We start from the raw sequence: 72089 nt of genomic DNA, 5'->3' as shown, positions 1-72089 counted from the left end.
TTAGTAGTTGTGGAGATTAGTTATTCCCAATAAGTTAATATACTGTGGTCATATTTTAAGTATAATTATTGTTCAAGCTGCTGGAGTAATTTCCTATTTGTATAGTTCCAGCACAATTCCAAGTGTTTAATTACCTTCAGGGATCTCTAGTTAATAGGTACAGCTATTAACAGGGAAAAAAACAAACAAAAAATAAAATAAAAAGGAGGACTGGCCAAAATAACATTCTCTCAGGAGATCCCTAATTGCTAAAGCACTTGCATTTGATTCAAATCTAAACTTGAAGCTCTGTAGTGAAAAAGAACATCCCCCTCTTTTTAGTTCAAAGAAGAATTAGGCAATACAACATTATCAGCTTTTCTTTTCATGGTATTCTCCAGTGTAGGTGTTCTTTCTATTTTTTTTCTTTGTAGTCTGTGTTTTATAACTTCATTTTCTGTCAGTGTTAATGTCTTGAATATAAAAGTTAAGGCCACCTTGTTCAGATGAGTGAGAAATTCTCTTTAATCTATTGTCTGCCCAGGAGACTTTTCAAATAAGACATTTGAAACCTTTACCTCTGGGTTGCAGGTTAAAATAATAAAGTTGGTCTAGAGCTATATTCTGCAGCAGTCTGTGTATATAATGTATCAGGAAAACACTCCTTGAAACAAAGTCTTAGCAACTTTACTGAGAAAATTCAGGGAATTTGCTTCCATGGAGAAGTATCTTCAAATAGTCTCGCATGTATTTAGTAAATCTATATTTCCATAGATACATAGATTTTAAAGCTGGTTGGGATTTTAATGATCATTTAGTTCATACAATGTTTCACAGATTTGACAGGATGTGAGTGAATGAAAGATACATGGTTGACATATTTATCCAAATCCCAGAGGATTGCACAGCTAAGATAAATGCTGGGAGATTCTGGAGCTATTTAAAATATATTATTTAGTTGCTAGAGAGCAGCTGATGAACAGAAACCTGTTATTATACTGCCCTGCAAATTCTTGTGCCCAAGATTATCTGTTCACAAACCAGAAAGCCTGGATTTCAAATTCTCCAATTCAGGATAGTCCTGAATTTGAGCAAATAAAATAGATTTAACTGACAGAATGCCAGGTTATTAATTTAACATATTTTTATCTACCCATTCTTTCATATCCCAGGTGTGTAACTGAGCTGAGTGTGATGTTGCTTGGCTCGAGCTACCTATCTTGTAACCCAGTTAATCCTTTTTTCTAATACCACCATTCACTGTGAATTTCAAAAACAGCTATTTCTTGCTTAAATTGTACATCGGACCATTACAGAGTGTTCCTTGAAGTGTCCGTTTGATGCCTACCTAATCTGTTCCTAAACACAGTCACCGTGGAAAGTAGTAAGTGCAGCTTGTGGGAGACTTCCACTCACAAGTGCACCTTCTAAGAAAGATATCCAGCTGAGTATCCAGGTAGTTATGACTGCATCACCTTGCAGCGAGGAAAAGGTCAGCGACGCGGCTTACATTGCTTTTCATGGAACTAATACATGATGCACACGGGACACAGCACAAATTACCACCTGAAGTGCAGAGACATGTTTAGTATACCAGAGCTTCCTTAGTTCCAATCTACAAATTCAATCCAACCTTAAATTTCCTCAGGCACAGAATTTGTTTCTCCCGCTGTAGAACGGAGATTTTTCTACAAACACTGAAGCGTCACTTGGGAGTCTCAACAGACAACTGACATCCCAGTGCCTAGGTAACACTGGCAATGTCACTGCTTCCTTGTCATCTCTTGGGACTTTCCATAGACGGTTCTGCTGTATTTAAGCTCTACAGTTCTCTTGGTTTTCCTTCCTCTGTCATACTCTTTCAACTGCAGATTTTCTATTACATAGCAAAGGTAGCCTCAGAGATTTAACTGGAAATCTTATCCCTGCAATTCTCCTTCGAGGACAAATTATTTGCTTATTTCTTCTGCCTTATTCTCAGTATAGACCTAGAAACCCTTGACGGGCATGTATTACTCGTCTTCCTCTGCGGAACGGAAAGCACGGGTTCATCCCGGCACCGCTGCCACTTCCCGCCCGCTTTCTCTCAGTTACCGCGGCCACCCGGGCCAGTGCTTCTCTGCAGCCTCCCTCCCACAACGGGGAGGATTCGTCCCACCTGCCGTCGTTTTCTTGCCTCCCTATCAATGCTACAAGTTTCCTATGGGTGTGTTATGTCTTTCCCTGCACTTTTTTGCTTAAATTGCTTGTTTCCCCTCTTTCCTGCGACAAATGCTTTTCTTTTCCTGTCACCCCTCCAACCTGTGTGGAATCCGTAAGATCAATTAAGTCAGTGAAGCTTTGGTCCCTTTTAGGTATTGCTATGTCATGTAAATACTAATATTTCTAGCATAGAAAGTCTGACGTATTTCAGTAAATAGTCTAAATTTGAGAAAGAAGAGGTGATAAGGTAAAAGCAACGACCCGAATATTTACAGACTTTGCAGTCTGACCATTCTCACAAATAAAATAGCAGAAATACTGATGCAAGATTCATTAAAGAGATTTAAGGAAAGCAGGCATAATATTACATGACATCACGTAACATAACATGATTAATGTTAATTAACAACTTTATAGAAAATAGAACTTTTCAAACTATTTTTAATAGGATTTTAAATTTAGTTAATAAACTGCTGATATTGTATATTTGGGTTTGTACTATACTATATTTAGTATAAAGCCTTTCACTCAATGCTACTCAACACTTCTATTAGAAAATTGAAACAGTAGAAAGTCACTATGATATATTAATTAGTTTAAAATTAGACTAAGCAGTAAGTCTTCAATGTAACTATCAAAAAGAAATTGCTATTAAAGAAAGAAAAAAGTAAGGTCCATCCCCTTTCATTCTCACAAATTAAACTATTACATGAGCCAGCAATGTGTCCTTGCAGCAAAGAAAGCCAAAGGTCTCCTGGGCTGCATCAGGAAGGGTGTCACCAGCAGGTCGAGGGAGGTGATCCCTTCCTCTATGCTCAGCCCACATCTGGAGTCCAGGCTCTCCAGTACAAGAGAAATGTGGACACACTGGATATGGTCCAGCAAAGCTCCACAAAGATGATCAACAGCTTGGAGTGTTTGTCGTACAAGGAGAGGCTGGGAGAGCTGAGATCGTTTAGCCTGGAGAAGAGAAGGCTCGAGGGGACATTGTCAATGTGTATACCTAACTGATTGGTGGGGGGAGTAAAGAAGACTGAGCCCGGTTTTTCTCAGTGGTATCCAGGGAAGGACAAGAAGCAAAGGACACAAATTGCAATACAGAAAATTCTATTAAAACATAAGATTTTTTTTTTCATTTTAAGGGTGATCGAACACTAGAACAGGTTGTTAAGAGAGGTTGTGAAGTCTCCATCCTTGCAGATATTCAAAATCTGACTCAATGAAGTGCAGAGAAACTGACTTTAGTTGACTCTGCTCTGGGCAGGGGGCTGGACTAGATCTCTAGTGGCCCCTTCCAACTTCAACTATTCTGATTCTGTGATATAATAGTTAAGGGTCATGACCAAAGAAGGAGACTGTTGCATTCCTGATGCGTCCTAACAAAACCGCGTGCAGAAGTTTGACATGCACTTTCCCACAACGCTTTGTTATGAGATACTGAAATAGTTTTAGACATTGAAATTTAACTATGAGTAAAAGAAGATGTGGACATTTACCTTATCAACATCCTCTTTCTTCCACTTCCTTTCCCTTTCTTTCTCTATTCTTTCACACACAGGTACACACAGATATATTTTACTTTCACTATTTATACAATCAGGGCTATAATGCAATCTTTGAAAATTTTGAGGGACTCTTAAATTTACAGTGAGTTACTCATCCTTGTTATTTCCAATTTTCCTAGTAATACACATATTTTTGAAAAATAGACATGATTGTGAGATGCCTAACTGCTGGGCACTAAATCATAGTTCTCAAGGTTTCAGTTTCCTACCTGCCCATCAACATATTAGAACTGGGGGGTATTCCTCCAAATAAGAACTTTAACTTTTTCCAGTCAAAACATTTCCATCATTGTAAAATAAATGTGTTTCAGAATTTTCCTTTCCAGTTTTCAGTCTTTCTACCTTGATTCAGTTCCTTCCTACATCAATTTTCAGAATTTCCTAAGAAACGTGAAATTCTTACCAGCTCTATTATCAAGTACTTCCTCCATATTATTTTCATATCTGGAAGTTAAAACAAAAGTAAATGTTTCTACCACAATGGTTAGGTTATTTCCTTTAAGGGTTTTTCCTACAAAATTTCTGGAAAAAAAAAAAAAAAAAAAAAAAAAACAGCCAGTGTTCGGGACAAAGAAAATTCAACTGTGAGTCCTGTTACTGTATGCTTCTTAACCCAGCATCTAATTTCCTCCTCAGTCATATATCACTGACTCTGACATAGAGAAATACAAAGTACCATACTGTTAAACTGGTGGCTTATACAAAGGAATGGTTTCCCACTCATTTTCTGACTGTAAGCTAGTCTTTGAGAATGTCATTCTTGGGTAATTACCTCCCATCAAAAAAGCCATCAATATTTGTTTATTCCCAAGTTTATGCATCACTTTTATGGCATATGCAGAAACTGGGCGCTTAAACAGAGCTTGTAATTATAAGGCAAGCACACTGCTCTCTGAAAATTATTGTTATTAGGTTACTTTTGCCTTGCTGATGTAGGTACTCATTGTGCAAATGAATCAGTCTGCAAGGCCTCACCGAAAGCAGTGATCCCACCCGGGTCAGCTGAAGAGTCATAGTTGTCCTGGAGGTGGCAGTAAACAGTTCCCACGGGTGCCCTTGTGACTGTTCTTCATGCCAGGAGCAAGCAGGTAGTTAAAATGGCCTCTGTAAGTACAGAATACAGCAGTCTATCAAAGTCTATCATTTCCACTGCTGTGAAAGTGTCATCTTCCCTTTCACACTGCTTTAGCATCCTGGAAATCTGGGAAAGGGCAGAGAGGGGGCATGTTCAAACATTTCTTGACCTTCAATACTCACAATCGGGCTATAATTAAATCCCATTCCCCGTATTGCTCCAAAATATTCCCAATATATCTCTTGCTAATTCATCAAAAAGAAAGACGTGCTTGAGGAATTTGATCACTGGAAAGGACAAAAAGCAAAAGCGTCTTTTAGACGGTCTTTTAGACGGTTAGAGGTAGAGCCCACCTCACTCATTCCGCCCACGCTGTTTTTATTTCCCATTGTTTCATTCCTAACACTCTCCCAGTGTTTTCCTACTTTTTATTATTAACTTTTAGTTAGCTCACAGCAGTTAGGATATTAAAGTCTGACAGTATGCCAGCAGTCTCCACTTCTCCATTTTATGCCTTGTACTGTTAAACTACTCCGTCTCCTTTAAGCCAGTTGACACGCTGGCCATCGAGAGCTGATGACGTTCCTTTTTCCTCCTTTGGGGGGTCCTTTGGGATTTGTTGCATGGGTAAAGTCAGGGAGGAGCTTTGCTGAGCTGGTGGGTTTATGTCCAGTAAGGTTTTAAAGCAATAGCATAATAGACACTGAAACACCAAAAAAGAATAACCCTCTAAATTCCTACCTGTCCTAATGTTATTTTGAACCACTCCAAAGGCCAATTTATTGAATTTTGACTTACATATGTAGTTTTCAGTTTAAAAATATAAAGAAGTGCTCATTGTTTTCCATATGGATTCAGCTTTATGCTCAATTTGTATGCAAAGCAAATAATTTGCCCATACTTGTAAAGGATATGCATTATCAGAACACAACACCTGCAGGACAAAAGCGAGGTTAATTTCATTGTTGCTATGAAGCAAAGGAGATCATTACAAAGCCTGCAGTAACCAAGCTCTGTGAAATAGCTGCATTAGTCATTAACTTTCCAGCACTAAATTTCATATCAAACTCAATTAACTACTACATAGCTTTTAATGACAATATTTTTCAGATGCAGCTCTTGTTTACTAATAAGATTTCCTATCACGACCATCTTTGCCATTACTTTGGTGGTGTTAATATTCAAGTCTTGAGTTTCTACAAAGAAAATGGGGCAATGAAAATCACATTTGCTGAAAGTTCTCCTTAAATTATGCTTCTAAATATTAAAATGTTTAAATTGCACTTTGGCAGTAAAAGCGAATGAGTAGAGAAGACCAAAGTCATCTCTGCATTATATCCACAGAATAGATTGGAGCTGCTGCAGAAGTTACACATATTTGACCAGAATATTTCCGTTGTGTTTAAGACTTTGACGATAAAAGTCCTTTAAATTGGAAATGTCCTTTATGTTTGTTATTTCTGATCATACTGAAAGTCAAAGCCTATAATAAACGAAGTCACAAAGTTAATATCACAAGAAAATAATTTACATAGATAATTAGCACAACATGCACATATGAACAGCAACTGGATTAAGGAATCAGATCACCCATAGCCTACAGCAAAATGTTCTAGTCTTTAATCTCTCTGGTGTCCACCAGCAATTACTGCACTTTTCGAGGAGTGGGGAGGAATCCTTAGATTCAGAGAGTACTGTCTGTACCTTTGTATCATTTGTTTATCTATTTTGACTGGTTTCTTTGATTTCCATGTACCATTGTTTCCTTTGTAATTTTTCTCTGTGCTGTGGGAGAAGTACCGATGAAAATGGTTAACTTTTACAGTAGAATTAGATTTCTGCTTTGAAAACCCTCGATCGCTCATGGTTTACCTCTGAGAACATAGTTTTGAAAACATCTGTAGTAGTATTGCTCTCTAATTTGGAAAGAACTACAAATGACGTACTCAGAATCCACAGCTGCTGACTGGTTGTGCTTGCTTTCGCAGACACAGAAAGCCTGAACTCTAAAGTAAAGAACTACAGAACAGCAGAAAGGTTTGTGGACACAGTGGGCAAAAATGGCTAATGGAGACACCCAATGAAAAAAATGGTAAAAATTAGTTTTTTAAGTTGATTAAAAAGAATCTATTTTTTTCCCACAGAAAATGAAAAAACTATTAATGCTGTAGCCCCAAATGTGTTTTCCTATTTCTGTAACTTCTTCCTCTCCAGCCTTCTCATCTCCTTTGTTTGGTTTCATCTCCTGCGTGTTCTGTCAACCATTGTTTTATTATTCTGCTTTGGATCTGTGGTTAGAACGACAGGAACAAATCATCAAATGGTGAGTGAGATTTATGCTGTTTTCATTTTATTTGACTTTTTTAAAAGGAAGTTCTCTAGCCCGGTGACTAGGTATCAAAGGTAAAAAATGTAGTGTTTTGAACAACAGACATATTAACCATGAGATATTAATAATGACCACTACCAGCAGGTTCATGTTATTTGTAGTGATCATGAGAAATCAAGGAGGATGCTGGGGCAGGATCCCTCCATACCATCTCACAGATCTTGTGTGGAGCATTCTCCATGCACTGAGGTTAGCTAGGATTTCTGCTTTATCTATGCCACTAGGTGTTTTCTCAGGTGGCACCCACAACCCTTCACACCACATCTTGTCTGTGGTGTGTACTTAAAAGAGGAATGCCTAGATGGTACAGTAATCGAAAGAAGATTTGTATTTAGTATAGCTCTCACATACCGAGTTGGACTGCTGTCAAGAGTAATATTTATCTGAAAGATAAATCTATGAGCACCGTTGCAGATCTATATAATAATGTTGTGTTACATAGAGATGATGCACTGTATCTCATGATAAACTCTAAATAAAATTTTTATTCTAAAACTCTTATGTTAGATAAAGAATTACAGTTTTCACGTTGAGCACTGTCAAGGAAAACTATGTTGTTAAAAACAAATGATCCACTGTCAAATGAGCAAATAAAGCAACATACGAAGCAATACAAAATTATCTTAGAGAAATCATATGCATTTTAAAAGCATTTTGATAAAAACGATGAACTGAGTTTTGTCTCCTCTTTTGCACTTAAAATTCTCCTGCTGAGCAACAGAAGAAACTCACTTTTTTCAAATAGTGTAGTCGAATAAGACCTCCCAGGTAAACCTTCCTTTAGTAACAAAAGGGATATTCTGGCCCACTTCCACCACTACTACACATGTGTGCACGCGTGCACACACACACATGCACACACACACACTATTCTTCACAGTATAGCAGTATGAAGGATCTCTCACATCTGTTGAGAATCATTTCTTTCCTATAGGGAATAATCTCTGCTAATAACAAAGAATACTCCCACGCCTAAAAACTTTGTTGTCTTGTATAAATAAGCTAAATATATATATATATATATATATATATATATACACACACACACACACATATGTATATATAAACTAAGCTCATAGAGGGAGATCTCCAAGGTTATACAACCTTGATAAAATTTGGAACATAATTTAAAATTGGTTATTTCTCAAAGCTTACACAGTTTTAATTTGAAGTGTGGCCTCAGGGGTGAAAGGCCATTAAATAACCTAGTGATCCATGAAGACAATTTCAAAATGTACGGTAGGTAAAGTAATATGAGATTGTTTCTGTATTTGCATGTTTAATTTGTTGCTACTAAAGAGCATTATTAAAGATCCTACTCGTCGATATAAGGTTCTTCTCTCCAGTAAACTGGTTGAGCTCTTTAGTAATGACAATCGCAGAGTCACCGTGAGCCGAACAGGCAGCTCTCCGAATGTTTTCTGTGCCACCATCTACCTACCATAGGTAGCCTGTGTGTTACGTGGGTTTACACATTGGAAGGAGAGACCCCTTCCCTCCCCTCCAAAATCACATTTTTGCTTCTTTCAGTGAAATAGCTAATTATAAGTTAAATGAAAACATCTCCTTAGTAAGAGAATGCCATCTTCTCAGAAGAGATGAGAACCCTATTTGTACACTGGATGAATGGCTGAGGGCGGATTAACATCCTAAAAGACATCTTTGGTCCTTGACACTATTAAACAAATGATTGACTACTGAATACAGTAAGTGCAGTTTTTGAAAGTATGTTTACCAGGAACAGACTATCTTTTAGGTTTTTTTATTTTAATGTTTTCAGAGGGAAATGTTGTGTTCCTTTACTACATTGTAAAATACAGTCAGAAAAGCCTAGATTTGAAGAGACCTCTGGAGATGTGGTCTAACCTTCTGTTGGAATTAGGGCCTTAGATTAGATTGTCCAGGGCCCAGTCACAATATTTCCAGTTAAGGAAATTGCACCACATCTTATGGCAACCTATTCCAATATCTAACTATTCACATGGTGGCATTTTTTTTTTTGTTTTTTTTTTTTTTTTGTTTTTATCCAAAGGGATACAAGGGCACACTGCCGGCTCATGTTCATCTTGCTGTTCACCAGGACCTCCAGCTCCTTCTCAGCAAAACTACAGCCAAATGGTCAAAGTTCATGCCATACTTGGGATTATTTTGTTCCAATTTGAATAATTTCAAATAATCTGCTCACAAGTGATGAAAGAAACTGGCGTCTGGAAGATTAACGAGTTTTTAGTTACCTTTCTTTAGTTTACCTTTTATTATTACAAAAAGGCCAAAAGCTCTTTTGGTAGAGTTTGTTAAATTATAGAAAGGATTAGACAACAAAAAGGCAGAGTCACTGGAGTTAAAAATTACAACATCACTTATGTATAAGTATGAGCCTCATTTACTCAGGTGTTAATGAACCACAAGATTTGGGGTTGGCAAGGAATATTCCCTAGGTCAAATTGCTAGATACTGCTGAGATCTTCTCTGGTATGATGTGCTGTCCAACACCTGAGATGAAGATCTGAGAAAGATTTTACCTCTCAAAGACAAAAGACCTGAACTCCCCTGCTCCAGGCTGGTGCTACAGGGATCTAAGGCATCAGTAAAATCATTACTTTCTCCTTAGTACTGTCCTGAGGTAGATTGTGTTTTTCTGTGTTGATACTAGCTTTGATATAGCTTATTGGGAATTGTCCAGTAACTTGGATTTTTGAAGTAATATGGAGTCTAAAGCAGTGCAGTGTACAGAACTGTACAGGAAATTACTGCATGTTTCTGTGACTATGAGGGGATGGACTCAGTGACTCTAAGACATATAATTCACATGTATCAGATGCAAAAGCAGTTCTGAAATGAATATTCAGTTTTCAGCATTCACAATATCTCATTAAGTGTGTGAACTGTTTGAGATTTCAGAAATAGTAAGCAACTGGGTCATCTTCATCCTTCTTTCAGCTTCAATTTTGAGCTTATATGAATTTCAACACCTTAACTTGTACCTCACTATTTGTTTGGTGTGAGCATGACTCATTCTAATTTTAACTCTCTTCATCAGTTTTGCAAAGGAAAAAGTTTTCAGCCTAAGAACTGCTTAAACTGTTTCTGGGTATATAGTATGTTTCTGTTTATTGAACTTATACCAGTCCTACTTTATTACTTCTATACTAATTGCCTTTTTTAGATAGAATTTATCTTAAATAAATAATATTCCCTCTCCTATTTCTGTTTTAAGCACAGCTATGTGAACAGGATTACTGTAAAAAAAAAATTATCCTCTGAATATTTGTGGGAACATAAGGCTGCCTATTTAAAAGCTGTTTAAAAAGATTGTCCATATGACCACATAGAAGATCCACTGCGAAGTAAAACAAATATCTGCCAACACAAGCATCACAAAATTTGACTGACTTGCAGCCAAACTGAAGATGACCGGGAACATTGCAAGGGACAGCACTCTTCCAGTGAAAATAGCTAAATGGTAGGTAGAATAGAGTAGATCAGGAAGAATATCAAGAAGCAAAAAAAGCTGCAGCAAAAAGAGAGGAGGAAAAGACATGGAAAGAAGAAAGCAAATTGATATTCTTTTAGAAAGAAGAACCACTATCATATTCTTACAGCACTTTCTGTTGCTAATCATGGACCAGAAATAAATTTGCTAAATTTTTGCACAGAAGAAGAACAAAAAGTTAACCTCTCCCCAAATTAAGAAATTATAATAACTAACAGATAAAATTAATTTTAAATTAGTTTTTCAAATTAATGTTTTATTGAAATCGAGTTGGTGATTCTGTTTATTTAAAGCTAAAAATAAATCTAGAAATCGGGACTAAAATAATCTGAACATTTTTCAAGATGCATTTGACACTGTAAAATAGAGAAATATAGTGATTTTATTTGGCTTCTGATGTGCAGTGTTCAATTCAATGTTAAATTTTAGGTGACTTAGCAGAAAATACTTTGTTTATTCATTTTACTTGTATGCCTGAAAAAATCTTGCTATAACATCTCTGTTGGAATTAAATGTTGACTCATACCGAACCAGATACAAACCAAAGAAACATCACATATTTTTTCTGCAAGACATAATAGCCTTTTACCTGCAGTATACCGAATAAGTTGTTCTTTAAACTGCCCCAAGGAAGATGGTGGTCAGACTCCTCTGTACAAATATTTTGAGTAGCTCTGTGAGACTAACCAGTACATACTAAGGTAAAAAATGAGAATATCAAACCAATTTAAGATTGCTCTAAATTGGTGACAGGTTGTGATTGAATCCGTGTCCCTAGTGGTGAAAATCTGAAGTGTCAACCCCTGACGATGTTTTCACGGTACATAAATAAATAAATAAATAAATAAAAATGACACTAAAAGTGTATTGCCCTTACTTAAAAATTATTTAATGAAAAATAAATGTTTTACTTCAAATACCTGGGTCTATCAAGATTAGGAAAAGAACTGAATATTTCACTTCATTTATATTGGAAAGGGATTCTGGATTTGGATGTAATGTGCGTGCTGCTGTTACCATTTACAATGTTTGCACTATATATTTTACGTCTCCTGATCACAAATTTCCACTCTCCATTTTCACCTCCATCTCCATTACTGCCTGTTTCACATTTCTGCAATAATCCTCTTATTTTTTCCCTAACTTTTACCTATCTCATCATCATTCATAGCTTCCCAATATGTTGTTTACTGCCTCAAGAGTCTGGCATATTTTTATAGAGCTGCCACACTCATATCTTCCTCATTCTTTTCTTCTAAACTCATCATTTATATATAATTTTATATGATAGGGTTTTGGGAACAGTAAAATATATTTCCTAGACGCTGAGGTGCCTAACAGCTACACCTAACATGCTTTGGGGAATTCACACCAAGATCTGCTCTTGTCAAATTCAGGATACTTGTTTGGAGACTAAAAGAAGAGAGTTTGATTATTATCTTTGGTCTGAAATAAAGATCAGACCAGATTTTCCTCTCATCATTATGTTCAAACAGCTCAAAAATTCATTATCATCTTCTGCCAAGTAAGTAGCCAGGATGCAAACTGAATTTGGAAAGTTTAGGGCTGGGGGGGAAGATGCATAACTTTCTATAAAGCCTTCCTTTTTATTTGTTATTATTATTTCTCAAAACTCAGTAGTTACTTTTGTATGTACAACCACTATGAAATGGTGAACACTTTACTGCCCTCTCAGTCAGGAGGGTCTTGATTTATATTAACAGAATTACAAAAATGGGGTGGGAAGACTTTTTATGCAGTAAGAGGATCTGAATATTTTGACTCATCAAAGATAACTATTCACCTATATGCATATTCCTGATTTTATAACAACTTCAGTTGCTGTATATCATGGCATGTTACTTTATGATGACTTTATGATGACAAAGTTCATGTTTTCCCCAAGGCTTGTGCTGTCCCTTTGTCATTGCTGACATCTCTTCTCTATAGAGCTTTTTAAAAGCTTCCAGACCTCTAACACTGTAACCTACAGCGAAGATCCTGCAAAACAAACAAATACAACGGATTAGAAATCCCCAAATATCTTATAGAAGAGTAACTCCCCAGACAGATGTTTCCTATCCTAAATTTATGTACGTGTATATTCCTACACAAGATCTTTTCACTTTTTATACAGTTGTTTGCATATATTTATGTATCCTTGTTAAGTAGATATATGACTGTATGCTGTATTTATCCTCTGGCCAGTTTGACAATTTTTCCAAATACTTTTGAACTTTAATGCTGTTTGTGTGCATACCCAGAGCTCTTCATCCTTTCCCAGGCAATGATATTCACCAATTTACAATTTAATATCTTTATTCCATTGTTTATTAATGAAAATATTAACCAGGACTAAGCCTGAGACAGACACATGCAAAATACCATTCTTACTGTTTAGTCTATACTAAACTTTCTCTACCAGAAAAAAATTAGTTTGGTATGCAAATTTCTTTAATGAAGTCTACCCCACCATCAGAAAAGAGCAAGCATATGCATCTTTGTTTGTTTGTTTTGGCGATTACTGTATTTCCATACATGTAACCTGTGCCTCTGGTATCAGCCAACAAAAACCAGAAGAAAAGAGGCTTTAGGGGCAGAGGATGTCTGGGAGCAAATTTTACTGATGAATAACAGGATTGTTTTTCATTAAAAATAGGGTAGTCTCCTAAATCTATTGACAAATACACCACAAATAAGTATTATTTAAAATTCTCTATATAATATCAGAACATATTTGATAGCTACTTAGAAAGTATTGCTTCAGTAAGACTTCAGCTATTCCTAGTCTACTCTGCAAACATCAGTATTTCCAGACTTTCACTATAAATGCCTATTTTTATGAGCCTTTTCCAACAGATCAGAAAGTTCCCAAAGTAAAGCAGAATGTCTATCAAATGAACAAAATACTTACTGTAACATCAACAATGGCCTTCTGCTTTTAGTTTTTAAAAATAAAAATTAAAATTGCATCTATTTTAAGTTAAAAAAAAATTAGAAGAAAGGATAGCTTTAGCCATTCTTGTCCACACTATTGCTCCTGAAAATCGTTGTTTCATACTCTTACAACTGAAAAAATAAAGCTAAATCTTGCTATTTACTTTCAAAATTCCTTTCCTCCACTATTGCCATGTTTATCTTGAGCATGCTTAAAGATGCACTCCATTTTGTATTCGCGGTAATTTCTAACTATGTCATCTGAGCTTCTCATTTCAAAACCAATCAGCCCCCTATTCTTTCATCTGTTTTTCATTTTTTGAATGCTCACTATGCATTTCTCATCATCTCTCTAGTGTTGTCTGTCATAGATCCTTTCCTAGTTTCTGTTACTTTTACTACCTCTTTAGAATTTTCCATAGAAATAAACAAAATTTCTGTTATAAACAGATATGTTATGTTGTCCTGTTTTTCATTTGCACTTATCCACAGTTTCTAAAGTACTTCTTCAGTGATTTACTAGTTTTTTGCTGGATTATTGTGATAGAGCAGGAATTTGTAACCTTGCACCACGACAGTGTATTTAATTTATTAATGAATGCCATGGCAACAGTTATATATTCAGTCTGACTCAAAACTGAAGAGATCCTTTCTTCTAACTTAGGAACCCAGATCAGGTCTGAGAACCAAAAGTATACTCTTCATTGTAATTACCTTTCTTTTGCATTAGGAAACGAACAACTTAGGAGAAGAAAAGTCTGCTCTAGACCTTAGTGTTTTAATTTCATGATAGCAACTGCCTACAGACATGACTTATCGAATCCCTATATAGGTAAGTTTAGAGGTCAACATTACCCCAAGAAACGGGCTCACAGTATGCAAAAAGAACTCATGCTGAGCTGACTAAATTTCACTATATGAAAAATCATATAAGGCCCAAGTTCTGAAGGAATAAGGCTGAATCCTTGCCTCCAGGGCTGTTCAAGAATTTTGAGGTGTTTATTTTTTGAAAGAAAATTAAGTCATGATAAATCAGGCTGGTGGGTCAGCTCACTGCAAATCCTTTGACTTAGTCCTTTGAAGCAGATCAGATCTGTCAGTATTTCTTTCTCAGACACTGAAATATCAAAATATTCTTCCATCAGATTTGCACTGACTTTCCCACATCCCTCAACGCTTGAGGGATGCTCCCCCAAACATCTCTTAAACTGACTTTCCAAATAAATTGCTAATCACTAGCAGATACAGAATACCTCACTTATAAAGTTAATACTAGAGTCAATGGCTGCTCCGTGCCTATCTCATACCCTCCCAGATAAAAAGGAGATTTCTTAGTTACCTAATTTATACTTACTTCACTTTTGAATCATTAACAGAGATAACCAGCCTTAGTAGCTTTAAGGTGTGAGAAGGGGAATCCCAAGACCTAGCATGGGAAAGAGAAGTCAATTAAGAGATTGAAATATTCATGTGTCAAGCTTTTTCCATTGTTCATGAAAAAGAAGTCAGATTTTTCTTGTTATTCCAATGGACAGTAGCCTCTTCTGAGCATCTCTCAGATATTAGAGCATACACGCAGTTTGTTAAAACTGGGAGAATTAAGAATGAGTTAAAAACAAAGATGGATGTTTAGACAGACAGATCCCATTAAAGTTCCCCTCATTATGAAAGGACATTAAAACTCGGTGTGGCAGAACAATCTTGATACCTCTCTGTAGGATTAAACTTTAATGCCACTATTTCATTGTAGTTCAGGTTTCAAGAAACCAAAAGGCGATGTTAGCTTAATAAGTAATCCTCTACAATCAAACTGAATTGCGTCCCTTTGCACTCAATTTTATGTTTTACTTTAATTTTTTATAAATATTTACAAATAATAAGTTTGGATCATTATCATTTATAGAGGTTTCTGCATTCTAACTAATGGATAAGATATTATCTAAATACAAATTACAATACAAATGAAAATCAGTTCGATCAGATAATATGAGAAAATAAGGAAGAAGCAATTAAACTAATAAGAGGGACTGACAGTTAAAGAACAATAGTCTGTGTATTTGTAAGACTCTCATTCTGCATCAACCATCCTTTTCAGTTCTCATTTCTGCTATGTTCGTCAGCATTCAGTTAGTTACCTGCTTACCCAGCTGTGTCTCCAAAACTTCAAAGAGTGAGTCCCAGGTCCTTTCAAAGGCTGCCAGCCTACACTTGACTGAAAAGGCCAATTTATTTAGTTCTGAGTACAGGCTCTTTCTCCACAGAGCTGAAACCTTATGGATGTATTCCAACAGAGATAGCTGGAAGCTGGTAATACAAGAGGCGTGAGCGACGCTGCCCTTGCCTTCTCTCCCCGGTGCGAGGGGCATTGACAAACAGGCTTTGTTTAAGAGCTAAGCCCTGTCTTGTCCGTTAAAATAGGAGTGTGTACATTAAACAGTGTGTGCTTTAACTCTAGTCTCATCCTCTAAGTCGAAAGACTGTTTTACTGTATTTGGATTAGTCTCCAGTCCATTCAGAGTGTCTGATGAACAGAGGTTCATCAGAACATTTAGGTAAGTTTATTAGTCCCTGAGAATTCAGTGATACTTGATTCTTACTTGTTGGTTGGCAGTAGTATCAATCACGTGCTAAAAATTAAGCTTTTACTCGTAATAATACACACGAGCAGATGTAAGCAGTTTTGAAACTGAATGCATTCGTTGTTTGTTTTCTTAATATGCATAAATATGTTATTGAATGTGTTTTTGTATTAAAAACACATTTTCAAAATGAAAAAGGAACCCTCTGTGATGTCAAGTGTTTAATTTTGATACATTAACATTGAAGGCATTTGTTTATTAAAAACGCTACTCACGACCTCGCTGCAAAAACTCCTCCTTTTCTTTTCACAAGGGGTATTAATTTTGATCCCTGTTTGTAGGACATTTGCTCACTGCCCAAGCTGCAGGCGATATTAACATTTCATAAGGTTATTCTCAACCATTTTCTTGCATATTGATACCAACAGACACCGGAAAAGCTGACCACCTCATCCCCTGCATAATCCTAGCTTACAGTTGCATCCAGGCTAGTCAACAGCAATGCCTGTGGATCATACCTTTATTATCAACAGCTTGCCTACAGAAGGAAAAATAACAAGATCATAGCTCAAACATGAATGGAGAGAAATAAATCCTTACTAAAACAAACAAACAAGAAGCAACCACATCAAAACAACAAAATTGTATTCCATGTCTTGAAAATAAACTAAAATCTCCAGGGTAGTCTTGTCAATATTTTCATGTCACTAGCCTTCAGGACCTGAAATGCAGGTGCATTAATCAGGAACATTGCAAAAGGTCTTAACTATTGTGTTCATGAAAATCTTTTCATTACTGTCTGTGTATCCAGATGTTCATGAAATAGCTTTTAAATGAACTATAAATTTCAAAGCAAATTAAAAATTATATTGACTTTATCTAACTCAAGCTGAAATTTCATCATGATGTGCTTTTATAAAAGTGCTGACTCTCACTTGGGACAGGATCTTGCAGTTTTTCCCCAGTAATAAGGGCTGGATGATCCTAGCATCCTCTAGTGATTAGTTCTTACTGTATTAGTTTGTTGTTAGACCTTCTTCCCAGTTTCTATTACTTAAATTATAATGAAAGTATGGATGGACCACAGAGACCATATTAAATATAAACTATTTTAACCTCTGAAATCAAAATAAATGCATTTGAAATATCTTCAAATTCAATAAATTCCAAATTCATGTGAATTGTTTTGCTGTTTTGTTTTGCTTTGATTTTCTGGACAGGTTTTATGAATTAGAAAATTTAGCTGAACTCTTACAAAAGCAGCTCTTTTTATCAAATTTGTTTCTCAAAGAACAGAAAAACATTAAGAACAAATGATGTACAAGCATTACAGTTCTTTTACCAAAGACAAGCACCTGAAAAATTTTCAGAATTTAAAAATGAGTCCCAGTCTGATGTTAAACCAAAAATTCAACTGATAGCTTAATGATGATCCAGATCCCAGTGCTACCTCTTACTACTGGAAGAAGGAGGCTTTTACCTTTTCAACTCTAAATCAGGTAATTTTGTTTGTGGAATGAACAATAGTGTATTAAATACTGTGACACTACTTCAAGACTGTACTTCTGTTCTTTTTCACAGAAGTGCTGTAATTATAACTTCAGTTGTTACTATGATGGTTTGAAACAGTTCTAGATAGCTTAACACCACCAAATTAACCCAGTTAAGAACAATGATTACTCAGTTTTACATGTTTCCTAAGGTTTTCTATAAGGCAATTTTAGTGATTACTGCAAAGGCCTGGGTTCAAATCCAAGCTCTTATACTTTGTTATTAATGCATAGAAAAATTTTAGGCACGGAGTTGGAATCCCTCTATCAGAGCAGAAAGGTTCTTGTCAGTCCTCTAATAGGAGCTGAGTTAAAAATAAATCTATTTTTGAGATGGAGCTCATTAAATTTCTAAGAGGAATTTTGTGAAGTATTTGTCTATGTTAATGAGTCTGGACTTGATGACACCTTTTCTCTGCGTGCTTGTTCAAAATATCTATGCTGTGAATCACAGAGCTTGCTCGTATGCATCTTGAGAATGGTGTAGATAGCTATGGGAGGGGTTCATTGATTATTCCAAAAAAACACTTAGCTAATCAAAGGTTAAATTAAGGGGTTGGGCTCAAACAGAATGTTTTACATTTTTATTTATATGAACAGCAAGAATGAAGCAAAGGTAATGCTCATGCCACATGTATTGGCATTTTCACAACAGAAAGCAACCCTTCCTTTCCCCGAGGCCAACAGCCTTTTTTTGCCTATGCAGTCCTGTGGTGAACCAAATTGAGAATCTGATCGGAGTTAAAATTAATCTGGGAAAAAAAAAAGGCAATTTTATCTCTGATTGGTTCCCCGATCTAGTTCAATGAGCAGCAGCACAAACATTTCTGCTAGCCCAAGGGAGGAAGCAAAGCAGGGTGAGAATAAGCTGTCAGGTAGAGAAGGAGGTCAGAACTGCTGCTTAAGGCAGCAGTACAAGCTGATAATGTACTTGAAACTACAGCTTGAGGTGTTTCCTATTTGCATTTTTTCATCAAAATCAAATCTTCATGTTCTACTCTTGATTAATTATGATGTCCCCTGAGAAAGGACTACAGGATGAATCTTTACTTATGAGTACTTAAAATGTATTAGCCAAATGTTCTACTTCCTGGAAAAGAAAAACAAAGATTTATTGATGAAAAAAAGATGTGGTCAGTGTGCACAAATGGCAGTGAAAAAAAAACAGACCAATACAAAAAAGATAAACAACTAAAATGATATTCTCCCTTCAGTTCAGACCAACAGTTTTTATAAGTTAGTTTTCAGTTTCTAGCAGCTCCTACTTTGTAACTCTTTCAAAAAATACATATTGTAGACAGCTACCTCTTATGAAGTACCCTGTTTTTAAAGATATTAGTGTGATATTTGAATAGTTTGCAGGCCACTGCACATGTATAGCTATTATCCATGAAAAAGAGCTGAGTAGGAGTGAATCAACGTCACAGTTAGCACTGGTAATAACTTTCGGAGCAGTGATCCTGCCACATAATGCCAAGATGCAGTTTATGTAACTCTAAAAGCAAAAGACTCAAAAAAACTAACATTCAGTTTTGAAACCAATCAATTGATTGCGTAGCCTTGGATTCATACTATGACTGCTGCTCTGCAGACTACATTAGTTTAGAACTGAAAATCAGTAGATATATGGCAACTATTACATTTCATCTATACAGTGTTTTGCTAAACAGCAGTTGAAATGAGGTAAAGATGCAGCAACATGTCATGTAGCAGTGTTTGCTACCCTGTGACAAAAGATCACTTACATGGCGCAGAAATCATCTGCTTTTTTCACAGATTCATGGATGATAGACTCCAATTAAACAGAAATGGCTTCAAATATTTGACGGGTAAGCAGACTTCAGAGGTACTATTTAAGAAAATAATTCTAGAAAAACAATTCCAGATGACCAACTGATTGTTTTAAGTGAGTGACTATATTAAAAAGAAATACTATTTGCTCAATTATGCCTCAACAGAGAGCACTTCGGGATCCAGGGCTCACACGGCAGCAGGATGCGGTGCTTTGTTATAGCTGTCAACAATTTGCTGCACTGCAGGCTAATGGCAGTGGTTTAGGACAGCAATGTTAATGCTAATGTTCAAAGACTCAGTCATTAACCATTAAACTCAGATTCTAAAAAAACACATTAATTGACCACATGGGAGTGTTAAAATGTAAAAAATATTGTCTGCTAATTTTCAACATTGACAGATTTCTGCTAGATTTTCACCTCTACCACTACAGCAATGTAACAGAATCAGAAACAGACTTTTTGTGCAGCAACCTCCTCAGAGGATTGCTTATACAGTTGGATGGATGACTGCAACAAAGAAACAGTAAATCTTCATTTCTACTCCCTCTTTTACATGTATATGCATAAACACACGCACATAAACACAATGCATTTTGTTTAATTTACCAAAGTATCCATGGTGCATGATAACTACTTGCAGCTTCCTTTTCAATATTTCACAATAATTTCATTACATTAGACGAGAAGACATCCATAATCAAATAAAAATTAATAGATGGTACAAAATGCCATAAAATGTTATAAATCATCAGATTTTGTATCCCAATTTAAATCAGTAACAGTTCAATTCTTCCAAACATTGACATTCAGAAAAGCATTGTTTCCTTCTCATGTCTAATTTTCAGCAGTTCTCCAGCAGTGAATAAAGACTTCAAGGACAAACAAACACACATGCACAGAAAGAAGATCACAGCAGAGTGCCAGTTTTACAAAGTTAAGGTTGAAAAGAGTCCTTCTGCTTAAAAGACAACTCTATTTTCTTTAAAATCTTCATGTCCATATGGATTTCCTTAAAGCTGCTTTTCCTTACTGGGATGTTGTATAGTATTAGTGACCCAAATTTAGCATCCATGGAGTCAGGGGTTCCTAAAAGTGCACTAAAGCTTCCAACAACCCAACAGGTCTTTTAAAAAGTGTGGTGTACTAGGAGTCCAAAGGATGTCTCTTCACTGAACTCGATTACTCCTGCTTTTCTTAGCAGTAGACAATGCCTATTACTTTCTCTAGGGGAAAAAAAAAAAAAAAAAAAAAAAAGATAAGGTTTTTGCCTCTGGAAGAGCACATACAAATTCACCAAGGTGACGGGAATGCTCATGTACTGAAAGGGTGAAAAGAAGCTTTGAGGGCAGTCAGTTGCTCAACCGTTTGTTGGCACAAAGGGACGTATTGTAATCATTGAACCAGATGCATAATCCTGTACCATCAGATTGAATCCTTCCTATTTGCTGTCTCATCTAGTTAGTAGGCATGTTCCTACCGTATGCTTCTGTCAAAAGGGAGTGCTATATAGGGGAATATGAGAGCTGCCAATTTTGCACAGTCACATAAGTGTCACTGCAGAGTATGTTCCTATTTTTCTTACTTGAATGATTAACTAAACTGGAAGAACTGGAAGCCAACATTAATCACTCTGCATTTATTAACTGAGAAGATGATGAAATATTTTTTTTATTCCTCAATTTAAGTTCAAGAGATTCCAGTGTAAATTTATTTGTGATATTTGAATATTTGGTTTCTTGCAACTGTTCAGTACAGAACAGAGGTTGGGAGCAAAGGATTTGCAGGTCAGACCAGGAGTGATGGAAGAGACTGGAGGCTCTGCTGCTGAGCTGATGGCTTATGTGAAAAGGATAGATGATGCATTGAATGGGAGGCTAAAGTACTAAAAGGTCCCTTGAGTGGTAGGGGAATGAAGGATTAGAGATGACAGATCAGTCTCTACTCTTATATTCATGCTGAACCCTGGAGAACCTTTCTACACAATCAAAGATCCCAGACCTCTGCAATGGATGTGAGCCAGCACCCAGGAAAACTTGGCTTTCAGCTCCAGAGCCATCCTGCCTCCAAATATTCAAAGTACAATTGCCACTACCACCATTACACTGTATGAAATAATAAAGTGCACCTATGAATTATACAGCATCCTTTCTGTTAACAATATATTTGTTAACAGAAACCTTCACAAAAACTCCAACTACCTAAATAGACATCAACTTCTTTAAGCAAATTTTCTTTTTCTTTTTGAAAAAGGAGAGATTACACTGATTAAAAAAAAAAAAAAAAAAAAAGGGAAGAAAAAACTGCAGAATAAAGTTTGTCAGAAGTATCACATTCCCTTCTAGAATCTTCACTTCGGAAAAAAACAAAACCTTTGGGCACTTAAAGTAAGAAGAGACATGACATATCAGTTAAACCTTCGTCCTAGCTCTTCAAACAATGATTCAGCACAGTTGGGGTATTATAGTCACATCTTTCTTTGCCGATAACATAACATTCAGAGAGAAGGACAAACCAAATGGAAGAGAGACTATTTCTCACTTTCTCCAATGAGGGCCATCAGTCCAGCGGACAATTTACTCTTGCTTGAATTATTTAGGACGTCTGTCTACCAAATTCTAGTATCTGCATTATTACTGCTCTGTTAAAGGTGAATCAGACCAATAATACAGGTTAGAGGGGGAAAAAAAGATGGAATTTATGAAGATCAAGATAATAGATAGCCCAGATAATTCTACGAGGCTTTTTCTAGTAGCTATATTGATTGCCAGTTGGGCCGATATAGGTAGGTCATAACTTAGTCAGTACCCACCTTGCTTTCTTGGCCTATTATGGGACAGCAGTTAAAGACAGACTATGCATTTCTTTCAAGGTGACATAAGAGTTCAAAAAATAGCCTAATGCTGATTCATGAATGTCAGGCTTTTCACTTACTTTACATTACATTCTATGCTATTTCTTTAGGGAGAAGAAACCCAATATGAGGATGCTTTTCAAAATATTTTGCTAATAAAAGAACAAGTAGCAGTTGATTATAATCCTATATGTATCCTCTCCTTCTCCTAAACTTTTTTCACATTAAACAAGAAAGGATTAATATTAACAGCTTTGGTGAGCTCATAGCTATAGACACCAAGGGGAAAGGCTGGGAAAAAGCAACAAGAATGTGAGAGTTGCTTGGGTTACTATATATTTACTCATGTATACATAAATGTTTCCTTGGGAAAAACACATTGGAAGGATTTTCACAGTTACTATTTATTTAACTTTTAGAGTGTTTCTGTGGCACAAATTCCAAACAGAAACCACTCCCAATGACATAGTTTCTGAGCTGGATTATAAATGACTGTTACCGGGTTCTTTGAGACACACCATCAAGAATCAACCTTCAGAACCTCCAAAGGCTATCAACACCAGATTTGCTGCCTTGTCACTGAAGATGTATTTTATTTCTAAATGTGATTTTTTTCCCTCAGGCTTTGTTCTCTTCCTGAGTTTTATGACAGTATTTAGTGGGTAATGTGACATTCATTTTTGTGAAGGCAGTTTTCAGATTAAATCTCACGCATGGTATTGTATTTCCATGTTTGTATTCTTGAATTACTTATCCAAAGTAGGGAAAGAAAATAAAAGGAGAAATCCAAGTCACTGGACATATTTCAGTCAAAATCTGATCCTATTAGTGCAGATACAGATTTTCAATACAATCTTTACCCTCAAGGTATTCTTAGACATTCTTAGACATTTTACCATCTCCTGAAGAAAAAGCTGAAGAAAGCATATGAATAACAACTGGCACCAATGTTCTTTGCTAACCACAGGTGAATATGCAATAAGTGCACAAAACTTTGACTCCTGTTGTTTTGTAAAACAAGATGTAGATAACATCTATGATTCTGTGTGAACGCCAGTCAGCTTCACCTCCATCCCTGGAAAGGTGATAGAACAGCTTATCCTAAATATCGTCTCTAAGCATATGGAGAAGAAGGTGACCAGGAGTAGCCAGCATGGATTCACCGAGGGGAAATCCTGCTTAACCAATCTGATAGCTCTCTATGATGGAATGACTGGCTGGGTAGATGAAGGGAAAGCAGTGAATGTTGTCAGCCTTGACTTCAGCAAGGCTTTTGACACTATCTCCCATAACATCCTCCTAGAGAAGCTCAGGAAGTGTGGGCTAGACGAGTGGACAGTGAGGTGGATTGAGAACTGGCTGAAAGGCAGAGCTCAGAGGGTTGTCATCAGTGGTGTGGAGTCTAGTTGGAGGCCTGTGGCTAGTGGTGTCCCCCAGGGCTCAGTCCTGGGTCCCATCCTGTTCAACTTTTTCATCAATGACCTGGATGAGGGGACAGAGTGCCTCCTCAGGCAGATTGCTGATGATACCAAGCTGGGAGGAGTGGCTGATACACCTGAGAGCTGTGCTGCCATTCAGAGAGACCTGGACAGGCTGGAGAGCTGGGCAGAGAGGAACCTCCTGAGGTTCAACAAGGGCGAGTGCAGAGTCCTGCACCTAGGGAAAAATAACCCTAGGCACCAGTACAAGCTGGGGGCTGACCTTCTGGAGAGCAGCTCTGCAGAGAAGAAGGTGTTCCTCATAGAAAATAAGTTGACCATGAGCCAGCACTGTACCCCCGCAGCCAAGGCCAATGGTGTCCTGGGGTGCATTAGGAAGAGTGTTGCCAGCAGGTCGAGGGAGGTGATCCTGCCCCTCTACTCACCCCTGGGGAGGCCTCATCTCGAATACTGTGTCCAGTTCTGGTCTCCCACTACAAGAGAGACATGGAGCTACTGGAGAGAGTCCAGCGTAGGGCTACGAAGGTGATCAGAGGGCTGGAGCACCTGCCCTACGAGGAACGGCTGCGAGAGCTGGGCCTCTTCAGCCTGGGGAAGAGAAGACTGCGGGGGGATCTGATCAATGTGGACAAGTACCTGAAGGGAGGGTGTCGAGGGAACGGTGACAAACTCTTTTCAGTTGCCCCATGTGACAGGACAAGAGGCAATGGGCAGAACTTGAAGCACAGGCAGTTCCGCCTGACCGTGAGGGGGAATTTCTTCCCTGTGAGAGTGATGGAGCCCTGGACCAGGTTGCCCAGAGAGGTTGTGGAGTCTCCTTCTCTGGAGATATTCAAAACCCACCTGGACACGATTCTGTCTACCATGCTGTAGGTGACCCTGCTTGAGCAGGACCAGATGATCCTTAGAGGTCCCTTCCAACCTTACCCATTCTGTGATTCTATGATTCTGTGATTCTGTGATAATAAAGGTGATTTTGATGTAGAACGTGCTACTCATAGAAGAGATTCATTTGGGATGCACTCTAATGAAATCTTCACTTTTATTCTTTTAATACTTTTCTCCCCTTGACAAAAGGGGTAAAAAGTACTTCTTTTTGTTGAATTCTTCTTGATCTATGCCCTGTTTAGGGCTGTTACAAAAGGAGTCCCACACTACTGCTCTTTGAACTTTTTCCAGTCCACAGTTTGGATTCACAAACCTCAAAATTCTTGCAGAATTTGGCACATAGTGGGAGAATTGATACTAAATATTAGGCAATGGGTTTCTCAGTCTGGCCTGGAGGCCGACATCTCCAATTTACATCTCTCCGATTATAATGGCTCAAAGAGAAATGGAAAGCTTTCATCATATTTTGATAAGATGTGAAGTGCAATCCTATGTCTTTAGGTGATTATGATATTGCTATTATCTGGAAAAAAAATATGGAAACCTGCCTTTCTGTGGTTAGAACTTCACCTTTCTGAGATGAGACAAAAGTCTTAAACTATGAATTTTCTGATGTCCAAATAAGCTCAGTGTCATAAAATAAATATATGTGAATAAAATGCTACAAAAGTGACACTGTATATTCAAGGCAGTCATTTCACTGAGTAACCAGGGTTGAAGTATGACAGTGTCAGCAGTAAAATAGGAGTATTTAATTATTAGTGTTAGAAGTCCTAATCAAAATCCTTCAGCTAGTTTTTACTACTTTTAAAGAACAAAACTAAAAATAAAGAAGGCATAGAAACATATGAAATTTGAATAAAAATAAACAATGCTAATTTGATCAAAGTTGATTTCTGTCATAATGCTTTAAATGTGTAAACCTATGAAAGTGTTAATAGTTATTTAAAGTTTTATTTCGCTTGAACATTCTGCTGCCAGCTTTATAAAGTGAGTAGGGACTTAGTTTGTCCAGTGAGAAAATATCTTCACTTAGCAGAGAGGAGTGAAGGTTCAGGGACACATTTTCTGGCTCACTCTGTCCAGCTCAGCTGGTACCAAGGGAGCAAAAATCTCCCAGAACTGCTTGAAGGCATGCAGATATCCAAATTAGTTCCTCTACCTCTCTTTTCTCGACCTCAGCGTAGGGGACATTTCAAGGGTGGGGGAGATTATGAGCAGAGGAAAAGCCAGTTGACATGCTTCAGCGATACTTCAATGATGTATGTTCCCTAGTGAGCTGAAATGATTCAAATGAAAGTTTGTTTGAATTTGTTGAAGATTGACCTTAGAAATTGAAACAAATTACAGAGCATTTCCCATTAGACTTACTTCTTGGAATTCACATTTTTAATTATCATGTATTTGAATAGTATTCAGAGGCCCCATTCATTGCTCACGATCCTGCTATAAGAAGAAAAAATTTTGTCCTGTTACTGTAGATGGTATGCCCGTAAAGTCTGCTGATTTATGCTCATACAGCGACACTGGCAAAATTCAGGAGATTTTGACCCAAAATGATTAGGGGGCTGTATTTTATTGCTCTATAAGTGGTTCAGATAGAAGTTATCAGAAACTTATGGATATGAAAACTGGACAGTGAGAATTAACATCTAACCCTGTTAGAACTCCATGTTCTAATACATGTTTTTGCATTTAAATTACCACTTTCACTTAATAGTATTTAAAATTATTTTTTCTTGATAATATATAAGTTTATAGTAAAAACAGAAGGTACTGCATAGTTATGTGCACATGAAAAGATCTGTTTTATGATCAGCTGAATTCAGCCTCAGGTAAGGAGTTTAAAATTTATCTCAGTCTTAAAACCTTTTTTCGAGTAGTTCCCTACGTATGTGATTAGACTCTAATCTCTCCTTTAACAAATAAACCTAGATTTAAAAAAAAAAAAAAAAAAAAAAAAAAAGTCTGCTACACACTGTTTACCATCACAGGATAAATTCAGAATTTAAAATCTTCACATCAGCCAGCAGATATAAAACTACATGACTTAGCTGAATATCAGACATCATAAATAGAAAATGGACAGATGAAAATATCTGAGAACAAATGAAATTCCTTCAGATTCCTTTCAATATTCTTTTAGAAAAACTAAGATTTTAACAAAATATAAGACAAAAGTGGAATTGTCACTGTATGAGCAGGAAAGAACTCACTGACTGTAAAACTCTACCACAGCTTCAGGGCTACCCCGGCTGCTCTGTTGTGTTTACATTTATAAAAAAGCTATATAAACTTTTAGAAAAAAAAAAAACGAAGTGGCTAATCACGATAGACAAAGTAAAACAGTGATATTCCTTTCTTAAAATACTGATTGGGCAACATGTAACTCTTTTTTTTTTTTTCTACCTGATAGAAAAGGTAATCAAAACAAAATGTTACTGAGGATGTTATAAACTCCAAGGAATTTATTTAGGAAGGTTTGGGATGACAGATAGTCAAACTGGGTTAACTGGGAAGAGGCAGCTGGGAGGCAGTATGATAAGCAAACAAATGCAAGATAGTCACCGTGGCTATTACTAAAGGAAGTAACAGGAATTGTGGTAGATGACAAAGCATTAGGAGTTTTTTTCACGGACGTTCAGTTGATCTCTGTGGGTTTGCCATCAGCCTTAGCTTGGGAAAGGCATTACCTGTACTCAAGTAATCCCCCGCCCACGGGATGATTCAATCCTACGCTGATTCTTTTACACTAGAGTTCTAGTGTTCAATAAAGTGCAAAGATGAACACATGGAACAATAATAAATTTTCCTCTTTTTTAGCAACAAATATATTCATACTTAGACAAGAGAGAGCTAATATTTTAGGAATCTGCTTTGAGAGAGCAAAGACAATTAAAATATTTGATGCTTTATCAAGGAAAACTCATGCTAAATCTCATTCTTGGTGTATGAGAATAAAGAATGGGTTTTGAGAAGCAGAACTGGAGACTTCTAATATATACGCTAAATATGTGATAAAGCAGGGGATATTTCTTTTTCAGCAGCCCTTTACCCCTCATATAAGCAGAGTAGCACATCTCCAAACGTCCTGTTAACATGTCGGGGGATACACGGAGTGCAAGTATGGTGACTCTTGCCCCCTAGAATGTGGAAATAAATAAGATGACGGGTACAGTTCCCAGATAAGTTAGTAAAGATAAAGCGTAATTAAATCACAGACATTGTATCTTCTCTTCCCTTTCATGAGCAAAACTCAATTAGCAAGCGGTTCGTGTACGTTTTGTACGCTCCCCTGAAGAGAAAGAGCTCAGTTATGTCCTAATGGCTGCTCGCTGGAAACTTTGCCTTTGCATCTTTGTAAACCTGTCATCCCTCTTTTCCTGAGCCAGTCAAAAGATACGTGGCCGGTAACGAACGATGTACTTTTTGAGCGATTTCACGAGAACACCACCCTTTATCATGAGGTTGTCTTATGGTGCAAGCGTGGACAAGGCGGAGCACGGTCATAGGGACTCCAGTGTCCTCGCTGCACAGGGGTTGCTTCTGGAGTGCTAAAGAGATCAAAGAGGCAATCAGGAAAGAGATCCCATTTCACTCTCCAGTGAAGGAACACTCAGCTTGTTTTTGTGCGGTGTATTCGTGCTGGCACATGAATAACAGAAACCCTGAGGCAAGTCCACATCCTCTCAAGGGATGTTACAAAGGGCGGCTCACTTTTTTCTTACTATCTTCCCCTTTTCTACTGGCATTCTAAGCAAAGTACCTCATAAGAGCAGAATTTTGTTACGGGGAAAAGTAAAACTAAGCCACAAGGAAAATTCTTCATAAAAGAGGAGGTACAGAAACTTGGCAGGGATACAGACAGCTGCATTTTTGTCCTGCTTGCTTAATAGTGTAAACAACTTTTGTTGGTTAGCTTTGTGTGTGACCATTCAGGAAACCCTCGATGTAGACAATGTATCTTGTCAAACATTTCCTGTGTGCGTAAAATGTAATTCGTCACCCTGCACTGCCTTGGCAGCAGCCTTGTAAAGAACACACTGAATTAATGAATATTTCATAAAAATGTGATTTATTAGCATTTCTCTGCCTTTGCTTTGAAGAAGATCTATCCTTCAAAAGCTGAGCACACGAAAGCTAGCTGCAGGTATGGAAAGTAGCTTGAACCCCCTGAAGACAAAAATAGGATTTCTTAATAACCTCTGGGCCATATAGACTTTAGAAGAGATATTTAGTCAATCTTTTATTAATATTTTAGATGGTAAAGAAATGCAGTACTGAGCTACTTTACCAAATTTGACTGTCAGAACCGTGAGGTACCACATATAAAATTATTACCAAGTTGGAATTTTTCAGAGTTTCATAAGTTTTGATGAACATATAACAAAATAGGTCGCAGCATAGTACAAATACCTCTGGGCCTTCCTGAGCTATACAAATTTCCATACCATAATAAAACGCTTTTCCCTCCCACAACTCACTTGCAGCTCAATCATACTCTAAAGCTATATGTACTTACACTTTTTTCCTAACTACTAATGCCCTTGGGTACTATCTAATACAAGAACTGCTGTAACAACAGGTTGTCTTTTCCTGTGATGACTGTTATTTATTGTGTTCAGTTAATAAGTATAGTTCTATGTCTTACGCAGAGATATTGTTCCCTTTCCGAGAGTGTGCAGCCTCTGGCAGAGGTTGCAGTGCAGGCCCAAAGTATATACCAGAAAATCAAATGCATTTTTGATATCTCGGTTAGTTGGTGCATTTTTCTTTCAGTTTAAAAATGGATTTTAAGGGCTATTGGTTATTTTTCCAGTTTATTTACTGAAGTACCCTCTAACAGGGAGCATTGCAAATTTTTTCCACACATCTTTTATTTGCAGTGTTAGTGCATCCCAGTGAGTCCTTTACTTGTCTGAGAACAGGGAAAAACTTTCCCACCAACTAAGATATGAACCTGAGCCCACAATCTTAAGAGAAGGTACAGACATATTCTTCCTAGAAATGGATTCTTGTGCAGAGGCACTCTTCTTGAAAAAATATACCTGCAATCCATCAGCAGTGTGTAACAGGTGTCCTGTACTGCTCAGATAAAACTCATGAATGGCTCCAGCAAATATTTATTGGTGTGACATGCATAGTGAAATAAAGAACTATCACATATTATCAAAAGTTGACATAGCCAGACACATTAGAAGAAAAAAAGATCTTGAAGCTGCCTTCACTGCCTTTTAAAATCCATTCCCTGAAGTCTTGATAGATATTGTTCATTCATTCTATGAGCAACACAAAATAAGGAAAAGTCTAGTTTTGGTCATGTGGCTTTATTATTTATTGTCCTTTCAGCAGCAGTTCTTTTTTCTAATGTGGAGGCTGAAATGCTGGCAGAAGTTATATTTCACTGACTACTGATAGTGGATGAATGAGTTTCCTAAAGAAGATACTGCCAGACAAGGGACAAATTCCTTCACTCTAGTTTTTAAGGATTTATGAAACTAAATGTTAGACTCAGAGATTCAAAGTGGCACTTATGTGCAGGTTACTGATATATTTAAAGAGCAAGCGATTAACCTGCAAGATTGCTGTACCTACCCTCCCTAGATAACCTGGCTTGCAACCTGACTTAATCATCTATCCAAATAAAATATCTAAATTTTACTGGGAAGTTTTGGGGAGGGTGGCACTGAGCAAAAACCTGAAGCAGTTACTGAAAATATTCAATGAGTCAATAATAATTTACATTCCATGAGGAATTTGGTACAGGAGTATCTAGTGAAGGAATTCCAAAGTTGATATATAAAAGTTTGCATAAAAACTTATACAAAGATTCATTTAGTTCTTTATGCCCATCTTAATTAATCCCCAGTAAGTATCAGAAAATGTAGAATTATTGTAAAAAGTCTTGTGAAGTGGTTGAAAAGGCTGATAACATAAAGAAAAAAAAAAGCCCTTTGAAACATTATACCACCACCTGTGTATGCCAGTAGGTGAAAGTCCTATCACAGCTGGGAGATGGTCACCTGGGACCATCTTTCCAAAGAGAAAAAACTTATTCTCACCACTGATCTGAGGCATAATTATTTTAAAAGGAAACAGTTTTGGCCTATTGCTTTTCCAGTTGCTACATCAAGGACAGGTCACCCAGGTGTTAACTGGACACACAGAGTTGTGACAACCTTCCATTGACAACAGCATCACTTTCAGAAAATAACAACAATCCAAAGTGGAATTATTTGAGGAGTCTACAAAATTCTCAGTATTCAAAGATAAATTCAGAGGGATCAAATTACCAAACAACTTGTGAGATAAGAGTATCCTAAGACTGGGGTAGCCTGGTCCCTTAAATGTAAATGATGTTATAAATTGATCTAAATGCAAAACCTAAAGCATAAACTCAGTCTTTCGTAGGACTTCCGAAAAAGCTTTGTGGAAAATTTCAATTACATTGTTGCTCTTATTATTATATTGCTTAAAAAATAGAAGCCTGACAAAGTAATTTGGGCAGAAGCTTGTCAGAAGGGCTTCAAGTAGGTAAACATACTCTAGTCTTAATGTCCTAGCCTTGCTCTCCCAAACATTGACAAAATATTTGGACTGCATGTGGATACATCAGACAAAGAATAAGGAGATATGCTTATGCAATTTGGGAAAGACAGAGAAAGAAAAAAAAGCCACCTCATTAATTTTCTTAAGTAAGAAATTAACCCCAAAATGAGCAAAAGCTTTCCATGACAAAGTACACTTTCAAGCAGCAGAACCTCTAGCTGTCTGGTTGTAAATAGAGGCACCTTCTCATACTAGTCCCTTTTAGTCTAGTTTGACAGAACGCAAGCAACATATTTTAAATTGCCTTTACAGAGCCTTCTGTTTCAGGAATTTAATGTGAAAGGTGCTCATATCAAAGGTAAAATGTGCATATCAAAGTAGTGGATAATTCTGGAGGCCTTTTTTGAAATAGTAAATGGAATGTTTACGTTCAAATTACGCAAAAAAATATGTATTCTTTTCTTTGGACCTTAACCTTTCGCTGTTGGCCAAGAGTGACTTCAGGATAGTTGGCAAACATCAAAGCACTTGAATCCTATTCTGTGTTGTCTTCCAAATAAGTTTGTTAGAGCATTTTAACCATACCCAACTTCCTGTCTCAGGACTACAGAAAAGCTAGAAGGGATAGGAAGGGAAATCTCTGGAAACCTGGAAAGGCTTCTACAGACCCTATTGATGTAGGACATCCGTGTGAAAGGAAGTTTTCCCTAGTGACACTCTAGCCATCAAATCCCTGAGAAGCAGTAGAAGAGAGAGAAGACTCGAACCTCAGACATCTCTACCTATTCGTTATAAACACACAGCATATTTGCATGAAATATGACTGTATTATTTTTATTTCACTAAGTAATAGTAAAAAAAAAAATGCCTAAACTATTACCATAAAGACTAACACCAGCCAGGCCTCTCAGAGATATCAGATAGTACAGCCTAGGTGAGCAGAGGCTGCTTTTTTCTTTGTAGAAGATATTTTCCCCGCTCTGCAGTTAACTGTATGTGAACCGTGTTGCCTCATTGTGACCAACCACACAGATAGCGTAAAATCTGTGGGTTTTTGTATTACTAAAACTAAGGGTTCTCAGTCAAAATCAAAGGAGTTTTGGAGTGCTACCTGCAGTAGTTTAAGATGCTACTGCTGCGCTGTCTGCCCTCTGCCTGCCCTGGAGGGTCCCCAGCCAGAGCCAAGGCAGCTGGAACCACGTTCCAGGGTCTTCGCCACTCCAGACTTCAGTCTGTCATATTGCATTATGCATTTCGTCAGCGTTATTGCATTTTTATCAGCATTTGGACATGTCCTCAGTTTTGTCACATTAACTAAGGAGGCAGAAATCTCCACAAGGGAAGAGGGTAACTACGCCGTGGAGCAGTCACACCTTAAACTGCTCCAGCGGAGCCTGCTGGAGCTTGCTTTTCAATCACACCAGTTGCACAACATGAGCACAGGTGAAAAGGAGAAAATACAGACAAAGCATAACCTCTTTTGCTCACTCTCCTTTTTCAGTAATGATGTCAATATTCCAATAGTTTGCAGTATTTGCCTAGTCTAATTCAAGCAAATGGAAACTCATTCCTTCCTATTTTGGGATCCTTGGGTCAGCTGCAAAACCTAAGCACAGCAGGCTCCATGAAGAATGACGTTTTAGCTTTAATGCCTAAATTTCTATATTTCAGTGATTTAAAACAAATCATTTTTCTATGGATTTTAAAAAGAACATTATTCTGGCCTCTACCCACATGAATTATTAACTTTAATAGCAGTTGAATGGCAAAATTCCTATGCAGTGCTAAAAATTTACCCTTGGATATTATTTTAATGTTTTCTTTTTGTATGTGTGAGAACATGGGATTAAGTAATGAATATAAATAGCCACTCTATGGGGAATACAGAATTGTCTAGCAAGCAGTCTGAAAATTTTATTATCATCTTAGGAATATATTGCCTAAAAAAAAAAAAAAAAAAAAAAAAAAAAAAAAACAAGAACAAGGGTAATGTACATGCAGTTTGTGAGTGCATACAACTTCTTACTGCTAAATGTCAATATTTAGCTGATTTATTATGTGTCATGCTATACACATTATAATGCATGTGTTTTAGCTGAATTCTCTTTTAATGATGTATGTCATTACGAATAAGCATGTAGGAGAAGTTCAAAGGATATTTTTATTATTAAGCAATCTTAAAGGCACAATAATGTATTTATGTATCCTTATTTAATAATATATTTATTAAGTTTAAATGTATAGGTCTCCAATTTGTAAAGCTTTCACTTGGCTCACGGTGGGACTATGACTCTGAAAATACTCAATAAATTTATTTAATATGTAAATTAAATGTGATAAAGAGATCTGGCCTGAATGCAATCCCATCTAACATATTCTAGGTGACCCTGCTTGAATGGGGTGGTTGGACTAGATGATCAGCAGAGGTCCCTTCCAACTGCAGCCATTCTGTGATTCTGTGATCCGATTTGAAGGCAGTCCTGAAAACTTTCTTTTTTACAAATATATAAAAGTAATACTTATGAAAGGCTTGGGTGGGTAATCCTTGAAACTGGTGTTCTGTGGAATTACAGTAAGGAAAGCGTAGAAAATAGCAGGTAATATCACACTGTCCACAAAAGTTAAAACTTGTGAACCATCAAAAAGACCTCAACCGTGTCTTCCTTTATATCGCAGACGTGGTGGCTAGAATTCATTTTACTTCATGTTGGATGTCTGTAGTCTGGTTCTCTACAGCTGAGAGCCACTGCAAATGTCTTCAATGGTAAAAGAAGAAAAATATACATTTTTAGGAAATTATTCATATAACATTTTTACAAGGTAATTCAGGATGATATAAATCTTTACTGCAAGTATTTTACTTATCTCTATTTATGATGAGGACTTTGTATGGTAATTAACAAGACCAATCAGTTCAGAAATCCCTGGCAGAGAATCTTAACTCTATCTGCTCATTTTTTAATGTTATTGTATGCATATGTAAAAAATCAGAGAACGAAAATAGTATTACAAAACGGAGCTGAAAGTAGGGACTGCACTTATAGTACCTTGGGTTGCATACACGTTTTAAAATTTGACTGAAGCTGAAACAAAAGAGACTATGATTAATTAGCATTAGAATAGATACTCTGGAACATGATAAACACAGAAAAAGGAAATATAGATCCTAATCCAAACAGAGGTTTGTGTTGAATAAAATTGTGGAACATTGCCCAATCACCGAGAGGAAATGCTTCCACAGATACATAGAACAGACACGAGCAATAAATTATTATCAAGCTGCAATGGAATTTACTGACCTTCCAGAGGACTGGACTATGGTGTTACGAGCTGCAAGGCTAAGAAATCCCATTCTTGCAGACCAGGCAGTCCCCACAGAGCTAGAGCCAGCTGTTGAATACTAGCAAAAATACACAGAAGACGCCGGTACCAGAAAACAGTGGAAGAGTCAGAGCACCAATAACAGTGGCCAATTATTATTGCCAGTTGCCAGCACTGAGAGAGTTTCATGGTACCAAACAGCCAGACTATGAGGAAGGATAAGCAGCAACCACGGGGCAAAGCTATTCTCTGCATTCTGCAGACCGTGAAATTCCCTACTCGCTCCAACATCATTGAATGTTGAAATCAAGAAAGCAGAGAAAAAATGTATTTATTAGAACTTATATTAAAAAATAGGAAAAGAACGAGCCAAATGCTCAAAAGGTACATCTTGAGCAGCCCCTATCCATATTTTTATTTTACACATACTTTATATAATCTGAGTTAATTATTCTTTGAACTTCTTTGAATAAACCCATTCCTTTCAATAGTATTACAGAAAGTCTTAAATTTTGCTTTAGAATTCTAGGAATCAGTTTCCATTATCTGCAGCAACAATTTAATTTAGAATGATTCCCTGTGAAACCATGAAATAGCTCTGGAGAGAATATATGGGATATATGTTAAACTTAAAGAAGTATATTATAGTTCTGTCCATTTCTTACATCTTTCACACACGTTTCTCCCCTCTACTTAGAATTGTTTATGCTACAATCAGAAAAATCAGTAATTTTAGTTTCTGAATAAATCTAAATAGATATCAGTTTTTATTGGATCTCTTTCTCTACCAAATTTAACGTACAAAACATCAGTTTCGATGCTGTTAACAAAGAAATTTTTGTTTGTTTGCTTGCTTTACTTCATGTTATTTACATTGAAAAATATATTAATCAGTTAGTGAATTGCTTTGCAAATATACAAGTGCATTCATATAAAGGAAGTAACAGCTGTTCTTGATAATTTACCAGTTTGCAGAATATTGATTGATCTCGTCAGATTATATCTCGTAGCCAAAAGAAACATTGTGAAATATTTTTTCAGGCTTGACCTCCAGGGATGGAGATTTTCTTAGTAAAGCTTGTCAAGCATTATAGATTATAAGAAAGAAAAAATATAAAAGTAACAGCTTTTACTTTTTTCCTCTCTTCCCTAGTGGCTTGTCACAAAAAAAAAAAAAAAAAAAAAAAAAAAAAGGCCCTAGGGCCTTGGACTTAAGGTGAAACATTTTTCTTAAAGTACCAGGACTCCCACCAGCAAGTCAAAGATTCCCAGACTTTGATAATCTGTTATGGAGTGACAGAGCTATTTATTTAAAAAGAGGTTTGAAAGATACCGAGAATCGGACCAAGCTTAGGCAACAGACAGGCAAAAATAACACTATATTATTATCTTTGTACTACGTAAATTCAGCATAAACCACTACAGAGACATGCATTGTAATATTTATGTTTCAGCTGCTATGAATTTTTGCATCAAAGTCCTGCTGTAGCCCAGTGGAAGGCCTATGTCCTACCAACTTCAGCAAGACCATTTCTCTCCACTTGCCACATCTGCCAAAGTGGTTGTATGAACATGTAACATTCGCAGAATGCAGGACAAAATTGAACAGCTGCAAAATTTGCATGAATTGTAGGTGCTGTTGTGCTGAAAGTAATTATTCTGTCTGAATGGCAAACGTTTCAGTGATGGGCATAGGATCAGAATTTGGTTCTTTTTGCTCTGTTTCCCTCTTTCAAGATGATGCATTTTTTTAAATTATGTGTCATGGCAATCCTGTACAAGTGAGCTTACAGACCACTACAATATATTTTGAAAACATACTTAAAGTTGGAGAGTAAATATTTAAATGAAGAAAAATTCCTGACAAAATCAGGGAACAAAAGTCAAGTAATTTTCTATTTAAGCTGATTATAGAACTTGTCCTTATTAATAAATTATAACATTCCACTATTTTGTATATGTCTGTTTTATTTCTAGAAAGCTGTAATGCTCTGGAATGGTGAGTAGGTATAACTATTCCATTTTGTGATTTGGAAAGTGAAGAACAGAAACAATCCTCATACCGACCCCGCTGTACTGGCAGTGGAAAGGCTTAAGGAAGAAAGAAAAGCAGGACGAATGAGTAAGATGTTAAATGCGTGATCTACCTATTCCGTGCCGACATTCTAGTTCAGAATGCACCATTTATGCACTGGTGTTATTTAAAGCACAAATCCTGGAGCTTATTTCATCAAGAACCAGGTAGACCTTCAGCTAGCTTTGAAATATGGGGTGTGCAGAGGTAAATGGGAATTTCACTCTCATTCTTGCAGCTGGTAGAGGAATGCAATAAAGCAAAATAATGGCTTCTGTGTCTCATTAACAAAGCTTGTAGCCATCATGATGTTCCACTCTCTGAGCGCCTTCGTGAATCTGCCTTATTTTACTACATTACAACATTTTATTTTCTGTATATGCCAAGTCACTATGCATTAGAGCTTCATCTCCCAGTTCATTAATAGCTCTGAAATCTTATAAAATGAAATAATAAAAATCTCAAATCTTTATAATACATTTACATTTATTTTTGACAGAGGATGTTCTCATTCTAGAAAGGGTTTGCTTTAAGAGGGAGTAATAATAATGCATTGCTATGGAAACCTTTTCTTCTTCATTTTTTTTTTCCTACTGGAAATCTTTTATCACCACTTATGCTGCATTTTCTATGGCTCAGGCATGCCTTAGCTTTTACCTGTAGTTCTGATTTTGACTTTGTTAATCTTGTGGTACCTTTCTCGTAAAATAATAATTTTCTCCATCCCAAAATTTTATTTTCCCACCTAAATAGATTCAAAGCAGAAGAAAATTAATATATCATCTTTTTTGTCTTCATAGGGTTTTTTCAAATGTAATGTAATGTATTTTCAGTATAAATACACTCCACTGCTCCACTGGTTAAAAAAAAAAGCACAATAAATGTAATATTTTCCATTTTACTTACATTTTCTAAGGATTCAAAGTCTTACTGGCAAGCCCCCTTTCAAGCTGTGTTCTGCCCCCAGGCTTGCAATGAATATAAATAACTGTCATAAATTGTGCCAACAAACTGCTGAAGGAATCAAACTCCTTCAACTGCAGAAGTAAGGATGCTTTACTGTGCTGCTGAGCCCATTACTTCACACACAGCACTAGTTCTTATGGTCTTATAGTGTGTACGTGTGTCTGTAATGGCCTCAGCTGCACTATAAAGCATTTTTGTTTTTTGCAGATGGTGGAATTAATACATGACTCTGATTTGTCTGAAATAACTGTATATTCAAGTGAATTAAGATTCAGAAGGAGACAATAGAAAAGGAGAAATTATGCAGCGAGCTGATGAAACACCCTGTTGAAGTTAAAGTCATAGCAGCAGTAGGTTTAAGATGGTCTCAGATAAAAGATGAATTTATGAAGTTCTTTTCCTGTAATAACATAGAATCTTATTTTTAAACAATTACACATATTTAGATGACTATATATTAATTTTACAGATACAAGAATAGCCATTAATATGGTTTAAATATTTTATAAATATATAAGGATTTATATATGAGTATATAAATGCAAGATATAGTATGACTCTTCAGATAAATATCTACTACATATGTAAAAGCTGTTCCATCAAAGCTAGCTGAGAATTAAAATTAGATTCCATACTCAAATATATGACAGAGGTTTCTGAAATCTCTGTTTCAGCTAACAGTCTAGATTTCCAACCTCAAAAGTAGCTATGCAGCAACATATAGAAGTAACTGAAATAGCAGAAACGATATAGCACAACCAATGCTGTTGTCTTCCCAGCCCAAGTACTCCTCTTCCTCTTCCACGCCAGGCTGGGAGAGTTTGAAATGTTACCATCAGAAGCAGTTCAGAGGTAGCCTTCCAGCACAAGCTAGCATCCTGCTGGTAAAGTGTTCACTAGTCCTACTTTAGGTAAAACAAGATGAATTAGCTTAAACATATTTAAACTCATTTTGTTTAACTTGATCTTGTTGGTCACATTTACCCTTAGCTTACCCGTGTCTGGATAGACTATTTTTTTGGACTCCATTGCTCTTCCATGGCTTTCTTCTTTTTCTCTTAACGCAGGAGCTACTGGTAATCGGAGTAAAAACCACTCTAAGCATAACACTGTGATCAGATCACAGTATCACAATACACATTTTGCCCACCTAACCTCTTGAGCTCCAGCTTGTTCCAGGCCTCCGAGAAGCTGTTTTCCCATTGAGCAGATTCAACACCAAAGTGATTTTGCAAATGTTTGTACAGGGAAGTTTAAGCACCAAGATACATGTTGTAGGTCCGAGTAGCAGCTGAAAAGCAGCCTTGGAGGCTTTGGGGCAGTAAAGAAACAGAGAGACACTTACCTAGCTTTACGGACATGGATCAGAGGGTTTAAAGCTCAAAGCTGAGGAGGTTCTTTAAAGATCTGATATTCATGAACTTGAAACTTGTAATCACAGAATTTATTCACCTGTGGAACAGTCTAGGTGATGGAATTGGCCGAACTAAGAAGTACAAGGCTAGATAAGTGGTGTTTATTAGTAGAATAGAATTTTTTTAGGAATTAGAAACATTAGAAAAACTGTTCAGGAAATAGAATTTCAATAACATTCAATATTTTTTATTCTTTAAATTAGTTTTTGTCTTAAATTTTGAAAAATCTAATGAAATAATATTTTAAAAAAGCATATTTATTTTTACAACCCGATTGTTGTTTTCACAATATATTTCTAATTCCAAAGTCACATTTGAAATTAAATCCTGAAATGTTTTTATTTTGAAATGTTGAAACACATTTTAACATCATTACATCTCTTCATTTCAATTTTTTTCTAAAAAAAAAATCAAAATCCATAAGTTTCAAAAGAAAATTTTCATTCCTCCAATAAGATGTTTTTCTGGCAGAAAAATAGAAAAAAAAATGTTTCTTTACAAATTTTTCAAGTAATTCTAGTCACTGCTCTCACAAGAAAGCTAGCAGTTGGTCTTATGTTACAGTTCTATTTAAGAACAATAAACATTGCTTCGCCATCAATGAGCATCCTTAAAAATGAATTCCTCCTGTCTGAGGCATCTGGAAAACCTACAGCACTGATGCTCTGGAAGGACTCATCGTGCTCTGCAGGACACAATAACCAATGTGGACCCATTTCTGTGCAATGAATTGAACCATATTTTAACTTCCCATTACAGTGCTGTCCTTGTTCTTTACTTGGCTTTCAGGATTTTTCTGGGTTTTAGAAGAGGGATGAGAGTGTTGTCGAGCCACGTTAAAGGACTGAATGACCAGATCGGCTGTCCTGCCCCTCACAGAGGAGAAGGTCCAACAGCGCTACACCTGAGAACACCTGAGGACATCTACACCTGAGAACGGCAGCCCTTTTCTTTACACAACTTCCTCTGTACACTTCCCTCCTCCTGCCCAAATAAAAAAAAAAAAAAAAGGCTGAGCAACCCTTTCTCCTGTTCAGGTATATATAGAAACTAAAGCACATTTCTTTTCTTTGTATCTTTTTTCTTTATATCATATTGAATATTTTTCCTTAACTAAGAGCAAATCTCAGCACTCTCTAAGGGATTCTGGCTCAGACTAGGATCACCAGTGCTCTCTCCCAGAACGCACACATACTTCCACCATCTCTATGAACTCTTCTGTGTCCTATTTGTCAACTTCTACCCATACTAGAAATTCCTCTTAGTTGTAAACTCTTACTCAGAATTATTACTAGTCACCACCTAGAAACAATATTTCGAGAGAACAAGTTGTAAGATTTCCATTGAAATCTTAAGTGTGGATACTTGTGCAGCATTTTTTTGATTCTCTGTGGGATTGGAATTATTGGAATTAGGAGAGGGTAGCCCCACAGGGAGAAAGTGTCTTGTATTGCCAAGGACCACTGCTATTCCATATATCTCCATCCATTGCAGAAATCATTTGGTGACTCCCAATCACTGTGATGGGGCAGCACAAAAATTTGGGGGACGGAGTCTGGCAATGCTATAAAAATATTCATACCAAACAACTACTGATCTAGGTGAGTTGGTACCATAAGTTTTCCTTATGTGGTAAGTTAATGAAATTGTGGGCTAATTAAAGCACACTTGTGAGCTAGCTATATCACATATGTGATGATGTCTAGTTTCTGATACAAAAATTCTGTCATATGATTCTGGTCATTGGATAAAAATAATAAAGAAAAAGCCTTTATTGAGTTAGTCAGAAGGCAATGTTTATTCCAAATAGATTTTCAGTGAACCTAGGAAATTGTTACAAAATAGAAAACAGGTGGGATTACTAAACAGGTACTTTGTACTCACAGATGCTTTTTCAGAAAGGTGTGAGAGTGCACCTTTGATAATGATGTTGTGTGGCTCAGAATGTTAAGATGGGAAGAAATTTTGTGAACATCAATCTAACAGGAGCACTGAAGAGCTCTGAAATCGTTACCTTTATGGAAAAATGGCTGCCTAAAGAGATAATGCATCACTCGCGATGGATGGCAGCAGCAGCAGCATTTCCCTCCTACCACGTCGCGTTTCAGCTTGGGTATATCCTGCATGTCTTGGGGCTAAAAATGATCACTGCATAACGGCAAAAAGCTGCAGCACATGGTACAAAATGGCATTTTTTTAGGGAGGATATTCTACATTCAAGTATAAGAAATGCTGGCGTTAAGTAATTCGTATCAGCGTATTCATCACAGAGCAGTAGTTGGAATCTGGGCCATCACATTCCTATATTGCCCTATTTACAGTGTTTCATGTATGGTAATGACCGAAAAAAATTAATGGGACCTTTTAAGTGATGTGAGATCCCCCTCCACAGGAAATACTGTAGAATGCAGACTTCCCTGACATCCTGCAAGTTACAAAAATATCTCCATGCACTGCTATACTTCCCAAACACTGCACAGCACTCTTCTCCGTTTTTACTAAATTTCTGAAAGCCAAGAGCCCCATCAAGAATAACAAACATACCTAACCCTCCAATTCCCAAATCTTTCAAAAAAATGCTTTTAAAAAAATGAACAGATAGAGAATTGTGACATAGGATTTTTCCATACCTCATAATCTTTGCAAGGTCATTCATCACAGCCTTCATTTCCCTCTCCCCATGTGTAAGTCCTGTGGAAGAGACACATAAGTTTAGAAAAGCAGTCACAGCTCTATTCCTACTATTTTTTTAATCTCCATGTTCCATAACTTTAAATTATTACACAAATTAAAAAGTGCAATTATGCTTCTTTTCTAAAATCAGAGTAGGAAAGATCCGGTATAATATGTCTTTTCTCTCATGTAAGCCCAGAGAGAAGTGAATTTAAAAATATTCCTAACTAAAAGTCCCAGAGATGAGGAACCTACATCTATGCTAACTTGAGAAATAAACATAGCATAGATAGACCTGAACCAGTATATCCTAACTCATTCCTCTGTTTTTAGCCACCGTATGGAAATATATAGGTAACACAGCCTAGTGATGCCATAAAAGTATTTACATTTGGTAAAAAAAAAAAAAAAAAAAAGAAAAGAAAAAGAAAAAAGAAAGAAAGAAAGAAAGAAAAGAAAAAAAGCATAGATAGAAGTAGAAATTAAAGGCAAAAAGATCAAAGAACATGAATACGCCTTTGTAGATGAACGCAGATAAAAAGTGAATTGCGGCAGAGAGGTAAGCAGAAATGCTCTACAGGTTTCCATCCTCTATGAAGGAAAGATTAATCTCCAGAAAAAAATAAATAAATGGAATACTTATTGTCCCTTTGTTTTAGTGATTCAGTAACATTGTTGTTTCTCCATTCTTTCCTATGCATGGCTCTACCCATTCTCCCTCTTCTCACAGGTAAATAGTAAAATTCCTTTCACATCCCCTCTTCTCTCCTCCCACACCTAACCTTCCCTTTTCCTTTGCACTCTCTCTCCTCCTAGAAGGGACTAAGAGCGCACAACAGTATTCCGCTTTTAATGTTATTTTCCCCTTTTTATTCTCTCTGCGCTGGTCAAGAATGCCTGTGAAGTTATTGTCCTCTTAGAAGGCTATCCCACGCATCTGGAAAACACCAGCAGACACTAATCCTTTTCCAGGTCACTGCTAGGACTCTCCCTCTGGACTTTAGCGATAGCCATGTATATGGCTGTTTTGGCAACGATTAAATCACTGCAGCATCTTTCTGAGTTCTTTGGAGAAGTGCTTAATACTGCTCCAGCCAGACTCTTATGTTTAGAAGCAGCTGTTTTTTCAGCCCAGTTCCTATTCTTAAATGGGACTCATGATCAGCTTTCAGCAAGGCGTCTGTGACTGCTCGGCGGAGATAGCGGTATCACGGCATATCACCTCTCATCGCGATTTTTATGGCTTTGCTCTGCTCTGTGTCCTGCAGCGATGGTGAGCAGGAGGCCCTGATTCACACAAAAATATACGACAGAAACATCAAAGCAGCGATTCTCAAACTCGATTAGTTCGAGCACCAGTATCCCGTAGGAGCTGATGTTGCCTGCAGGAGAACAGCGGCGGCAGCGCCGGGGCTTCGCCCGTGCCCTGAGCCCGCGCGGAGGCAGCTCCAGCTCCACCTTCTCCCCTGCCCGGAGCAGGCGGAGGGACAGCAGGAAAGGACAACGGATGGACGTTTTATGGGGGTGAGAGGGGTGACTGTTGTCGCTTTTTGGCACTGGCAGTACCCAGGCCATGCTTTGGGACCCCTCCTTGTACACATTTCAATGAATGTAATTCACCACTGTTAGAACATCTTATCCTTTCCGTGGAACTACCAGAGCATCAAACAGCTAGCAATACTATCCTATAGCTTATGCCTAATATACCTGCACTAATGTTTATCACGATTTCGATAGAGGTATGCATTTTGGAGAGGAAAATTGTGCATATTACCCATAGCAAAAGAAACATTCTTTTATCTTCAAACAGAAAGTGGTCATAAATTACTTATATTAAATGCAATCTCTTTTATAATAATTTATCTATTTTTACTCCTTCCATATTGCAAACCTTTTCAAAAGCTTTCAATTTATGTCCCACCTTAAAGTAAGAAATCCCCTCAAATTAAAACTCCAACCAAAAAGGCCCTTAAAGACAATCAATTATTTTTTTACAGGAAAGATCACTTTTTATAGCTATTATAATTGTATTCGGTATTCTATATACAGGTTTTTTTTTTTATTATTATTATTAACATTTTCTCCCTGGTAAAGAAAAAAAAAATCACACAATCTTTAAGAAAACATTGAGCTTCAAAACTATCTATGGAGCGACTTACAAAGAACAAAGTGAAAACTAGAAATAGCTGACAACATGTAGATGAAAATTATTTAAACTGTCAGTTCAGGCAAAGTTTGCATTGTTGAATTTTACTGACGTATTTAATGGCATGGGAATAGGGGAAGGCAATGAATAAACTGTAAGTTAGATGATTAGATGATGCACTGAAATATCTAACTAGGATTATCAAAAAATTACTGTCGATCTGAGCTTGACATTGCAAATACCAGCATAAACAACAGTTTGCAATAATGGCAAGACAGCCTCAAAGATTCCTTAGTCTTGAAAAACCCACAAATGGTTGGTAATTGCCAACTCTTAATCTGGTTATTTTGGTCTTTCCTATTTTCATTTCCAACTATTTATTTTTCTTCTCATATCTTTAAAATGATCCTTCACCTTTCAAATGCTGATGATAGGTATTCAAGAAATAAGTAACTTGTTCATTTCTTTTATATGTAAACTTGCATTCTCTTTGATAATTTCCAGTAAAAAACCCCTCCCGTATGGGTTACATTTCAGTAGAAAGGTTGTTTGAAAGGGAAGCAAACTTTCTGGAATAAAAGACTAATTACTTGTGCTTTTTTTAAAAAATAAAATAATTACTCTCTGGGGAATTGTTGAAGATTAGCTTATTTTGTAAATTGTAAGACGATATTTGCAGTATCTTGGTTTCCGGTCTAAAATTACTCTCCCTAATCAGTAAGTGAAATTCATCTCTCTTTATATCTCTATGGTGTGGTGATTTAACTGGATGTGAACCGTGGAAGAGTCTTTAGCTCCAGCCTAAGAGTGAATTTCACCACATTTGAACCCTTCAAATCAAACTGCTCATACTAAACTTTACAAAAAGATCAAAAACTACAAATAGTGTACGGCAACGAAGCTGTCTTTTCTTTTCTAAAAAGAGGTTAGATACAGAGTATCTCATAAAGAACAGAAAACTTGATGCTCTATCCATCTAACTCAAACTACTTGCAAAGATGCTTTTCAGTGTTTGCCTCCCACTCCTTGAAGATAATAAGACTGCTTTCTAAAATATGATATTCATCAGGGTCCCATGTGATTCTATTTTATCTCAGCTCTAGTGCTGCAAATTTAATAGTGCAATGAACTGTCAAGCAGCTCTAAAAGTGTTTAAGTCCAGTTCAGAAGCAGAAAAGTTTAAGTAATTCAAATAGCTCCTTCTTCATTTCTATGATTTTTGTTTCCATAACATCTTTAACACTACTAGTTTCACTGATACTACATTAATTAAATATAGTAAAAATTAAGATTGGACTCCCTAAGACAGAGGTGCCAGGAAGACTTAGATCCAGATCAGACAAACACTTTCTGTTTCCCAACTTCCATTGCTACTTTTTCTTCAAGTTGCATCAGCCAACTCCAAGCAGAGTTTAGACTCATGAAGCAGTTTGAAAAGCTGTTAAGTGTTCTCTGATGCTAAGCATGACCCTGATTTATTTTTAATCTCAAACAAAGCAACCTTATTGAGATTTGGGCCCATGACTGAAACATTCTTGTGTATTTTGCAGTTAGTAAAAGCTAATAGAGCTTTGGATAGTAGCTGCACAAATAAAAAAGTGATAATAACCAAAATAAAACACAAATAATCATACCATCATAGTAATTGTGAATCAAAATAAATCATTTGGGATGTAAATTTTCAACCTTGGGGCTCTGGGAACAACTTGGCCCCCGTAAGGAGTTACAATCTCCTGTTGTAACTGAATATATTTATCACCTTAGGGTTCAATTACAACTATCTTCTTGAAACTGGAGTGATCCCTGAAGAAACTTAAAATGATAGATATTGTAGAACATTGGATCATAAAGGGACTTTGCTGGTCATTGAGATCATTCCCTTGCCAGTGCTAGAGCAGATAACCACATCATATAATCCATTGATCAAGCTCCATTTTGAAAGAAGTTAGTTTTATGGCTTTTGTTGTTCCCTCTTCCCTCCCCTGTGATTCTTCCTTCTCTTTCCCTTCACCACAAACGCCAAAAATCTCCAAAAGGAAATCAACTGTATTTAGATCTTGAATATTTCAAGCACTGAATTTGCAACAAATTACTGCTTGGTATAATCTCAGCTTCCCTAAGTAATTAGTTTAATTTAAAAAGAACGGAAATGAGAAAAAAGTGATAGTGCTTCATTCTGCATCCCTATTACTGTTTCGTTCTGTTTTCTAGTTTTATCCTTATAGCTTATAGCCTTATATATCCTAATCCTTATATCATCTAGCACTGATTTCATGTCTCTATCTCTGCTTCAGAGCTTTCTTACACTATAAAAACATGCTGCTTTTTCATAAATATTAAAAAAACAAATATTCATATGATTTAATTAAATAAAAGTCCACAGGGACTGCTTTTTGAAGAAGAGCAAACTATTAAAATCAAACCATTCCAATGCTAGATTGAATTATACCTCATTATATGAAATTAAATCTGGCCAAATAATCTACCAGAAATATCAGTTATTTTTATTAATTAATTTCCATAATTACTAGGTCCATTCCACTGTTTTAGTAATGATAAATTTAACTGTATTTCAAGTTTTATTGAAGTCAAAGTTTTTGTGGCACATATGGAAAATTAAAAAGTTCAGTTGATTTTATGAACATTTGATTTGCAAATGCCAAACTCATTGTGTGTGTTGTTATGGTTTTCTTCCTCCGCTATTCTCTTCTAAATATCTAAATATAGCATGTAGAAACAGGCTGTATTGTGCCAATCTCCTCAAGAGTGCTAACCATGAAAAGAAAACCTCCACACAGCAACCTATTCTACTTGTAAAACATAATGTCTTCAGTAGTCAGCTTCTGAGTCTATCACATTGTTCTATCCATGATTTTTGTGTGTAGGTTTTATAGAATTCTAATTGTATAAACAAAAGCAATTTCTTCTATCTTTATTTGAATGGATGACAAATGGTATTATAGAAAGGATTCATCCAGAAAAATTAGATGCTTTGAAACCACTACACAGACATTTCTGCTGATGCTCAGACTGGATGCTCTAGGTGGAGGCTTAAGCATCCCACTGTGGTGGTATCACCCTCAAAAAGAGAAAAACAAACAAAAAAAAAAAGTGACCATTGACCTTGATGTCTTCTAAACACACAAGACCCCTTGTCTGGAATTAAACCTCTTTCAATTTATCTATCAATACTGCAAAACAAAAATTAAAAAAAAAAGGAACATTTCAACCACATGCCAGAGTGCAACATTTTACACAATAGTCCAAGATAATGGGAAGATATATATGAATTGTATGATTCTATGATTCTGTGAAAATTTACGTAAATTAGAAAATTTTTGAAGCTACCGCAGAAATAAATTATGAGGAATGTAAAAGGGTTTTTCTTCTCTTGATATGTCTTGATCAAGACAAGAGGTTTAATGTTGCTAGGCCCAGTACACAGATTAATTTAACAGACCCTAGTGACGTAGTTATGCTTGTTCTTAATGCTAATACATCTAAGGTATTCCATATATTCCCCCACTGAGGTAAGAAGATCATCTGAGTGATTAAGCTCCCCTATGTATTGATTTACTTTTTCCAAGTATGGAAGGATAAAATATGAGTATGATTCTCAGCAACAGGCTACATCTTTTGCCCTGGGGCAGTGCAGTAATGCACTTCATGCTAGTGGATAAAAACATAAGTTAACTGTAATTGGAAGAAGAAGCTCTGAGAGACGTATTCCTCTGCGTACATAGATCAGCAAAGCAGAGTTGCACTGGATTGTATTGTCATTGTTAATTCACCCTAGAAAGAAGTGGAGGCACCTGAAAAACAAATAAAAATTCTGAGTCAGCTTCAACTCTGAGCAGGACCAATATGGGGACAAAAGAAGAGGATCCAATGCATGTGCTAAGATGCAATACAAACAAAAGGGTTATTCTTCTATGCAATTTTTAAATTGGGCTCAAACAAAAACACGGAGAATTTAAATCTATATATGTCTGTACATAAATAAAGAAATCTTAACAAAATTAAGTTAGCTATCTAATAAAACACAGCGGCATTTTAATTTATAGAAGTACTATTAGTCAAAATAATCTTTGTTAAATAAAAGCACATCATAGTTTATACAGAGTTTATAAATTGTACAGGATGGCTTATTGGCATTCTTCCTACATCACACGGATGGCTAAGTCTAACTGTGAAGGCATCCACCCTGGGGGATGATCTCTGGTCCCCAGGACAAGTGGTACAGAAAGGCTAGTCTCCTTATTGCCCAGGGCTAACCTTCACCCAGATTGGGCAGGCTATCTCCACATCGTGTAATGCTTTGCCAGAATCTCTTCCAAACCCCATATGGTGTCCCTCTGTGATTGAAACATATTTTTATTGTATATTTATTCCAGTTATGTCAGGGATATATTAAAGAAGATACGTGTCACTTGAAGGTATGGAGAGAATAATTAATAGCATAAAATTTTCATAGATAATGTTGAAAGACTATGGAGTACAAAGAGCCAAGCTTATGTGATGTAGTCCATCGTGCCTACCAAGAATGATCCCTAGAAAGCACTTCCATCAAAAGATTTTTATATTATAGGGAGTTAACTGATTTGCTCTGGAAGGGAACCTGATAGCAAGGTGATGTACATGTGTTTGGTTGATGAGCACAGGAGAAGCTGGAGTGACCATGAGAGCTGGATTAGGTGGAGTTGTAGAAGTATCCAGCCTCTTACCAGGCTGAGGAGTTACATTCTTTCAGGATAATATGACCAAAAAAAAAAAATTCTGTTGACGGGCCACTGCAGTTACATCTACACTGATGATTTAGTGCTTTGGAATGGCTCTTTTTAGCAGAGATTTTCTTTGTATCTGTATCTGGATCCATGTGTTGTGCACTTGAGAACTTCATTGTGGACTGAGCCACAGTACACAATATTTGGCTGAGCCAAGACTGAAACTATGCTTTAGGGCACCAGATATTACCACTTGTAAAACTGATGCAAAACCGTCTAGCAGTTTGCTCTTTACACATGCGCAGGATATTAGTAGTGACAGCTAAGCAATATGGGACGGCTGTACAAATATATGCTTTGCATTGCCTATTAGCTGCACAGTGTGCACCTACAACCAACAGTTGGTGCAAATTTCATTGCTGGTAAAGATGTACTGTGAACATATGGTCCTATAATTCCAACAGAAAATCAAACTTTAGTTCTTCCCTCTTTGTGCAGCACCTACTGCACATAGGTGCACCCTACGTGACTGTATTTGGAGTTTTAACTGTGTTTCAGAAGAGAATGTTGCTTTAATAATATAGTGAAGTACAATGATCCAGCCTTTGCAGTCACAGTTAAACCTGCTCAGTTTTATAGGGATGAACCTTTTGTTATTATTATTATTGTTATTATGATTATTCAGATGCCTGCTAAAGAAACCAGAAGGCACATGGTATCATTTGAGATTTATCCATATGTAATGAGTTTTGATCAAAACTGCATCCCTTTTGGTGTAATTACTACTATTGAAAGTTTCAGCAGCGGACAAAACTGCTCTGCACAGAAGCACAGCCATTCATGAATATTTAATAATAACACTTGTTTTCATAATCTGACAGACAATTCACTGGTAACAACACCAGGACAATTAGGTTTCCCATGTCCTGACTCCAAGACTCTAGCTCTAGCAAGGACTTGCCAAATCCAGGAACCTGGAACCATATTTTTGTTTGACCAATAGTTGGATCCATTTCTTTTTTTTTGTCTTTCCCAAACAGAAGGTGTTGGTGTCTGATTGTGCCCTAAAATTCTAACTTTGCACCCAATTCTACATTCTTTTCACACTCAAATGCATTTCATCTTAGCCCTTTGCTCTTTATTTCAGCACATATGCAAGATATCCCTAATGTTCGATTTACCACTCATGCCTTTTTGCATTTCTGTTCATTTTGTTTTGCTCAGATGCATACAGCCGGAAAACTCCTAAATGAATAGAGCCATAAAAATTGAAAGGAGAAAAATAAAACGTCAGCTAGAGATTATGTTCCTGTGAGGAATAAAAAGGTAACTTACAATAAACTTTCTATAGAAGTGGAAAGACTGATGTTCAGTCATGAGCCCCTGAACTATATCGCCCCATATAAAAACATGAGGCAGCAACAAAGGAGAAGCATTTTAGCCAAGCTGATATTCAATGAATGTACTAACTGCTTTTGTGGAATTGCAGTGTTCTTCAATATGTTGCCTTTATCACACCGAGACCTGCATAAAAATGAAATGTCATACTCCAATACACTTCTAGTCAGTCATACAGTTTATTTTCTTGTCCCCTGATAGAGTTCACAAATTTAATAACTGTCCTTTATCCTTGTCTCAATTCTCTTTCAGCTTGCTATTCAGCTTTCCTTCTCTCCTGGCTGGGAGGAAATGCTTCATCTTCCTACAGCAATCATAGTAGAAAGAAGAAAGAAAAAAGGTGATATCAGCTACCATATAGAAATGTATCAGGGGTGATCAGAGCATTTCAATGGCCAGAGAAGAAAAAAAAAAGTTTTTCATCACTGTTCTGCAGCATACAGTTTAACCTCATTAGACTTTTGCTGCCTGAATTAATTGAGCAGTTTAAACTGAAAAGTTTATTAAGATTCTTATTATCTACACTTCATATTTTGTGTGGGAAAATATAATTTAGCCTTAATTAAAAATAATGGGGTTATTTGGGAAAAACTGCTGATAACATCAAAATGATCTTTCAAATGATTAAAATATACAATGATGAATTTTTGCCTTTCTGATTTGATCCTTGTGACTATAATTAAGAATGACTCTGCAGGTCCCCACATGATCCCTAAACGACAATGACAAGGTCATTAATGGGTATCTATTCCTTCCAGAATGTTCACAAATGAGAATAAACCGAATTTCTTTTCAGATTTTCTCTGAATTGAAAGTACTAAAAAATTTGCTAGTACCACCTGATGTTATGCTAGATATGTTCTTCATCGGCAATATATGCAACCCATAAGAGCAAAGTCCTGATGCTTTGAAGTGATAAGCAACATTAGTATGTGAAGAAGTAGGTAGCTCCTTTACAGCTGAGAAGTCTCAGCTCAGATTATCACCAGGCAACGTATTTTTTACATGTAATATTAATATGGGCTCCATCCAAAGTCATTTTGAATTAATGTAAATCTTTCTACACATTTTTATGGGCCTTGAAAACAGAGAAATCTTGTATCTTCCTGAATTTTGCAGGAAAGGGGCTTGATGGAAGTACAGAAGCATAGGAGATGCTGAAGTATTGTTTGGCTAAATAAAAAGACCATGATATAGAAAGACAAAAAAGAATGGCATATGTGGACAGTTGGAACTCGGAGCATCTGCGCAGGAGGGAAGATGGGAATAAATCAAAGGACACAGTGCTGCCTCAAACTAGAGGAAAATTTTGATAACAGAACTGGAGTACCACATACAGCAAGGAAATGAAAGTTCAGGCTGAGAAAGAAGTGATATAAAGTTTCTATAACTTGAGTAAAAAGTAGTAAGAAAATTTAAGTAAAAACTGAACTGAGTTTATAGTATTGGAGGAGAGATGAGATGAATCAAATAATATATTTGACCTGGAGAGAGAAAGAATGCACAGAGCGTGCCTGTGGGGAGTATGTTGCATGCTAATACTTCGGTCAGTGGTCTGCGGCCACTTCAGACACGAAAGAGTAGATCTGGGAATGTCGGATATAGTTGCATCATTTAAATGGTGGCTCTCTTTTCTAGCAAAAGAGACATCACTTTATATTCCTGACCCAGTAACAGGTACTTTTACAGTTACAGAGATTTTGCAGCAGGTATTAAGATTTTGAAATTCCAGGACAGCACATTTTGGATACGCATTTTTCTTTTTTCCGTTCCATTTTATAACATCTTGCATATGTGTAATGGTGTAATAGAATGAATTATTGTTAATCTTTGAGAAAATTATTTGTATTATGGAATTATGAACTTCAAGTGATACATTCAGTACATAAAAATTGACTAGAATTTTATCAGAACTTTTTTTCCAATTAGCAAATAACTTTCTATTATTTTAAAAGATTTTTATATCCAGGTAAACATCAATTCATAATATAGCTTTTGAATGGGACATTGAGTTGACTGTCACTAGAATTAATTTTGTATCATCTCCTATTCCTGCATATGTTCACAGAAAAGAGAATTATAGTGTTATTTTAGGTAGCCACTCAAATCCCAAGTTTGGATACAGTTGGTGCAACTTTATAGTTATTGCAATCATCAGCTTTTTAATAGATTATATTTTGTGTTGATTTTTGTTTTCATTAGAGTACTAAACCAAAAACAAGGACATCCTGAAAGTCCAAAATGACTCAGAAGCGATCCATTCTCATAACGGATCTCATGAATGATGTGAAAAGACTGATTTGGAAAAAAGGAAAAATACAAACCTGCATTCATGTGCTGCAGGAAAAAGTTTGATTTTTAGCTAAGCTTTTCCACATCGACTTCAGAAGACCTAGCTTTGATTCGTACCTCTGTCGCAAGACTCCTGTGTCACTTCAGGAAATTTCTCTGTGCTTCTTTTTCCTTCATGCGAAAACAGGAATAATACTGTTCTCTTTTGTCTAACGTTTATTTGTTTGGGCTCTGACACAGGCCCTGACTCTGGGGCAGACCCGTGGCAGTCAAGCAGGGATGTGGTCGGTTAAACTGGTCACCCAGCCAGCTTGGTGTCACCACGGGGGATCTGTGAAAACACTGAAAGACAGGTAAACGCAGGGCAGAGCAGTCCGTCTCTTTTGCTTAGGAATTACTGTGAAAACGGGAAAAAAGAAACTAATGTGTTATCACTGCTCATTGCAAGCTTATGACTGAAAACTCACAGCATCATTTTTCAGCATCATAACCTATATTTTCAGCATTTTTCAGCATCATAACCTACCATAACTACACCAAAGTACAAACTAACTTTCAGCCCCCTGAAAGTGCCAACATGTCCAGCTAAAATAATAGCATTTAACTGAGGGAAAAATGATTAGAAGACATAACACTTTTGGCATTTCCACTGTTAGGAAACACACTATCACTCTCCCTATAATTACTTTAGGTTGTACAGTGTTGACATCTACTACAAAAGCATAAAATAAAAAAGGAAATATCATGAAAGGTACAAATCTGAAACAAATTAGATACTTTTTATCACAATATTTACTAAAAAATTTGATTCATTTCTTGAAATGTTATTTATGTAAAAAGATACATACAATTGTCTCTTTGGGTTAGCGATCTATCGTTCATATTAACCAGAGAAAAAGTAAGTTGTGGAAATTACTAGATTCATTAATTTCCTCCCATCTTATAATTTGACATAAGACCTATAAGGCATCGACAGAAATGCTCTATTTGACCTCGGTGCTTTCTGAATCAGGACCATACGTACAGCAGTGGAAAGAGAAAGCTTCGTACCCTGTACCGAGTTAGGCAAGGGAGCCGTAGTCAATGCCACAAGGGTGTTTTCTTGCCAGAGTAGAAGTTGCTGGGGTAAGAGACATTTATCCTTTAAAGCCATGTACCCAGATGCACTTACGTTTGCATTTTTGCATATGTTACAACCCCTTTTTCTACCAATGTCACTGGGCAAGAGCAAGCACCTGGTTACACGCACAGGAGGGAGTCGTCTTGCTCCTGGTTTCTATGCCCATAACCTCAACAGACCCTGGAAGCCACGACGAGTCTCCTCGTGCTGCCACATGCTCAATGCAGATGGCATCATCAGAGAATACATTGGCAGACACTCTCAGGCACATATTTAGCATGTGCAAATGATGTTTTTTCAGAAGCTTGTAAGTCGGCCAAAGACAGGTGTCCTTCACACAGATTACAAAATAGCTCTTTGACCTCATGTTGACTCTCTCTTCTACTCCCCCAGCTCCCCAATACCGATAACGTACTTAAAATATGAAAATCCCAGACTTCTTTATCAAAATTATATGATTTGTTTCCTAAAGCTGAAAAATAAAATTTCTCCCTGGTGTCCCTGCCAAAGAATACTTAACTTGTTTTAGCTGAAATTAAAAAATATTCTGTTTAGCTAAAAACGTCACTGTCAACTCAATCAACACCATAAGAATAGAGGGCATAGCCACACTGTAAATGCATTTTAAAACATTTAAACAGTTTCAGCAGGGATTGTTGATGATAGATCCTTTCTAGCTCACAATGAATTGCAGCCAGTTTAAAAGGGGGCAAGTGAATGAGGACATGAGTTTATACAGATTGAGATATGGTTCAGTCAATTTTAAAGGGATGCCTGACAAAAATTCAGAGCAATATGTGATCTTTCAATGAAATGAATGCCTGAAGTGTCCTATTAATCCAGCTTTGATTTATGAGCTGTCTTTTCAAAACCAACATTCATATCTCTGTGAGATTTATAATATACTTGAAATGTATTGTTAGCCTCACAAACATTTTACAGGCAAATGAAGAAACTTATATTCATACATTCTTAATTATAGCTAGGCCAATAACTTTTTCAAACCAACATCTTCATAAGGGCTTCTTATTTAGATAACAATTTCCAGTGAAGAGTAAACAAACCATAAGAAATACTGTATCTCCAAATTGATTTTTCAGTTACTCAGCTGTTACATCCATGGATTTTGATTATCTCAGTCTAGAAAGCTTTAATTTATAATGAATATTTCTTCTTCTGAGAAAACAAAAGTCTTTACTGCTTGAGTCCTTACTACAATTCTCAATTTGAAAGAATTAGTAGGGATGATGAATAGAGAGGATGGAGGTAAGGACACATGCAAAATGGTGATGAAAGATATTTTCTTCCCTTCCTCTCTGGTTTCTGAAATGTTAGATTCCACCACTTGGGAATAAATGTATCTTTTCATTATATTGATCTATACATTGAAAAAAAAATAGAATTTAACATATTTATCTGAACATATGAATTTGTACCTTACTTTGAGCATATGCTATATTTCCTATTCACACTAGAGATTCTTGTGATAACAGTTTCTCCTAATTTATATGCCAAACATACTTGAAGATGATTTTAACATATGGAAGTACAAGGCTGCATGGCATATATCTTTAATCAGATAATGTAAATTTAATCATATTTAAGTAATACATTTGGGTGAAAACATGGCTGCAGCAAAACCAAATTGTGATACTTTCACCAACATTGTCAATGACATTAACTTTCATCACAACGGGTATTAAAAAGATTATTTCTGTTAGAAGAAAGAATGAAAAAGTAAATATGCCATCTTATATCTACAGTAAAGGTAAAGAAACATTCAACAAACATTTTAAACATTTTAATTGATTTTCTATGTGAGCTTGGACAAGTCAACCATTGGAAATTTTCCTTTCAAAACGGGAAGATGAAATGGGCGGTAAAAAGTCTTTTGACGAGAAACACATTGAAAATAATCCTTATTCTGAAAAGGGTTGGTTTCCAGTAATGAGCATTTATCAAAGGAGTAATATTTAATCAAAACAATCTCTAAAGCATATTGCAATTTAGGTCATACATCAAATAAAAGTACTTGAATCTATGTATCTGTGCCATATTATATACGCCTTGCACGCTCTCACGGTATGTGTGCAAGGCACGATGTGGTGCTATATAGGAACTCCCAATCTACCTTCCTACAAGCTGCGGCAGAAGCAGCGTTAGGACAGCAGTCCCCCCAGGGCTGTGGTATCGCAGAGCCCAGCTCCGTTCCTTCTGCTCTGCTGGGCAGCTAGACCATTAGTGGCGGTCAGACCGTACCAGAGGGGCAGCCCCCCTCTGTCAAGGACTTGTTCCTGGCTCCCCAATCCTATCTGCATTTCTTCTGAGCCAAGACAAATTCTTGTTCTAGAGAAAAGGCATGTCCTGGGGTCCAAATTTGACAGTTTGTCTTTCGGTTTCTCTACAAGACCTTCATTTTCCGGATGAGTACAACAAATGTGAAAATTCTGGATTGCTCATCCAAAGTGAAATACATTTCTGAGCATTTTAACATTTGTGTGGGGCTGTCATAGCTGAAAGATAGGACTGAAATAGTCATTACTGTATCTCAAAATGAGCACAGTAGCTAAAGATGGAAAAGACTTTCGCCTTCCTGCAGTATAGCATCTTCTTAGAGAAAATATACCAGTCCCAGCCCAAGAACAGATACTTTCCATCTTCTAGCTGCCATTCAAAGACCTGAAAGACATAAAGTGAAAAAAGCTACTGAAAGGGAAGCTCTCTAGCTCATGGTTCAGACCGGAGTGAATGTGAGGTATACAGTCCCACTGCAGGCTGGAACTTGCAAAGCTTTCTCCTTAGTTGAAAGGCCAGAGCACTGCCTTTCAGGAGTAGACAGCCTAACTGTTACCTTTCCTCATAATCACGTAATAAATTTCTCTTTGCAAGTCTTTTAGAAAGGTGCATGATGGCATCTGGTCACAAATTACTGGATAGTCTCTTTGAAAGAAGATTCCTGCAATATAAAAGAATCCCCACGATACAGGTCAAGGTAGATGCTATATTCCTTTATAGAAACCATTAAAGGATAGTACAGTCAGGCTTAAAGAGCATAATATGCAGAGCACAGAAATAAAATATAAATCTTTTTTATATACATTATATAAAAACATACTAGCTTATATGGAGGATGCTGCAGAGAGATGCTGATGATTACATTATATCATCAATCAGAAACAACTAGCTAGTATTATAAAACTTTGAGAAAAATATTTCATTTTAAATGCTCTGAGGGGAATGTTTTTGTGTGGCGGTTCAGATACAGGCAGCCACGGTGACTTTCAGCACAACAAATGCACAGCAGATTTTGTAATGGATGAAAAATCTCCCTGCTGCATATGCACCTTCTCCATCCGCGTTCACAGATGCAAAGCCTGAGAATATGGCTTCATGTGCTAAAAACTTCATGGACATTTGATAGAACAGAACTAATCGATTTACTTCAAATACAACCATGCCAGTTAATTAACTAGATCCAATAATTCTCTGTCAGAGACAGATGTTTATACTTTTGTGTCCAGTTTTACATTGCTATGGTGCAAACCAGGACAGACCATGTTGCGAACGGCTGGATTGAAACACTAGCGTTATTTTCAAATAGATAAAGGAACGTAAGACTTAGAAATGCTTGCTGCACATTTCATAGGAAAACTGTATGAAAGCTCAGCATCTCACACAGCAAAGAATGGCAATGACGGATTTATTTAAAGGAGGTTTATGATTTATTATTAGAAGCTATCAAATTTTGAAAGAAAAACTATACTGAAAAAGAAACAATGGTTAAAATAACAACTTTTATGCGCTTATTCCCTGTAACATTTTATTTTATTTTTCTGGTGTGGGGATTTAATTCTTAAGCTCTTCAGCTGTGTCCTACCGGAGAATAAGATGGGGGTGCGGGGGGGAAGCGGTAAGGAAGTAGGCTGAAATGAAGCACACCGTGTTAAGGACATCACAGGGCGCCGCTCCGGGAGCCTGCTGGCGGGCCGGCTGCTGCCGCGCGAGCTACCTGCCAGAAGTGCATTACCGAGCTTTACATGCTGGGCCGATGAATACTGGCTGGTTATTCAAATGTCTGCCATTCCCGGGCAAGGAAACCACGCCGCTGGTCAATTAAGTATACACCACGTGTCTTTAAGATCTTGTTTAGATAAACAAGCTTTTCTTCACACCAGAATGTCTAAACTTACAGCCCTAAAGCAGCCCATCAGAGGATGCTTTTATTCAGTTTAATGTAGATAACTGCATGCAAAAATAATCTTTTTCTTCTCACAAACATATTCACTTGGAAACTCTCTGGCAGTCCTTATTGAAAAATAAATAGCAATATCTGATGAAGTGTGCAGGCTGGTTAAAATAAAGTGAACAATAATAACTATAAGAATTATACCATACATCTCAAAGTAACTCTAGATATTCACAATTTAATAGAGTTTAAAGCCAGCAAATGCCATTAAGTCTGTCCCACGTCATTATTATATTTCATCCCAATACTTCTACATAGAACTCAGTGACTAATGTTTGACTAAATCATAATTATTTTTTGAATAAACTGTATCTCCCAGCAAGGTAAACAGGTTTAATCTGAAGTTACAAAGATAGGAAGAAGCTGTCACCTCTCTTGGTGACTTGTTCCACGGTGACTCACTCTCTCTATTTTTAAAAATAAAAACAAGTCTACCTAATTTGCTTTTAATTTCTCTGGTTTCAATTTCCAATCACTGGTTCTTATTTTACATTTCTCCACAAGGTTTAACAGCTGTTTACTAGTCTGTCACTCTTGTGAATCTAATTATACATCGTAACAGAGTCACCTTTCAATCTTCTTCTTGACAAAATTAAGCAGTCACAACTGTAAGATGTCCCTCCAGTCTTTTTCTGAGGTGGCTTTTGGATAGATTTATACAAATATATCATATGCCAAGGTAAAAATATTTTTCTGCTTCTACTTACTCATCACCCCACCATTTTAAATTCTCAAAGTTCATGTCAAAATTTCCGAGCCAAATTGAAATTTAGTCTCCTTGAAGGAGAGCATAACACCAAGGATGGATGAAGCTGTGATTCAAAACAAAACACGTTGGAAGGTCATGAGAGAGGTCTTAATGCCCAAGCAACACATCACGTAAAACAGGAGTAGGTGCCATGTCAGTGGGAGTGAAAATACCCTTAACCAAGTTGGAAAACTTTTTTACAATAACCACAAGATGAATATCAGCTGCACAGCTTATTGTACAGGATATAAAGAGAAGAAATTTTTGACCGAAGAGACGATGCTAAAGCCCATCTTTCAACAGAAGTGCCATGGGATATACGAATATCAGTAGGAAAGGCTCCCACTGTGCTTTGGATCAGGCCTTTTATACATAAACAGAACAAAGAGGACCTCTGTTTTTAAGGTCTTGAGTAAAATGCTCAAATCTTTCAGTAGCTGGGTAGAACTCATTCATCTATCTCAGTGGAATAAATGAGCACTCCTATTAAAAAAGAGAAAGATCACTTGGGGCTCTTTCCAACATCACAAGAAAGGATCACATAGTCTTTCCTCTGATTTAAGTTTTTTAATGAAGAGATATTTCTTTATCAGTATTGTCTTACTTGAAAAATGCATATTTTCCTCTCAAAGTGAATTCTATCAAAACAGTAGCCTCCTTGGAGGTTAAATATGAAGCGCACACAGAAAACAGCTGCACTTGCTAATCAATACAATGTATATAGATAATGAGATGTTTTGCTACAAGAAAAAAAATGATGGGAAAAATGCTTTTGGAATGATCTGAGAGGAAAGCAAAGCAGTGAAAGCAGTAGTTTTATTAGTGTCAGCATATCTAGTTGCTCAGCTCATGAAGGGCTTTGCCATTGTGCATAGACCGTTGTCAGCCATGCACTTTCCTGTATAATTACTGGTGAGCACTCACATGGCCTTATGTCTCCGAGTATTTTGTAATCTATATTTTGTTCATATTTAGACTAGCCTGTAAATGATTCGCATTCAATGTCATCAGAATGTTTTGCCACTCTTCTCCATAAATCTTCTCACAGCTGATAAAACATCACCAGACTCTATTAAATGGACTGTGCTAGCTTCTTTACTTTCAGTATAAAAAGGACATGCATAAATAGCAGCAAGTGTCACATGCAATACAATCAAAATATTTGTCATATTGTAAATATTCTGCTGAGAAATTGAAGGGAGGGCAAACCTGATCCCTGTGTAATGAGTCTTCCTCATCTAGGTTACCAACTCAGGTTCTCATAAGATTAAAGAAGATACAACCAAAGTCTGTTTACACTGTGGTCATCTGCATGAACTGAGAAGCTGGCTTTGGACCAGTTCTGATTAAATACAAGTGTTCATTAAAGTTGTCTGTATTTGGAAACTCTTTCTTGCAAGATCAGCAGACAAGACCGGGACAGAATCAAGGAGAATGAACTGGCATTTTAACGACTTTCTCTTTACTTGAGAGAGTAATCTTCACTAGAACTGATTGATCTATTCATTACAAATAATGGGACTAAACTGAGAATTCAGCTGATTTCAGCTTGGCACAAGACCTAGCCAGAAAGGAGGGAATATTTATGCTATTTCAATTAGGGATGCTATTCTACTGCTTAACTCCTTCTCTGAAAAAGATCCTAAAATACGAATAAACTTGCCACTGAAACATTTAATAATCAATCTGTGCATGGCTTTTAGACATTAATAGTTGTATCTTATTTACACCAGTTTTCTCTCTTTGTATTTCAGCCCCAGTGGTAACACCTACTGGTGTGTTCACTTGCTGACTTTGGTTGATCTGTTTACATCATCTAATAAGCAAGCAAAGCAAAGGAGAAATTAGTGAAGAGAGTTTTCTGAGAAAAAAAAATGTCCATCCATCTTTGACAGTTATTTGCATCACCATATTATTATGTTCTGTTATAAGGAATTAAGATAAAGTAATGACCTAGAGTTAGATCACTTCTAAGTGGTATTAATCCACTGATTCTTTCAGCTTCTAAAAGTCAAGAATGTTATATTTAAACAGTATGAAAGAGAAAAAGAGAAAGAGGAGAAGAAAGAGAAAGAGATAGATGAAAAATACAAAGCAAATAAAAAAACCTCTAAATCATATAAATTTCAGTATAATTCCTCAAGAAAATTGAGGCATAAGCCTCATCATAACCCTCTCTTCCTTTCTCTTCTGTATTCTAAGTAATTCCCATTCTTTCAGTCCTTATGCCTCATCTGGTCTTTCTTCTCTGGATTCTCTTAATTTGGTTTATATCTTTCTTGGAATCCAGTGCCCCAAATCAGGACAATGAAATACTTATAACAATGGAATCTCTGCCTTTTTCACACCAGCATGATACTTTTGACTCATATTAGGGTTGTGAGTTGTAATCATCCCCAGAATGTATTCTGAAGAACTGTTACTTACCCTAGAGTGGCCTCTTTTGTGTCTGACCCAATTTTACTCGGAGCAGAAAAACTACTCTTTTTTTAGTAGTTCAGCATCTCTGTTTTATAATTTTCATCCTTCATTGCATATATTGTTTATCCTACCTTGTGAAACTATAAGCATCCTGGAAAAGACGTAGGGGTACACTTGACAATGCATTCCAACTTCACCTTTTTCCTTTCACATCTCGTATGCACAATTACTGTGCTTTTAATCTACTGTTTGAGATGCTCTTCTTAAAAAAAACTCAATCAAACAACTTCTACCAGGTACGTGTTTACTCTTCCGTTTAGCCTTGTGTCTCTGTAAATGCAGGAATGTATTTTAAAACCATTTTTCAACTTAAGAATTGACAATTCTTTTTTACTGTGTATGTTTGTACCTGAAGCATGTGCAGCGATTTCAGGGTAATACTAAGTTAATACAGTTAAAACATTTATCTCATTATTAGTTACAGTATGTGCCATATAATTAAAGAACATTTTTATTCATATGTCATCCCATGTATGAAGCTTTTCCCTTCTTTAAAAGCACCATGGATGCAACGACTTAGCTCACTTGTTGCAGAGCTGGATGACGTGTCATGTTCAGACATCTCCTTAAACATTATTTGCCCAATCGGTTATTTATTTCCTCCTCTTGGCATCAGTCTGCCAGACTGAGAGGGATTAAGAAGACTGTTATAGGTACTTGTAAAGTTGGATTTGTGTTACTGTAGAAGATGTAGCAGTAGATGGCAGACAGCCAGGCAACAAGAAGAAAGTGGATGTGTCTGGTATGACGCACAGTGGTACTTGAAAAAATACACAGCTATAGTTCTATTCCCTATTGCTGCTGCAGAGAGCTACTCTCCTGTGACTTATGATGTTTCCACCATTTAGCAGTAGTTATTTCCAATGCTATTATACGGAGAAGTAAAAAGACTAACTGTCTTCAAAGTCCTTTTCATGTGCTGGTGTTAGCACGATGGGTATTGTTTGGATATTCTTAATCTGAAATATCACTCTGGTATATAATCTGTTACTTTCATTTACGGAGAGAATTCATGATTCAGAATATAACTCCCCAAATTCTCACTTTCAAATAAAAAAAAAGTGAATAAGAAATCAAAGAAAATAGAAGATATAGACATAGATATAGATATAGATATAGAAGATACGGGTGTAATAGAAGAATTCAGATGGTTATATTTTTGGGGGGGGGGGGGCCTAGCTTGACCCTTAATACTTTTTAAGCAGGTCTTTTAAGCATCTTCTAGTCTCTTCTTCATGGCTAATTCCTGCATATTTGCTGCCACAGCTACAATTTTTCATGCTGATACTGCATGAAAACACGAAGGATAATATGTTACGTACGGTTGTCACTTCTAAGTTTGCAGGTGATATTAATCTTCAATTTATTTGCTTCTGATACTGTCAGAACATGCTTCCTTTTCCTTTCTGAGTAATAAGTAGAAAATTACAAATTATTTTGAATCTCCATAAGTTCTGATAGAACTATAACTACACTAGTCATCAGTCTGAGTAATATAAGTGAATTTGACCTTTTGGTGTATCTTTACAAATCTTTAGATGTCGAATTTGTTGTGCTACATACTCATAACATCCAAAAAAATCAGAATTATTGTATGGCAACACAATGTATTACAGCACTGCACAGTTTATAGAGAAGGAAGGAAGGAAGGAAAGGGATTAAAACCATCTGTGTTCATTATTAACGTTTTCTCTATTTTATTTCTGCCAAGCAGCCTAATGCTGAGCTCCTTCTTTCTCTACTTACTCAGATTCTCAGAAACTAATGAAAACAACTTTATACGAAAGTCATAGAAGTCAAAGAAAGAATCACAATGGCACTGCAAAAATGAGCTTTAAGCTAGAGATATTTCAGCTAATAAACTGAAGTACCTGAAGAAATCTAGGGATAGCAATATAGACTAATTAACCATGCTAGAAATTTCATTCAAGCTTAGCACCTCAAGAGTCTCTGCACTACATGATGCAGAATGAGAAGATTGGAAACCTGGGCTGTCATTCTCCAAACTGATACTTTAACATGCAGTTTTAATGGTAATTTGGAGGTGCATAGTGATTTTTTTCCCCTCTGTCTAAAAGAAGTTATCATACTTTGTATGGAATAACTAAATATTCATTAATTTGGAAAGGAAAGAAAAAAGTGAGACTGACTGTACAGCCTAGTGTTTAGAGAATTTATGCTGGTAAATCTGGGTTCCAGTCCCTTTAAACAGATTTTACATTAAATGAACTCTAAAGTCATTCTCACATTCACTTACTGGCTAGTCCAATTAAAAATAATCATGTCATTTAAACTCATAATGATTTAACTACAAAGATATTCTAAAACTTGAGGATGGGAATATTTATTTATGAAGTTGTAGATGTAAATACTTTTAGGATCATGAGAACATTCTGAGTGACATTCCTATGCACTGGACAATTTTTTTTTTCTTCCTGTTTCATATGAAAAGTCTGAAACTGCTAACTCTTGAACATAGTAAGGCAACTATGATCCTGGACTTTATGGAGTTAAGACAGATGCTTCTCCTAAACAATTTCGAATGCTTGATTTATCAGCAGACTGTTCAACCCACTTGCACTGGAAAATAGAAGTTAGTTGCTTTTCCTCAATTCTACTGGAATGTATCAAAATCAGGAGATTTCGTGCCTGGGTGGCACTGTTTTCTGCTAACAAATAGCATTACAATACTCACTTCTGCAGTGCCTGAGTTCTTTTGTGGTGCTAGCACTAAGTACCCTGAAATTAGATTTGAATGTGACTTCAGCACCGTAAGAATTACCGCTTTCCTTATTCTTCATCCCCTATCTTTTGACAGGCAGACAGATGAAGTACTTAGAAGTTACTGTTCATAAAAATTAGTGCATTAATATTAATTATAATCTAGAAGCTTAAAGTCAGATATAGGAGTGCAAAGGTTTTTGTTTAAACACTTCTGGTGATATTTGAAAAACAGCAGTTAAGTAGCTTGGGAAAAATTGTGTTTCAAGTCAATCTGTAATCTCAAATACGTGAGCACTTTCAAAAATTCCACCCTTAATCCTTAATTTCTGTATCTTTTGCTTTTTGTTCTAGCGCTGTCATTGTTCGCCGAAGAGAACGCTGTGCGAGTCCTCCAACATAGCAAAGGCTGGTGGCATGACATTTCTGTCTTTGGCCTTCCTTTAATTATGTTCCTTGCTGACCCTCTTGCATGGAGCCGGTACCAGAAAGCACAGCTTTGATAGCAGTGTTTACATGAATGTTTGATAAGCATCTGTCAGCCCTTAGCACTCTCAAGACGGTGTAACACAAAAGAAAGCCGGGGAACCCTGGAGTTTTTGCCACCTGAAAGGATAATCTGTGTGTTTTCTGAATTTCAAATGAACACAGAGATCATTCTTTTGCAACTCAAAATGTAATTTATGTATTATTTACTATAAGAATATATTAATCAGAAAAGACAATTGCTACTTTTTATAAAATGCAACTTTGAGGAGCAAGGTCAAGATGTCTTTTGTTGCATACTTACTTATCTTACCAAACTGTATTTGATCTCACTGGATAAAAAAAGCAGACAGATAAAATTGAATAGTTGACAAGACTATTGACTGCATCAAGATGAATAATGAACAATTACTTGCAAACATTTTGACAATTTCTGATTGGATTTTTCATCTCAACTGTGTTCTCAAATCTTTTGATTTGCTTTCTGTGAAAAGTACAAGAAGCAAAACTTTGTTTCTACTCGTGATAAAAGAGATTCTAAAGCTTAGCAGTTAAGCTCATTTTTGGCCAGAGTACATGAATATTATTCCCAGTTCTGCCAGTAGCCAGCTGTGTGACCTTAAATGTTTCCTTTTTCAATCTCTATGCTACATATGCTTCTTTTCTTCTTCTGCAGTTCATCTGTAAAATCTCTGGGACAGGTGCTACATGTGAAATGACTGTATTTTCACACTTCTGCTCATTTTGCACTGGTCCAGGACATTTGTTTTTGAATCCAGAAGTTGTGTAGCCATATCAGTCTGATACGGACGTGAGCTTAATATTCCCTGCCTTCCAGTAACCACCACTCTAAGCATGGATTCTGGTTTGGAAATAACATACAGCTAGCCAGTAGAACAAGTTCACATTTATTTATTATCAAAATATCTGTGATGTATGTGTATAGTGCTTGCTACCGCACTTAGTATCTTAAGATGTCCAAAAGTGACAAGACTATGAAAAAGATTTACACTGATTTATATCGAAACAGCTCTAGAGATAAAGCAAAATAAGCATGTGTTCACATGTCAGACTGTTGAGAGAGTGATAGAAGACTGTAATTGGCTTTTGCAGTGTCTTGAAGAGCCTGAACAACCAGTGTCTTGTGTGTAGTCTTCCTGTATAGCAGTTATCGTTCTCCCTCTCCTATTGCACATGCACCTCTGTCCATCAACAGCAGGGGTTAACAGGTCTGGCTCTCCCATGCCTTTATCTCAGCTCTCCACCCTGCCCCAGCTTTGCCTTTCCTTTCCTTGATGCCTTGAGCCAATTACCTTTGAGTTCTCAGTGCATCCTTTTCCTTAATAGCTACAGACCTGTTAAGACTGATTATTAATGATGAAGGAGTAAGATATCTTTGATGTCTTGATGTCAGTCAAATTGTTAAAACCCATCTATTTATGGATGCTGTTTGAAAATAAGGACAGAAGTCTACAAAAACACAGCTTAATATACATCATTTATCCAGCTCTGTGCTCTTTCTTTTCATAAGTCAGCATTTATCTGTTACTTATGTATTCTTTAGGAAAATTAGATATGGTATTTTATGGGATCATGCAAGGGTAGAACATTGTGATTGTTGATTTGTCCTTCATACAGCTGTTCTACAAAACAGATGTAATAAACTCAGTATGGTCTAACTCCATCGAGTACCGCTTGGAGAACAGAAAACACAGTAGCTGCATTGAAGGAAGTCAGGCTAAGGAAGATTTAGCCCTTTTTCAGGCATATTGCAGAAATTTGTGCAATTTGACATTATCTGAGTAAACATCCAGATTATGGCACTTCATAAAATGAGATTACGTTTAAATTAGATTAAATGAGACTCCATTTTACCGAGAAAGGAGAGATGTTTCTGTGCTTGTCCTTGTAAGAAATCATGCTCATATTTGACAGCTTTCAAGGTCCAGAACAGAGGGATAGGATGATTCCTTGGACTTTCTGTGGCCGTATAGTACAGTTCTTCAGGAGCTAACATTGACACTGACATTGTTTAGATATTTTGACTGTGCAGAGGATTCCGCACTTTGCCAGGTATTAGGACAGCTAGTGTGAGCTACCCTTGACTCTCCCCTGTGTAGGACCAAGGAAAAGTCAACTGGGATTCACATAAGCCAGCAAAGGGGGTGGAGACCTTTCTCAGTGTGAAATGGCAAGTTATACTTGTGGGAGTATAAACGTCTAAATCCAGACTGCGGGAAAGTTCCTGATGCTCTAGAAGATGTATAACTTCACCTGTGTTTAAGCACATACTCCTTCAGAAATAAATAATAAGTCCTGCACCTGAGGGCTAATGAACATGTTCTAGGGAATTCTTTTGTCTTTTATTATGAAATAAAAGCAAATAAAGTTAGCAGCTTTGTCAAGCAGCAGTTGGCTTACTTGTACTTCCCCAACTTTATCTAAGTGACTAAGTGACATTAATGCAATCATGCAAAAACTGATGGAAATCCACATGTGCCAATTAGAGAAGAAACTTTAAAAAATACAAAAGGGAGCGAGAATGAAAAAGCAATCTAATATTAATGAGCATTTAAAAATTCCACTCAGCGCTTGAGGTGCCATTGATTAGCCTGCCTAGCAAGCAGTCCTTTAGTGCTCCCGGTTTGAAGCCAATTGGCTTTTTCTTTTAGACAAGGACATCGTATACTCGGTTCTGCTCTCAGTGACACCGGTATATACGAGGGGTAACTCTGCTATCTTCAAGGGAATTATTCTATCCTGAGCTCAAATTTTGGGCCTCAGAGTTCTATAATGAAAGGTCAAAGGATTTAGGGGATTTGTATACAATGTGTGAATAAATTCTGGAGAAAACATGCTTTTAAGACACTGTTAGTTCTTTAGGCTGCTAGAAAAAGTTCTTTGTTGTCTTTAAAACCTATTTTAAGTTGATCACAGATTTTTAAATTGGCACATGTGCTTGTCAAAATATGTTACTCTAAAATTAATTTTCTCTTTGAGAAATGTTTTGCCTAATATCATAATCAATTAAAAACATGCTAACTTCTACTCCCCAAGGCTAGATATCTATATTTAATCTTTTTAATACTTTCTAACACTATTATCTAACACTATCAAGTTATTTCCTCTGCACACAGGAGTAAATAGTGGGAAACCTGAGAGCAGATTTCAAGTAGTCTCTAATGCTTTTTCTTAAACAAACAATGAGAAAATTGCTAATTAATATTTTCCATTTTTGTGCACAAGCTGTGAAATTGCACAACTAGCTGAAACTAATGAATCACAGAAACTCTCAGTTTTGAGGAGAGTGTAATACAATAACATTTAGTACCAGTAACGCTCAACTACATAATTTGCACAAACAATAAACTCATCAGAGTCACAAGGATCCAGATCCACATTCATAATATAAGTTGCAGGTGCAAAAATGCAAGTGGAAACTTTGCTGATAGAGTTGAAAATGAAGCCTTTCAGAAAAATAGTATTTTACATATTCAAACATACAACTGTAAGATGCCTATTAAGGGCATACCAGTTTGAATACATATATAAAACCTTGTTTTGAGGTCCTTTCAATTACTTGTCACTTTGCTAGACTTGTTTTAATAGAAGTTTCTCTCTTGAAAGGCTCAATATAACATTTTGGAGCACACTGTTCACCATCCAGTCCCTATTAGACTGTAGGAATCTAAGCATACTTAACACAGGGCTGAGAAGGACTTTCCTTGCAACTCCTCTTTGTTTCCGGAGCTGAATGATATAATTGCATCTATGTCAGAATCATGCAGGGAACATTCCCAGCCGTTGGAGCGTAATCGTCCATACCGTGGAAAAGTCTCTGACGCACTTCTGGCTCTGGGCCAACTATAACTCTCCCAAACAATTGCTGTGCACAGTTGGGAGTTACAACAGCCAAGGATTACCCCTATTAGGCAGTTTGGATGATGTCATCCTTGTTGGAAGGGAAAAGAGCGTAAGAGTATGGATGTGGGATGCTCCATTCCAGCTGGCCTCAGCATTGAGAATGGGCCTGGGAATGTTTAATTTATGAGTATAGATGTAGTCTCAGGTGCCAAGAAGAAGAATTGGAAACAGCTGTCCCACGTTGTCAGTGCCCAAACTGCCAACCATCGGTGGTACAGAGAAGCGAGAAACTGCCAAAGTAAGAACCAGGAAGCAAAGCCTCAGACAGATGCTCTGTTCCCAGGAGTGTTCGAGGAGGAACAGGATTGTTTAGGTCTGGAATCTTCTTTAGGTGAAGAATGGAAGCAATGGTTAAAACATTTTCTGATATGTAGAAAATCAAGGTTTAAATTTATATTTTGCCTTATTTAGGCCAACTAATAGAGCTTTTTATCCATTGTGCCAAAAAAAAATGCTCTGGAAGCTGCTTTCAATTTCTCCTGTTGATGCTGTCCCACTTTGAAGAAAAGATAAAATTATTAACTGGGACAGGAAAGAGAAGGGCCAGGAGTTGAGGACAGGTGGTGCCATAATAGGATTCCTGAGCGCTCTGCTGTTCTTGTGCTAAATATTACTATGAACCAGCACAAAAATGACATAATCTAGTATTAAATAAGACACTAAATTTCATACCTTTTCAGTACTTTTTCTAAAATCAATGTCCTCCCTTACACGTGATTTAGGGAACGAGACTAGATCTGAATGTTATGTATACAAGATTCTACTAATTTTTCAGTATTACTCTTTTTTGTTTGTTTGTTGCTTGTACTCTGCAGCGAAGTGCGCATACATTATTTCCTTTATATTATTCATACAAAGGACTTCTTCAGCTCGTTCTGACCTACAAACTGTAGTATATTTAACTATGACTGTGTGCCTTTTTCTTACAGTTAGAAAATACAACACCATCCTCTTTGACTTCAGCTTCCACAAGGGAAGTAGGAAATAGCGCTCATGTTAGTAGGAGGTGTGGGTTCCCAGTAGCTGTGAAAATCTGTTCCTGGATTGTAGGGGCCAACAAGAAAAGAGCCAGCAGTGTATATTACTCATGAACATTAACACCCAGATGTCTATTCAAGCTGCAAGCCAATCAGGCTTAAAATGAAATTTAAAATAAATATATAAATGTTAAAAAAAAAAAATCTGATTATTTTTGTCCTCTCCCTTATCTCCAGCCTTATTTTATGGCTGCACCAGGTGCCTCCAACAAAACACAAATGATGTTCGTGCTCACCGAGTCCTTACGAATGTGAAATGACTCACATTCATAACAATTACAATGTTAGCCCTACTGTAACGGGAAGCACCTGTCCCACAACTCATTTTTGTCTTTCTGTCGCTTGGCTTGCAAAATGCAGATTTTTGGCAATCTTTTCCTATTGGATGAATAATAGGTAACTAATCTTTAGAAGCCAGTAAAATCATTGCGGCTGAGCCCGGCAGAGGCTGAGCTCAGAACTCACCCAGCGATTGATTGCTTTTGCAGCCCAAGCAGTAGTTACCAGTGTTTCATCTTAAGTCAAGGAGTCAGTACATCTTGCTGAGAAACTATCTGTTCCACTGACAAAATAATGCTTTTGGATCCTTCAGTGAAAAACCCTGAAGAAACACTGCCTTGTTTTCAAACCTTGTTTAAAACTTAACAACACTGTGAAATGGGCATCTAGTATTGTTTCTATTTCTAAATATATATATATATATACACTACAGTGACTCTCACACAAGGAAAGTGATTTTCCCATCCCAGAGAGGTGCACATAGGAAATGTCAAAGTGAGGAATCAAACCTTGCAGTAACAAAGTCTGCAGGATGGTGGCTGCAACGAAAACTGGAAAAAATAAAATCTATTGAGGTTAAACTGAAACAGAATATGGGGAGTTCACAAAATAAGGGGAAAAAAAAGGACAAATTTTGCACCACTTTAGTATTTCACTTGACTTTAAAGCTTTTTTTTTTCCTCTTCCTTTCTTTTAGCTTTTTTCATTTAGTTTAGGAAAATCTTTAGTACCATTTAAAAACAAAGCATTTTACATCTTTGAAAAGATTAAAGTAAATTTTCTTAGGAGATGCTGGTAGAAATGAAACTTTTTAGAAATGTTTGCACTTAACATAATTTTTGTTTATTTGTCTTCTAGCAAATTTTGGCTGAATTAGGTTTTTAAAAGTTACATCCCAACCTAAAATGCATTTTTTCCTCAAATTTTGCGCATCTTCACCAAAAAGAATACGTCCAACTCTATTTCATGGTTCTGACTCTCATCCTATATTTAGGCCACTGAACTGTAGCAGCAGAAAGACAAGTGTTAAGAAAAAGAACATTATGGTTCAGAAGATATAGGTTTCATCTGCCAGCTTCAAGCTGGGACGTGTGAAATACTTAGTGGAACTATTACTGCATGGAAGTTGAGATTTGTAAAAGTTGTAACAGTGTGGGAGGCTTAGATATTATTTTAATGATGAATGCAATAGGATCGGCACCTTCGTTTGCTTGATATTGCGCTCTTTCTTCTCCCCTTTCTCGTGCTGCCGTGTGGCGTGCTGGAGCGGGGTCGCTGCCACGTTGCGCTCGGGGCTGGATGTCCGAAGGAAGAGGGGAGTCGACCCCGCGCGTACGGCAGTTCTGTAAGGATGCCTTCGTGCTGCAAGCCGCTGCGCTGGGAAAGCGTCCTTCCGAATTCCCTCCCTTCCGGCACTGCACGTCTCAATGACGTTCGGGGAGAAAATGGTATTTCTTTGCATTCTGAGCGCCCAAGAAATGGCTGATGAGAACAGCACAGATACGACTGTGCCGGTAAAGGCTGCACACGTACACTGGGAGAAGGGGAGAAGGACTATATCTCTCTGCCCTTGCCCTTCACGGTCCTCGAGTTCTGCGGTATACAAAAATCCAGCCTAACCTCTAAAGGGACATGGTATTTTAAACCGTGCTGCCTGGGGGCCGTCCTTTTTACATTTACCTATAAAGACGAGCAGGCAGGTAGTAAATACCATTTAATGAAATGACTAGTAGCAGATTTACTTTTCGAGAATGACTGCTGCGTGTCCCTAGTACAAGGCTTCACTACAGGGCACGCTGAAACCTTGGTTGCTTTGCCTTCTTTTGACCAACTCGGGCCTGTAACAGGGATAGTGTCTGATGCTTATTGTGAACAGCAAAGTTGACCTGTCGCTGGTTAGGAGAGATGAAAAGTACATTTTCCCATGCAACAACACTTTTTATGCCATAAAAGTTTGTGGTAATTAATTTCTCGGAAGCTTTCCGTTATGTAACTGACCACAAGCAGCATGAAGTAAAGAATCATGATGCAGATCCTGGGAAAAAATGATATTAAAAAAAAATTTACTTTTAAAGCTGCTTTTTCTTTTCCTTTTTTTTTTTTTTTTTTTTAAGAAGACTTGTACCAGTAATTTAAAGCTGAGTGCAGGTTCTCTATGTAGTAATATATTAATGAATGCACTCCCACATCTCTTTCCTTGTCAAAAATGCTGCCTCATATGTTCTCAGTGTGACAAAACCACTTAACTTCACTTTGCAGTTCTCACACCCTGAGAAATGTGCAAGCAACATATTTGACAAGCAGTGCAACATGTAAATGAATCCATTGATCCTGATTAAAATTGTGATTCTTGATCACAGAGGCTAATATGAAGGAGCAGAAAAAGAACCGTACAATAACATTGTAAAATGAACTCACTTAAGCCTTGGAATAATCTTACAGACCTTCCCTGGAGCTGTAGAATTTTCAAAGAAATCTAGATACCAAGCTTTTAAGTGACCCTCTCATTAACACATTTAAAATAAGACTTTTTGAGCAGAAGTAGAAATGTTCTACTAGCTCTGTTCAAGTTTCTGAGTTTGAGAGGTGAACAGCATTCGACTGATTTCAAATGGACTGTGTCCCTCATACCAAAATTTGTTAAATATGCTCGACTTTGAAAGTGATTTCGAAGTTCGGATTGCGAACCCCCTGCAAATATTCCCAGCAGCCTAACATTTTACTTGAATGTGATGGATCTCAGATT

Source organism: Rhea pennata, chromosome 5 (genome assembly GCF_028389875.1).
Source record: "Rhea pennata isolate bPtePen1 chromosome 5, bPtePen1.pri, whole genome shotgun sequence".
In the NCBI taxonomy this organism is placed as follows: domain Eukaryota; kingdom Metazoa; phylum Chordata; class Aves; order Rheiformes; family Rheidae; genus Rhea; species Rhea pennata.
The sequence above is the reverse complement of the archived record's forward strand: the minus strand, read 5'-3'. Positions refer to the sequence as shown.